Below are 71,684 nucleotides of genomic sequence, written 5' to 3'. Positions count from 1 at the left end.
ATTAACCACCAAACCGCTTGTGCTGTAGCGATTTCCACTGCCCAACACCACCTTCGGTGTGCAGGGATAGTGGAAGCTACATTTTTTTTTTTCCTCAGCGCTGTAGCTCATTGGGCTGCCCTAGAAGGCTCCCTGATAGCTGCATTGCTGTGTGTACGCCGCTGTGCAAACCAACTGCTTTTTTCAAAGCACAAATCCTCTTGTTCCTTCCTTTCTGCACAGCTATCTTGTTTGTTTGTCCACACTTTTTATTTAATTTGTGCATCAGTCCACTCCTTATTGCTGCCTGCCATACCTGGCTGAGATTACTGCAGGGAGATAGTAATTGAAGGACAGTTCCTTTTTTTTTTTTTTTTTTGTGGGAGATTAAGATTGGCATTTCTGCTAGAGTGCCATCCCTGTCTGTGTCATCTCTCACTCAGTGGGCCATAGAAAGCCTATTTATTTTTTTGCTTAATTTGGGTTCTAAAATCTACCTGAAAAAATCACTACATCAATCAGTGGGAGAAAAATATTGGCCTCAGGGCTTGTGTGCCACTCCTTACTCCTGTGTGTGCCATCTTTCACTCAGTGGGCCATAGAAAGCCTATTTATTTTTTTGCTTGATTTGGGTTCCAAAATCTACCTGAAAAAATCACAACATCAATCAGTGGGAGAAAAATATTGGCCTCAGGGCTTGTGTGCCACTCCTGACTCCTGTGTGTGCCATCTCTCACTCAGTGGGCCATAGAAAGCCTATTTATTTTTTTGCTTGATTTGGGTTCTAAATTCTACCTGAAAAAATCAATAAATCAATCAGTGGGAGATTAATATTGGCCTTTGGGCTTGTGTGCCAGTCCTAAGCGTGCCATCTCTCTCTCTCAGATAGTGGGCCATAGAAAGCCTATTCATTATTTTTTTTATTGGGTTTATAAATTTTCCCTGGAGAAAAAAAAAAAAGTGGGAGATTAATATTGGCCTCTGGGCTTGTGTGCCAGTCCTGAGCGTGCCATCTCTCTCACAAATAGTGGGCCATAGAAAGCCTATTTATTTTTTGGGTTGATTTGGGTTCTAAATTCTACCTGAAAAAATCAATAAATCAATCAGTGGGAGATTAATATTGGCCTTTGGGCTTGTGTGCCAGTCCTAAGCGTGCCATCTCTCTCTCTCAGATAGTGGGCCATAGAAAGCCTATTTATTATTTTTTTTATTGGGTTTATAAATTTTCCCTGGAAAAAAAAAAAAAAGTGGGAGATTAATATTGGCCTCTGGGCTTGTGTGCCAGTCCTGAGCGTGCCATCTCTCTCACAAATAGTGGGCCATAGAAAGCCTATTTATTTTTTGGGTTGATTTGGGTTCTAAATTCTACCTGAAAAAATCAATAAATCAATCAGTGGGAGATAAATATTGGCCTCTGGGCTTGTGTGCCACTCCTGACTCCTGTGTGCGTCATCTCTCACTCAGTGGGCCCTAGAAAGCCTATTTTTTGTTTTATTTGTTTTCTAAATTCTCCCTGAAACAATCATTTTATTTTATTTGGTTTCTAAATTATTCCTGAAAAAATCCTTTTTTTTTTTTTTTTTTTTTCTACAGTCTCCCTGAAAAAAAAAAAAAATCAAATCAGTGGGAGATTAATATTGCCCTTTCTGCTTGTGTGCCAGTCTTGACTCCTGGGTGTGCCATCTCTCTCTCTCTCCAATTGTGGGCCATAGAAAGCCTATTTATTTTTTTGCTTGATTTGGGTTCCAAAATCTACCTGAAAAAATCACTAAATCAATCAGTGGGAGATAAATATTGGCCTCTGGGCTTGTGTGCCACTCCTGACTCCTGTGTGCGTCATCTCTCACTCAGTGGGCCCTAGAAAGCCTATTTTTTGTTTTATTTGTTTTCGAAATTCTCCCTGAAAAAATCATTTTATTTTATTTGGTTTCTAAATTATTCCTGAAAAAATCATTTTTTTTGTATTTTTTTTTTCTAAAGTCTCCCTGAAAAAAAAAAAAAATCAAATCAGTGGGAGATTAATATTGCCCTTTCTGCTTGTGTGCCAGTCTTGACTCCTGGGTGTGCCATCTCTCTCTCTCCAATTGTGGGCCATAGAAAGCCTATTAATTTTTTTGCTTGATTTGGGTTCCAAAATCTACCTGAAAAAATCACTAAATCAATCAGTGGGAGATAAATATTGGCCTCTGGGCTTGTGTGCCACTCCTGACTCCTGTGTGCGTCCTCTCTCACTCAGTGGGCCATAGAAAGCCTATTTTTTTTTTATTTGTTTTCTAAATTCTCCCTGAAACAATCATTTCATTTTATTTGGTTTATAAATTCTTCCTTAAAAAATCATTTTTTTTTATTATTTTTTTTTTCTAAAGTCTCCCTGTTAAAAAAAACAAAAACAAATCAGTGGGAGATTAATATTTACATTTGCGCTTCAGTGACAGTCCTGCGTGTGTGGCATCTCTCTCATTTGTTGCCACCAACAACAGAGTGTGTAACATTGTGCCTGATTTTCGTTGTGGTCTCACCCACCTGTAAAGGGGTAGCTAAATCATACTGAAGTTATAGCTCACCATGTAAGTTGTGTGACAGCAACAAATACCATTAGTTTGGTAACATTTTTAAAACAATGAGGAAGTCTGGTGGAAGAGGTCGTGGCCGGGGGCGTTCATTGTCAGCTGGTAATGAGGGTAGTGGTGGAGCATCAGGTGGTCGTGGGAAAAAAAATATTGCACCTAAGTCTGGAGCTGTGGAGCCAGGTTCGTCGTCTGGCTACACAAGGCCTCGAACGCTCCCTTTTCTGGGAGTAGGAAAACCGCTTTTAAAGCCGGAGCAGCAAGAGCAAGTTTTGGCTTATCTTGCTGACTCAGCCTCTAGCTCTTTTGCCTCCTCTCGTGAAACTGGTAAAAGTAAAAGCAGCGCGTCGTTAGTGGATGTTCACGGTCAGGGACAAGTCGCTTCCTTGTCCTCTTCAGCAAAAACAACAACAGAGAAGAATGCAGCAGGCGACACAACGGGTTACTCCATGGAGCTCTTTACACATACCGTCCCTGGCTTAGAAAGTGAAGCAGTTAAAAGTCCATGCCCATTACAAGTTGAATCTGACATGGAGTGCACTGATGCACAGCCACAGCCAGACTACTATGCTGGTCCTTTGACTCAGACCACAACATTGCCCTCGCAGGGTGCTGATCAAGAATCAGACCCTGATGAGACTATGTTGCCCCATCACGAACGCTATACCACCGACCGACACGGTGACACAGACAAAGTTGCACACGAGCTACAAGAAGAGGTAATAGATGACCCAGTTCTTGACCCCGATTGGCAGCCATTGGGGGAACAGGGTGCAGGCGGCAGCAGTTCTGAAGCGGAGGAGGAGGGGCCGCAGCAGGCATCAACATCGCAACAGGTTCCATCTGCCGGGCCCGTATCTTGCCCAAAACGCGTGGCAAAGTCAAAACCTGTTGGAGGACAGCGTGGCCATCCGGTTAAAGCTCAGTCTGCAATGCCTGAAAAGGTATCCGATGCTAGAAAGAGTGCAGTCTGGCATTTTTTTAAACAACATCCAATTGATCAGCGCAAAGTCATCTGTCAAAAATGTTCAACTACCTTAAGCAGAGGGCAGAATCTGAAAAGTCTCAATACAAGTTGCATGCATAGACATTTAACCACCATGCATTTGCAAGCTTGGACTAACTACCAAACGTCCCTTAAGGTTGTAGCACCCTCGGCCAATGAAGCTAGTCATCAACGCAACATCCCTTCCGGCAGTGTAGGGCCACCATTTTCTGCACCACCTGCAGTATCTGTGCAGGTTTCTTTGCCAGGCCAAAGCAGTCAGGGTCAGGGAATCACCAGTTTCGTAGTAGGAAACACTGCATCTAGGGCACCGGCGGCAACCATACCATCTCCCACCGTCTCTCAGTCTGCCATGTCCACCGGCACCCCCGCTAGTTCCACGATCTCCAGCTCTCCAGTCCAGCTCACCCTACATGAGACTATGGTTAGAAAAAGGAAGTACTTAGCCTCGCATCCGCGTACACAGGGTTTGAACGCCCACATAGCTAGACTAATCTCGTTAGAGATGATGCCCTACCGGTTAGTTGAAAGCGAAGCTTTCAAAGCCCTGATGGACTACGCTGTACCACGCTACGAGCTACCCAGTCGACACTTTTTTTCCAGAAAAGCCATCCCAGCCCTCCACCAGCATGTTAAAGAGCGCATCGTCCATGCACTCAGGCAATCTGTGAGCACAAAGGTGCACCTGACAACAGATGCATGGACCAGTAGGCATGGCCAGGGACGTTACGTGTCCATCACGGCACACTGGGTAAATGTGGTGGATGCAGGGTCCACAGGGGACAGCAAGTTTGGGACAGTTCTGCCTAGCCCACGGTCTAGGAAACAGTTGGCTGTAGCCGTTCGCACCCCCTCCTCCTCCTCCTGCAGAAGCGAGACCTCATCCACAGACCGCAGTCGCACAACCACTCCATCCGCAGCTGCCACTGTTGCACACCAGGTCTCCCATTATGGGGCAGCTACTGGCAAACGTCAGCAGGCTGTATTGGCTATGAAGTGTTTGGGCGACAACAGACACACCGCTGAAGTTCTGTCTGAGTTCTTGCAGAAAGAAACGCAGTCGTGGCTGGGCACTGTAGATCTTGAGGCAGGCAAGGTAGTGAGTGATAACGGAAGGAATTTCATGGCTGCCATCTCCCTTTCCCAACTGAAACACATTCCTTGCCTGGCTCACACCTTAAACCTGGTGGTGCAGTGCTTCCTGAAAAGTTATCCGGGGTTATCCGACCTGCTCCTCAAAGTGCGTGGACTTTGCTCACATATCCGCCGTTCGCCCGTACACTCCAGCCGTATGCAGACCTATCAGCGTTCTTTGAACCTTCCCCAGCATCGCCTAATCATAGACGTTGCAACAAGGTGGAACTCAACACTGCACATGCTTCAGAGACTGTGTGAACAGAGGTGGGCTGTTATGTTTTTGTGGGAGGATACACATACACGGACAGGCAGTAGGATGGCAGACATGGAGTTGTCAGGTGTGCAGTGGTCGAAGATTCAAGACATGTGTCAAGTCCTTCAGTGTTTTGAGGAATGCACACTGCTGGTTAGTGCAGACAACGCCATAATAAGCATGAGCATCCCCCTAATGCGTCTGCTGATGCAAAGTTTGACGCACATAAAGGATCAGGCGTCTGCAGCTGAGGAAGAGGAAAGCCTTGATGACAGTCAGCCATTGTCTGGCCAGGGCAGTGTACAGGACGAGGTAGCGGGCGAACAGGAGGAGGAGGACGAGGAGGATGATGTGGATGATTATATTTTTAATGAGGAAGCTTTTCCGGGGCCAGTGGAAATTGTTGGCGCGGCAAGGCCGGGTTCTGGTTTTTGGAGGGACACAAGTGACGTGGATTTGCCTGAAACTGCCCCTCAACCAAGCACAACCACAGATTTGAGAACTGGAACTTTGGGCCACATGGCGGATTATGCCTTACGTATCCTCAAAAGGGACACACGCATAACAAAAATGATGAACGATGACGATTACTGGTTGGCCTGCCTCCTTGATCCTCGCTATAAAGGCAAATTGCAAAATATAATGCCACATGAGAACTTGGAACTAATATTAGCAACCAAACAATCAACTCTTATTGACCGTTTGCTTCTGGCATTCCCTGCACACAGCGCCCGTGATCGTTCTAACACGAGCTGCAGGGGCCAGCAGACCAGAGGTGTTAGAGGGGCAGAAATCAGAAGTGGCGTTGGCCAGAGGGGTTTTCTGACCAGGTTGTGGAGTGATTTTGCTATGACCGCAGACAGGACAGGTACTGCAGCATCAATTCAAAGTGACAGGAGACAACATTTGTCCAGTATGGTTACTAACTATTTTTCATCCCTTATCGACGTTCTCCCTCAACCGTCATTCCCATTTGATTACTGGGCATCAAAATTAGACACCTGGCCAGAATTGGCAGAATATGCATTGCAGGAGCTTGCTTGCCCGGCAGCTAGTGTCCTATCAGAAAGAGTATTCAGTGCTGCAGGTTCAATACTAACAGAAAAAAGGACTCGTCTGGCTACCCAAAATGTAGATGATCTAACCTTCATTAAAATAAACCACAACGGGATTTCGAAATCTTTTGCCCCACCTTGCCCGGCTGACACCTAGCTTTCCTATGTAAAGGTCTTGCCTGTGGACTATTCTGAACGACTTTTCCAATCTTGTAATTTGCAGCACCTGATTGTCCAGCATCCGACATGTTAACACCTCCCTAAATGGTCAAAGTCCCCACACGGGGCCGTGGTATCGCCACTTGGCGCCAGCACCCGTGAGAGTACTGTTTGTCTGAAGAGGTGGGTGTGCCCGCTTTTGGTCGACGGCACTGCCACTAGGTCCCTCATAGTACAATAAAGTGTCTGGCGGTGGTGGTGCGCACCCAACGTCAGACACACCGTTGTAATATGAGGGGCCCTGGGCCTGTACCGCCGGCCACAAGACAGTCCCCCCCCAGGTCAAACAGTGCTCTACCACTTGCAAAATTTTCTCTCACAGCTCCACCAATGTTTAGTCTATGCGCTGACATCCTTCAATGCCTGGCACTGTCAATACCATTGTATTGACATTTTTCTTATGTTAGGCCTTCGAAGCCTGTCTGCGGTCACTCCTTCCACTAGGCCTCCACTGACCTGTCTACTGCTGCCCGTGTTCCCCTGGAACCAATTGTAAATTGCCTACATCCCAATTTTTGTTATGTTAGGCCTTCGAAGCCTGTCTGCGGCCCGTTCTTTCCACTACTACTACACTGACCAGGCCACTGCTGCCCGTGTTCCCCTGGAACCAATTTTAAATTGCCTACAGCCAGCCCAATTTATTATGTTAGGCCTTCAAAGCCTGTCTGCGGTCCCTCCTTCCACTAGGCCTCCACTGACCTGTCTACTGACGCCCGTGTTCCCCTGGAACCAATTTTAAATTGCCTACAGCCAGCCCAATTTATTATGTTAGGGCTTCGAAGCCTGTCTGCGGTCCCTCCTTCCACTAGGCCTCCACTGACCTGTCTACTGCCGCCCGTGTTCCCCTGGAACCAATTTTAAATTGCCTACAGCCAGCCCAATTTATTATGTTAGGGCTTCGAAGCCTGTCTGCGGTCCCTCCTTCCACTAGGCCTCCACTGACCTGTCTACTGCTGCCCGGGTTCCCCTGGAACCAATTTTAAATTGCCTACAGCCAGCCCAATTTATTATGTTAGGGCTTCGAAGCCTGTCTGCGGTCCCTCCTTCCACTAGGCCTCCACTGACCTGTCTACTGCTGTCCGTGTTCCCCTGGAACCAATTGTAAATTGCCTACATCCCAATTTTTGTTATGTTAGGCCTTCGAAGCCTGTCTGCGGCCCGTTCTTTCCACTACTACTACACTGACCAGGCCACTGCTGCCCGTGTTCCCCTGGAACCAATTTTAAATTGCCTACAGCCAGCCCAATTTATTATGTTAGGCCTTCAAAGCCTGTCTGCGGTCCCTCCTTCCACTAGGCCTCCACTGACCTGTCTACCGCCGCCCGTGTTCCCCTGGAACCAATTTTAAATTGCCTACAGCCAGGCCAATTTATTATGTTAGGGCTTCGAAGCCTGTCTGCGGTCCCTCCTTCCACTAGGCCTCCACTGACCTGTCTACTGCCGCCTGTGTTCCCCTGGAACCAATTTTAAATTGCCTACAGCCAGCCCAATTAATTATGTTAGGGCTTTGAAGCCTGTCTGCGGTCCCTCCTTCCACTAGGCCTCCACTGACCTGTCTACTGCTGTCCGTGTTCCCCTGGAACCAATTGTAAATTGCCTACATCCCAATTTTTGTTATGTTAGGCCTTCGAAGCCTGTCTGCGGCCCGTTCTTTCCACTACTACTACACTGACCAGGCCACTGCTGCCCGTGTTCCCCTGGAACCAATTGTAAATTGCCTACAGCCAGCCCAATTTATTATGTTAGGGCTTCGAAGCCTGTCTGCGGTCCCTCCTTCCACTAGGCCTCCACTGACCTGTCTACTGCCGCCCGTGTTCCCCTGAAACCAATTTTAAATTGCCTACAGCCAGCCCAATTTATTATGTTAGGGCTTCGAAGCCTGTCTGCGGTCCCTCCTTCCACTAGGCCTCCACTGACCTGTCTACTGCCGCCCGTGTTCCCCTGGAACCAATTTTAAATTGCCTACAGCCAGCCCAATTTATTATGTTAGGGCTTCGAAGCCTGTCTGCGGTCCCTCCTTCCACTAGGCCTCCACTGACCTGTCTACTGCTGCCCGTGTTCCCCTGGAACCAATTGTAAATTGCCTACATCCCAATTTTTGTTATGTTAGGCCTTCGAAGCCTGTCTGCGGCCCGTTCTTTCCACTACTACTACACTGACCAGGCCACTGCTGCCCGTGTTCCCCTGGAACCAATTTTAAATTGCCTACAGCCAGCCCAATTTATTATGTTAGGCCTTCAAAGCCTGTCTGCGGTCCCTCCTTCCACTAGGCCTCCACTGACCTGTCTACTGCTGCCCGTGTACCCCTTGAACCAACATCAGAAAATATAAAAATAAGTATTTTGCTTATAAAAAAGAAAATACTGGAGAGATATCAAATGCAGACATTTTAACATTAAAAACAAACACATACAACAAAAATCTGGTACAGTACTAAAAATGGCCACCAGCTACAATAACTTTCTCCTGCAAGTAGTTAACTGAAAGTTTTTTCAATTTAAAACACAGATATGGCATCCACCGAGTGTTGTCCTGTCGCGTCTTCTTTATATTATTGCCAAGAAGATGCAAAACAATGAAAATAATAAAATCATTATTTACCAAAAAAATAGAGTAAGTCAAAACCACATTGCAAATAAACATTCATTACAAATAAAGAAGCAGGGTGCGTCCGAGGGTGAGTATATACCTAATAAGAATATAATCACCCTCGGACGCGCCCTGCTTCTTTCCGACAGCCTTCCTTCCTAAGAATCAGCCCTTCCGTGGTGTAGAGAGAGGGTGTGTTACACTCCAAGGTGTTCCCCAGGTTGCCTTTCCTGAGCTTCGATCTTCATGCTCTCGTTTAGTAGTTGTTGGAAAGTAGGCTGCATTAGGCCTACAAATTGGGTATGGGGTGGAGAGAGATGGTGTGTTACACTCCAAGGTGTTCCCCAGGTTTCCTTGCCATTGCTTCGGTCTTCCGACTCTCGTTTAGTAGTTGTAGAAAACTACACTGCATTAGGCCTACAAAATGGGTATGGGGTGGAGAGAGATGGTGTGTTACACTCCAAGGTGTTCCCCAGGTTTCCTTGCCATTGCTTCGGTCTTCCGACTCTCGTTTAGTAGTTGTACAAAACTACACTGCATTAGGCCTACAAAATGGGTATCGGGTGGAGAGAGATGGTGTGTTACACTCCAAGGTGTTCCCCAGGTTTCCTTGCCATTGCTTCGGTCTTCCGACTCTCGTTTAGTAGTTGTAGAAAACTACACTGCATTAGGCCTACAAAATGGGTATCGGGTGGAGAGAGATGGTGTGTTACACTCCAAGGTGTTCCCCAGGTTTCCTTGCCATTGCTTCGGTCTTCAGACTCTCGTTTAGTAGTTGTAGAAAACTACACTGCATTAGGCCTACAAAATGGGTATCGGGTGGAGAGAGATGGTGTGTTACACTCCAAGGTGTTCCCCAGGTTTCCTTGCCATTGCTTCGGTCTTCAGACTCTCGTTTAGTAGTTGTAGAAAACTACACTGCATTAGGCCTACAAAATGGGTATCGGGTGGAGAGAGATGGTGTGTTACACTCCAAGGTGTTCCCCAGGTTTCCTTGCCATTGCTTCGGTCTTCAGACTCTCGTTTAGTAGTTGTAGAAAACTACACTGCATTAGGCCTACAAAATGGGTATCGGGTGGAGAGAGATGGTGTGTTACACTCCAAGGTGTTCCCCAGGTTTCCTTGCCATTGCTTCGGTCTTCAGACTCTCGTTTAGTAGTTGTAGAAAACTACACAGCATTAGGCCTACAAAATGGGTATCGGGTGGAGAGAGATGGTGTGTTACACTCCAAGGTGTTCCCCAGGTTTCCTTGCCATTGCTTCGGTCTTCCGACTCTCGTTTAGTAGTTGTAGAAAACTACACTGCATTAGGCCTACAAAATGGGTATCGGGTGGAGAGAGATGGTGTGTTACACTCCAAGGTGTTCCCCAGGTTTCCTTGCCATTGCTTCGGTCTTCCGACTCTCGTTTAGTAGTTGTAGAAAACTACACTGCATTAGGCCTAGAAAATGGGTATCGGGTGGAGAGAGATGGTGTGTTACACTCCAAGGTGTTCCCCAGGTTTCCTTGCCATTGCTTCGGTCTTCCGACTCTCGTTCAGTAGTTGTAGAACACTACACTGCATTAGGCCTACAAAATGGGTATCGGGTGGAGAGAGATGGTGTGTTACACTCCAAGGTGTTCTCCAGGTTGCCTTTCCAGAGCTTCGATCTTAATGCTCTCGTTTAGTAGTTGTTGGAAACTACACTGCATTAGGCCTCCAAATTGGCTATGGGGTGGAGAGAGATGGTGTGTTACACTCCAAGGTGTTCTCCAGGTTTCCTCGCCATTGCTTCGATCTTCCGACTCTCGTTTAGTAGTTGTAGAAAACTACACTGCATTAGGCCTACAAAATGGGTATCGGGTGGAGAGAGATGGTGTGTTACACTCCAAGGTGTTCTCCAGGTTGCCTTTCCAGAGCTTCGATCTTAATGCTCTTGTTTAGTAGTTGTTGGAAACTACACTGCATTAGGCCTCCAAATTGGCTATGGGGTGGAGAGAGATGGTGTGTTACACTCCAAGGTGTTCTCCAGGTTTCCTTGCCATTGCTTCGATCTTCCGACTCTCGTTTAGTAGTTGTAGAAAACTACACTGCATTAGGCCTACAAAATGGGTATGGGGTGGAGAGAGATGGTGTGTTACACTCCAAGGTGTTCCCCAGGTTTCCTTGCCATTGCTTCGGTCTTCCGACTCTCGTTTAGTAGTTGTAGAAAACTACACTGCATTAGGCCTACAAAATGGGTATGGGGTGGAGAGAGATGGTGTGTTCCACTCCAAGGTGTTCTCCAGGTTGCCTTTCCTGAGCTTCTATCTTCAGGCTCTCGTTAAATTGTGGTTAAATGGAACAACTGCATTTGGCGTACTAGTTGGTTTGGGGCCTACTAACAGTGTCTGCCGCTCCTTGCTGTTCTCCTGGTTTCCTGTCCTGAAATTCCGTTTTCAGGCGCTCGTTAAGTAGTTGTTAATGTTAGACTGCATTTGGCCTACTAGTTGGGTTGGGGCCTACTATCGGTGTCTGTCACTCCTTGCTGTTCTCCTCCACTGAACAAAGCTGTGCCGCCTGTTTACTACGGTTGCCAATTTTGAACTGCATTTCGACTACTTACTGATTTGGGCCTACTCTCTGTGTCAGCCTTTCATTCCAGTTGTCCTCCACTGCAATGCCCCCTGGTTATTCCTGTGTTACCAATTTTGAACTGCATTTAGCCAACTTTATTCTTTGGGCCTATATCTGTGTTTCCTCCTCATCCTGCCCATTGCCCAGCCAGTGATAGATGAGTCTGCTGGTACATTGACCCATAATGCAACATTCCCCGTGCACGCTACACAACAACATTGTGACCCTGCTGAAAGTCAGGTTGCTCTTCCCGCATACTATACCACCTTACACGGGGACAAAGAGGAAGGTGCAGATGAAAGTGCAGGTTCCTTCATCAGGTGGGGGGAGGAATACTAGTTGGCGACGTCACTGGCACAGGGCCTCTCATAGTACGCAAAAGTGTTGCTGCCGGTGGGAGGCGCCCCCGCCGTGCAAACACACCGCTGTACTTTGAGGGGCCCTGTGCCAGTGCCAATGCCAACGAGTGGGCCCCCCCTGCTTGCTCAGGTTCACAGCACTTGCAAAGTTGAAATACTTACCTCTCCCTGCTCCACTGCCGTGACGTGGTCCAGATTTCCTGGGCCCACTAATTACTTGAACCAGCCCTACCCACCACAACTTTAGCCAAATGACCCCCAATTTCAAATGCCTTCCAATTATTATAAGGTAAATTACGCTTGACAAGCTTCATTAAGAAGAATGGATGGTTTTGACATTAAAATGGGCACTCTAGGTGTTTTCCTGGCCCCCACTCACTGCCGACTATGCTGCCCCATTGACTTGCATTGGGTTTCGTGTTTCGGTCGATCCCGACTTTACGTCATAATCGGCCGATTTCACTCGACCCGACTTTTGAGATAGTCGGGTTTCGCGAAACCCGGCTCGACTCTAAAAAGGTCAAGGTCGCTCAACTCTAATGGCCAACCCTCAGGTAACACTACATGAAGGTCAATGGATACAGGTGGCTGAATTGAAGGAATTGCTTCATCACTCATTTACACATCACCCATTTACAGTGACTAAAAGTTACAAGTTGAGGATTTAACTCCTGGCATTTTTTATAAAGGAGTGGAAGAACTTGTTGTTTTGCCTGTCCCAAAGAGGAGGTTTAATCACAGATGGCATTGCTGCTTCAATGAAACAGAGAGACACTGCTATTAGAAAATAACATTCTTCTGGCAGCTGTTTATGTGGACCCGAGTCATCGTATATTGCTGGATGATCAACAGCTTACTAAAGGAAAAGAAGCTTTGATTGAGGTAGCAGTTAGGATGAGTGGGCTACAGGATGGAAGTGGTTAAACCCAATCCTAGGGGAGGTAACATGGACAGGATACTTCTACAGAGAGAATGCGAATGGACATTTAGAATGGACATGTTGACCCCAAGAGGCCTAAATGAACAGCAGTTCTTTCCATGTTTCCTTTAGAGTTAAGGCCTCACTCGGAGGTTGTTCCCTTTTTTTACCTAATTTTGACCTAATTTTTCCTGCATTATATATGTGGGTGGACTTTGTATATTTAAGTAAAAAGAAACTTAGCTATGACTCCACTATAGTTATGCCCCCCCTGCGTGGGGGTGTACACAGATCAGTGTGAATAATGACAAGATAGAAATTCCTTGGTCAAATTGACCCGCCGTCCGGAAATGTTATTTTAAGGAGCGTATTAAGTGCGGGCTTGCTGTGGGTTAGAATGCTGCTTGCCGATGTATCTATCATTATTATTTTTTATCTAAATAATTAAGGCATGGTTATGTTTAGTACACTGGGAGCAAAATTTATTGTTAATCCAGCTGTATATGAAAGATTCCAGTTCAGAGTAAAATCAGAATAACTGTTTGGCTCTCAATATGGGCATGCACAAAGGCAGTCTGCATCTATGTGAGACATAAGGGATGGAATGCAGATCAGTGAAACAGTGCGCAATGTGAGATGGCGTCCTAGCAACTGTCAAGTTGGTGGAGCCCAGAAGAGACATATGCGTACCATGAGGTGTCTGCGCAGAGCACAGCCCATGGAACGCAGGATTAGAAGTTACGCTCCATCTTGAACAGGCACACTATACTTGCATTGTTTTCCCATCTATAATATAACGCTGGGAGCGTCACTCTGTCCGAAGCCTTTATAGACTGCGCAGGCGCAAGCGCCGGCGCAGTCTGGGCCTCACAGAGTGACGCTCCCAGGAGATCGCGGTATGCGTAAACACTGAACGCATACCGCTATCTCCACCGGAGAGTCAGGGACCGCCAGGAGGGTAAGTATATTCACCAGGCAGAGGAGAAGGAGTATGTCTTCAAGAAAATGGCGCCGGAAAGCGCGGACTGCGCAGGCGCTGATTCCTGCTGCCGGAATCGGCGCCTGCGCAGTCCGCGCTTTCTGGCGCCATTTTCTTGAAGACACACTCCGGCTCCACTGCAGGTGTGTCTTCAAGAAAATATATAACATAGAAGTCTAGCACTCAACTTCAGTAACCGTAGAAACGATTTTATTGGTAGCACAAGAAACGTTTCAGTCCCTTGGGACTTTCATCAGTCACTACAACAACATAAAAAAGGAATATAACAAAAAAAGAAGTACATCCTGTACAAAAATAACTAAAGTATATACAAAAGAGATACAAATAAACAGACAAGGTAAACTTGAAGTTTAGGTCATAACTAGAAGCAACGCAAATATCATTTGTGGATGTGTAAAAGAGGAAATGATAGCAAATAACCCAGCTGGGTGTCGATATGATAAAAGAACGTGACTAGGCCCGGGGACGGGACAAGGCAGATAGATAGGAGCAAGGATAAACATATCGTGCCTACAAGAGCCAATCTGGAAAGTGGAACGGAGCTGAGTCAGATAGAAAACAACCAGGCAGGGTGTAAGCACAATGAGTAATAGTGAAAGAGCCAGTAGGCTGAGCAGAGCAAATGGGTACAATGAATAGATCCAGAAGATGGACACACATACCGTGCCTATGAAGGCCAATAGGGTCAGTAAGAATGAGCTGAAAAAAATGTTGCTGACTATGGCGCCTAAAATGAGAGGGGAGCAAGAAGGCATATGAGAGCCAGATGACGGCAGGGTATGGGGAAACCGGGGGAAACCCCCTAATACTTACATAGGTAAAACGCCCTAGTAGCATAGATACAAGGCTGTAGAAAAGACACAGAAGTGAATATAACATACGTGTAAGGATAAGGAAAAGTGGTAAAAAATGGATATGACTAATAATAGTACCTTGAGAGCACAGGGAATGTGGTGGGGAATGACCACCTATCGGGTAGGACACCCGCAATGCTGCAGGAGAACAAGGGGAGAAGGTATCAGAATGGACCAGGGAGAGAGGTATACCGGTGGAGCAGAGAAAGTTTACCTGAGGATGCTGGATGGGGAGGGGAAGACGAACCACCTCTAGACACGGCGTCCACCGCAAGTCTGTGAGGTAGAGGAGGACGCCGATATAAATAGCGCCAAAAGCCGGCGCCGAAAGTAAGGGGGCGGGGACCCGTGACCGGAAGTGACGTTGCGCCGTCAGATGTGGAGCGGAAGAAGATGGTGATGCGGTTCACCAGAGTGTGCGCTCCACATCAGTAACTAGCGCACATAGGATCGGAGGCCAAATGGAGTGGAGAGGGTATCTAAACAGAGGAGGCAGATGATGGGCGGGGATATATAATATATAATATAGGAGGGGTTACATGTACGAGCAAGGACGGAGAAGGAACAGAAGGACCACATAAGATAGGGGGGAGAGACAAAAACAAAAGGATGTGAGAAGAACGATGAATATGTTGAGATGGACAATATTGATAGTAGTGCTGACGAGAGGAGTGGTGCCTGTAAAGAAGAAAACAAAAAGCACAAAAATGCACATAGCAGCAGTGGGTACAAAACTGTAGCCGTAATATAGGTGAACTAATGGTGCCTAGAAGGAGCCGTGATGAGTAATCTTCCAGTAGGTATCGGATGGCAGAAACAAATCAGGTGAAAGGTATAGTGTGCCCATCAAATTAATAGAGACGATTCTAAAGAGAATAAAAACACGTATTAATAATAAGGTACAAAATGCAAAAAACACAGATCCGTATCACATTAGGCCGAGTAAACACATTAAGTAAAGGCCGACAGCTCATATTCTTTAATTAAGGCCCTTAGGTGTTAACGTATCAAGTGTGTGGATCCAATATGCCTCCCGTCTTTTAAGGGTGAGGATCCTATTACCACCCCGACGTTTCTTGTGCTACCAATAAAATCGTTTCTACGGTTACTGAAGTTGAGTGCTAGACTTCTATGTTATATATATATATTGATGGTTTGGGAACCTAAGTCTTAGCACCAGGTTTGTAGCAGTGCACACGGTGTTTTCTCTCTACGTGTCTTCAAGAAAATGGCGCCGGAAAGCGCGGACTGCGCAGGCGCCGATTCCTGCTGCCGGAATCGGCGCCTGCGCAGTCTGCGCTTTCCGGCACCATTTTCTTGAAGACACACCTGCAGTGGAGCCGGACGATAGGTGAGTATGGTATTTTTTTTTTTTTATATGGCAGCAGCATACGGGGGCATACACAGTGGAGCGTCTTATGGGGGGCATATCATACAATGGTGGCGCAGGATGGGAGCAGCACATGACAGAACGGGGGCAGGATGGCAGCAGCACATGACAGAACGGGCGCAGGATGGCAGCAGCACATGAAAGAACGGGCGCAGGATGGCAGCAGCACATGACAGAATGGGCGCAGGATGGCAGCAGCACATGACAGAACGGGCGCAGGATGGCAGCAGCACATGACAGAACGGGCGCAGGATGGCAGCAGCACATGACAGAACGGGCGCAGGATGGCAGCAGCACATGACAGAACGGGCGCAGGATGGGAGCAGCACATGACAGAACGGGCGCAGGATGGCAGCAGCACATGACAGAACGGGCGCAGGATGGGAGCAGCACATGACAGAACGGGCGCAGGATGGCAGCAGCACATGACAGAACGGGCGCAGGATGGCAGCAGCACATGACAGAACGGGGGCGCAGGATGGGAGCAGCACATGACAGAACGGGGGCGCAGGATGGGAGCAGCACATGACAGAACAGGGGCGCAGGATGGGAGCAGCACATGACAGGATGGGAGCAGCACATGACAGAACGGGCGCAGGATGGCAGCAGCACATGACAGAACGGGCGCAGGATGGGAGCAGCACATGACAGAACGGGCGCAGGATGGCAGCAGCACATGACAGAATGGGAGCAGCACATGACAGAACGGGGGCGCAGGATGGGAGCAGCACATGACAGAACGGGGGCGCAGGATGGGAGCAGCACATGACAGAACGGGGGCGCAGGATGGGAGCAGCACATGACAGGATGGGAGCAGCAAATGACAGAATGGAGACGCAGGATGGGAGCAGCACATGACAGAACGGGGGCGCAGGATGGGAGCAGCACATGACAGAACGGGGGTGCAGGATGGGAGCAGCACATGACAGGATGGGGATGCAGGATGGAGCAGCACATGACAGAATGGGGGTGCAGGATGGAGCAGCACATGACAGAATGGGGGCGCAGGATCGAGCAGCACATGACAGGATGGGGATGCAGGATGGAGCAGCACATGACAGAATGGGGGTGCAGGATGGAGCAGCACATGACAGAATGGGGGCGCAGGATGGCAGCAGCACATGACAGAACGGGCGCAGGATGGGAGCAGCACATGACAGAACGGGCGCAGGATGGCAGCAGCACATGACAGAACGGGCGCAGGATGGCAGCAGCACATGACAGAACGGGGGCGCAGGATGGGAGCAGCACATGACAGAACGGGGGCGCAGGATGGGAGCAGCACATGACAGAACAGGGGCGCAGGATGGGAGCAGCACATGACAGGATGGGAGCAGCACATGACAGGATGGGAGCAGCACATGACAGAACGGGCGCAGGATGGCAGCAGCACATGACAGAACGGGCGCAGGATGGGAGCAGCACATGACAGAACGGGCGCAGGATGGCAGCAGCACATGACAAAACGGGGGCGCAGGATGGGAGCAGCACATGACAGAACGGGGGCGCAGGATGGGAGCAGCACATGACAGAACGGGGGCGCAGGATGGGAGCAGCACATGACAGGATGGGAGCAGCAAATGACAGAATGGAGACGCAGGATGGGAGCAGCACATGACAGAACGGGGGCGCAGGATGGGAGCAGCACATGACAGAACGGGGGTGCAGGATGGGAGCAGCACATGACAGGATGGGGATGCAGGATGGAGCAGCACATGACAGAATGGGGGTGCAGGATGGAGCAGCACATGACAGAATGGGGGCGCAGGATCGAGCAGCACATGACAGGATGGGGATGCAGGATGGAGCAGCACATGACAGAATGGGGGTGCAGGATGGAGCAGCACATGACAGAATGGGGGCGCAGGATGGCAGCAGCACATGACAGAACGGGCGCAGGATGGGAGCAGCACATGACAGAACGGGCGCAGGATGGCAGCAGCACATGACAGAACGGGCGCAGGATGGCAGCAGCACATGACAGAACGGGGGCGCAGGATGGGAGCAGCACATGACAGAACGGGGGCGCAGGATGGGAGCAGCACATGACAGAACAGGGGCGCAGGATGGGAGCAGCACATGACAGGATGGGAGCAGCACATGACAGGATGGGAGCAGCACATGACAGAACGGGCGCAGGATGGCAGCAGCACATGACAGAACGGGCGCAGGATGGGAGCAGCACATGACAGAACGGGCGCAGGATGGCAGCAGCACATGACAAAACGGGGGCGCAGGATGGGAGCAGCACATGACAGAACGGGGGCGCAGGATGGGAGCAGCACATGACAGAACGGGGGCGCAGGATGGGAGCAGCACATGACAGGATGGGAGCAGCAAATGACAGAATGGAGACGCAGGATGGGAGCAGCACATGACAGAACGGGGGCGCAGGATGGGAGCAGCACATGACAGAACGGGGGTGCAGGATGGGAGCAGCACATGACAGGATGGGGATGCAGGATGGAGCAGCACATGACAGAATGGGGGTGCAGGATGGAGCAGCACATGACAGAATGGGGGCGCAGGATGGAGCAGCACATGACAGGATGGGGATGCAGGATGGAGCAGCATATGTCAGGATGGGGATGCAGGATGGAGCAGCACATGACAGGATGGGGGTGCAGGATGGGAGCAGCACATGACAGGATGGGGACGCAGGATGGAGCAGCACATGACAGGATGGAGCAGCACATACCAGGAGTGAGACCATATACCAATATAAATGCTCGCCACCCGGGCGTAGAACGGGTTCAATAGCTAGTAATATATAGAGGTGACCGTATATTAGTTCACGCAAGCAAGGTTTCCCTATTTATAGGTGTGATCTATGTCTAGACACTAGGGGTACCTTTAGTTTATTATTGTCTGGGTAGAGGGACCCAATCGGAAACATAGGGTTTGTCTAGGGACTCCAGGGTCAGCCATCGGGGAGCGGGGGTGCCATAATGCTTCCCCTAGGGTGCCAACCCCCGCAGCTAGGAAGGCACCAGTATAGGTATCATTTAGGGAATATCCACCCCACCAGTTTTTTCATGGTGGTTTGTTGTGTGTGGGATGGCCACAGGTTGGTGGCATTTTAACATTATTGAAAAAAGTAACAATTTTTTAAGGGGTATTATATGAGTTTTTCACTAATTGCTACCCGAGATTATTATTTTTTGATTTAGGATTACAGGACGGCCAAGATCAAGAGGACTCAGGCCCTGCCAGTGCTGCTGCTGCCGTTCCTTCATCCTCATCAGATGAGTTTGATTTCGACAAGCATTTGGACGACATGGAGCAGGCAAAGCGTTGCTGCAGGGAAAAAGATTCCACTCCCATAGAAAACAGATTGACCATATTTCAGCAAAATTTTTCACTTCCTCTCAAAGAACTAGAAGAGTTCAATCATTCATCAAAACTGACTGCACAAGGCAATTCCTCTATACCCTGAAATTGTTAGAGATGTTGCCCATGGGTTGGTGGCAAAGCAGTAACCACAAGTTAGTGTAGAGAGAATGTTCTCTAGCCTTAAAATAATTACCGTATTTTTCGCTTTGTAAGATGCTCCGGATTATAAGACGCACCCCAAATTTTGAGAAGAAAAATAGGAAAAAAACTATTTTTAATAAATTGGTGGGGCTCCTTACAATCCATGCGTCTTATTGCTTACCAGAGGTTGTGGCTGCGGTGGATCAGGGTCACAGGGTCGCTGCTGGAGGTAGGAGTGGAACATTGCTGGGATGAGGAGGTATGCAGAGGGGCTCCTGTGCTGCAGGGGGACTCCTGTGCTGCAGGGGGGCTCCTGTGCTGCGGGGGTGTCTCCGATGCTGCCGGGGTGTCTCCGGTGCGGCTCCTGTGCTGCAGGGGAGCTCCTGTGCTGTGGGGGTGTCTCCGATGCTGCGGGGGGGCTCTGCCGACATTTTGTGAAAGGCCATAGCCCCCGGGAGTTCGTCCATGCTTTCCTGTGCGGTGGACTTCGGGAAAATGGCTGCCGGGAGGCTGCGCATACGCAGATGGAGATCTTGGGACCAAGATCTCGAGAGATAAGATCTCAGAGCTGAAATCTCATCTCCTGAGATTCCGGCGGCCATTTTCCCGGAGTCCATCACACAGGAAAGCATGGACGAACTGCCGTGGGGCTCTGGCCTTTCACAATTATGATGCTATCAAGGACTTATAATGAATGAAGAGGGAACACAGGACAGGGACTAAGGCTATGTACACACGTTCAGGATTTGCATGAGAAAATACTGCAGCATATCCTAATGTGTTGGCAGGAAGTAGTGCAAAATACGTTTTGTTTTTTTACATGCTTTTGTTGCGTATTTTCCTCACTCATTTGTATGTGTGAAATATGCTGCAAGACTTGACATTATGAAGAAATTAAGCTGCTGCAAATCTACAAAGAAAAAATAACCAATGCGTGCATGATAATTCAGGGATCTCATTCACTTTGTTGCACTGGAAAACCTTGCGTATTTTTCATGTGCACATAGCCTTACAGTGAATAAGGGATAGCCACAGACTGAATAATTTATATTATTGGGCGGTGATTATAGTTAATGGGGGGCACAGTGCTGCTTATCCCTTTATATTTTGATTGGTGGAGTACATGGCTGTACTCTGTCGCACTATGTGACCTTGTTATTTTCAGGGCTCTGATGATCTTCGTGAAGAGTTGTGGCTGGGAGATGTCAACATGAAGGTCTGACCAGATGGAGAAGAAACAGTAGAAAATGTGACATGTCAGAGTTAACTTCCTAGATATAAATATCCTGTATCTACACTGTGTGATTTGGAGTGATAATGTTATCTGTAAAATCTGAAAAAAACGTATATAAACACCGGCGCTCCACTTGCGAATGAAAAGATCCTAAGCTCGGGATTGTTATAGAGAGCTGCTGGTGGTTAAAGCAGGTTCTGTGTACACCTGCTAAAATTCAAAATTAGTATAGGACACCGCGCTACTCTATATACAAGTAATATTGCGAGTAATAAATCTGAATGTCAGAAGTTATAAGGAAAAAACTTACTGTAGTTGTGCCAGAGATCCGGATTTGATTCCAGGTGGTCGTTCGAGAATGTAGTAGTCCTGAGGTTCAATGAGATGCGTTCTCCACTAATTAGGGAAGAATTTGATTGATAGGGCTTAGTAGTGACACTATTAAGACAAAATGGTGCGTATACAAATGGACTTACTGGGATAAATATTGGATGGGGTGGTTCGTGGATCCTCCGTGTGTGAACTTCACCAATGGGGATCGTGAAAGTAGAAAATGTAATTTACTGTAAATTGTCCTAGTTTGAACAAGATATTAGTCAGTCTAGTTTGTCTGATCAAGATAGATTAAATTCTGTAGTTAATGTACTTACTAGTGGTTCTGTTGAGGACGTGGTATATATATCTGTGTACCCATATACAGTAGATGTATGTTCAGCACTAGGCTACAGCAACAAATTTTGGAAGAAAATAATTAACAGTGAGTATACTGTATATGGATAATATTGTAAGGGAAAGATAGATTGGTGGTACTCACTGATTTATCCTCTGGTGTTAAGGAGCGTGTAGTGTATCTCAAATCCAATGAGATAGCCGCTGTGCTGTGGATAAAGATCGTAGCTGTTAGCGTGTGACCGCTAGGCTGGGAGCCGGCAAGCCCTCGCATGCCCCGGCCGGAAGCAATGCTGAGGACGCCGCGGGAAAGGAGAGGGCGGAGTTTTGGGGTGATGTCACCAATGGAGGAAGGACGGTACGCAGGAGGAACACTAAGCTAACGTGTTTCGAGGGACGCCAGCCCTCTTCATCAGGGTCGTTATTATTGCCTTATCTTGCATTGAAATCTCTTGTCAATTTTTCTTTTCCGTCCACATCTAGGGAGGTTAGCCACAGTGCCATGGGCTTTAAACTTCTTGATGACACTGCGCACGGTAGACACAGGAACATTCAGGTCTTTGGAGATGGACCTGTAGCCTTGAGATTGCTCATGCTTCCTCACAATTTGGTTTCTCAAGTCCTCAGACAGTTCTTTGGTCTTCTTTCTTTTCTCCATGCTCAATGTGGTACACACAAGGACACAGGACAGAGGTTAAGTCAACTTTAATCCATGTCAACTGGCTGCAAGTGTGATTTAGTTATTGCCAACACCTGTTAGGTGCCACAGGTAAGTTACAGGTGCTGTTAATTACACAAATTAGAGAAGAATCACATGATTTTTCGAACAGTGCCAATACTTTTGTCCACCCCCTTTTTTATGTTTGGTGTGGAATTATATCCAATTTGGCTTTAGGAAAATTCTTTTAGTGTTTTTTCATTTAAGACAAATTAAATGAAGATAATAATACCAAATAATTTGTGTTTGCAATCATTTTCAGGAAGAAAATGAGTATTATCTGACAGAATTGCAGGGGTGTCAATACTTTTGACCATGACTGTATAACAGCGTCTCTTATTATGTACCATCCTCTCTAGATATATATGTTGCAATCCCTTAGTATATACCGTAGCTTCCTCTGAATTATGAATAGCACCATCCCTTACATAGTGTATTCTGGTTATTTTTATTATTCACAGTGTTCTTTTATTACATAGTCCCCTCTGGGCCACCATCTAGTTAGATATAAAATGACTGATGATTGAGCAGCTAGTGACCACAAGACCAGTCCATCAGTTTCTCCATTAGAAAAGAAACTTTCCCGTGATTCGTCAGCCATCATTGCATTGTATTATCTAACAAATGACGACAGTAATAGACAGGGGGTGCTATAAAAAAAATGTGATATGTAAGTACCTTACCGGAGCTGTACAGAACAAGAGGGCACTAAGTAATAAGGGATGGCAATACTGTATACGTAATAAAGAATACTAAGATATATGTGTGTTGGGTTATATCTAGATCAGTAGCTTCGTCTCCATAAAAGGAGGGGGGCCCAAGCTGTCAGTGTCCGTCCCTGTCTCTGACTCCCACATTACTGCTGAGAACAATGGTGTCACACTTTTACTCCACTTTAAGGCCGGCTTCACACTCAGCGTATGAAAATACGGTCCGTATATTACGGCCGTAATACGCTGAAATGTCCCGAAAATAGTGGTCCGTAGCTCCTCCGTAGGCAGGGTGTGTCAGCGTTTTTTGCGCATGGCATCCTCCGTATGTAATCCGTATGCCATCCGTACTGCGTGGTTTTCTCGCAGGCTTGCAAAACCGACATACCGCTATAGAAATGATCCATGTGTCCCAAAAAGAAAAAAAAAAAAATATATATATATATATATATATACTGTCTATATATATATATATATATATATATATATATATATATATGTCAGTAGACACATATATGTATATATATTAATATTTATTCCAGCGCTATACAGCTTGAAAGCCGGTAATTCAATTACCGGCTTTTTCTTTCTCCTTCCTAAAACCCGACATGATTTGAGACATGGTTTACATACACTAAACCATGTCTTCTCTCCATTTTTTTTGCAGATTCCACACTACTAATGTCAGTAGTGTGTATCTGCAAAATTTGGCCGTTCTAGCTCTTAAAATAAAGGGTTAAATGGCGGAAAAAATTGGCGTGGGCTCCCGCGCAATTTTCTCCGCCAGAGTAGTAAAGCCAGTGACTGAGGGCAGATATTAATAGCCTGGAGAGGGTCCATGGTTATTGGCCCCCCCCTGGCTAAAAATATCTGCCCCCAGCCACCCCAGAAAAGGCACATCTGGAAGATGCGCCTATTCTGGCACTTGGCCACTCTCTTCCCATTCCCGTGTAGCGGTGGGATATGGGGTAATGAAGGGTTAATGCCACCTTGCTATTGTAAGGTGACATTAAGCCTAATTAATAATGGAGAGGCGTCAATTTTGACACCTATCCATTATTAATCCAATTGTAGTAAAGGGTTAAATAAAAGACAAACACAATATTTAAAATTATTTTAATGAAATAAAAACAATGGTTGTTGGAGTATTTTATTCTACGCCCAATCCAGTCACTGAAGACCCTCGTTCTGTGAAAGAAAAAACATAATAAACCAACAATATACTTACCCTCCGCAGATCTGTAACGTCCAACGATGTAAATCCTTCTGAAGGGGTTAAAACAGTTTGCAGCAAGGAGCTTTGCTAATGCAATGCTACTCCTCGCTGCAAAACCCCGGAGAATGAGACTAAATATAGATCAATGAGCTATATTTAGCTTCATTTGCGGTGAGGCGCCCTCTGCTGGATGTTCATAGATCGTGGGAACTTGCCTAGAAAGCCTGGGAGCTTTCTAGGTAAGTTCCCACGATCTATGAACAGCCAGCAGAGGGCGCCTCACCGCAAATGAAGCTAAATATAGCTCATTGATCTATATTTAGACTCATTCTCCGGGGTTTTGCAGCGAGGAGTAGCATTGCATTAGCAAAGCTCCTTGCTGCAAACTGTTTTAACCCCTTCAGAAGGATTTACATCGTTGGACGTTACAGATCTGCGGAGGGTAAGTATATTGTTGGTTTATTATGTTTTTTCTTTCACAGAACGAGGGTCTTCAGTGACTGGATTGGGCGTAGAATAAAATACTCCAACAACCATTGTTTTTATTTCATTAAAATAATTTTAAATATTGTGTTTGTCTTTTATTTAACCCTTTACTACAATTGGATTAATAATGGATAGGTGTCAAAATTGACGCCTCTCCATTATTAATTAGGCTTAATGTCACCTTACAATAGCAAGGTGGCATTAACCCTTCATTACCCCATATCCCACCGCTACACGGGAATGGGAAGAGAGTGGCCAAGTGCCAGAATAGGCGCATCTTCCAGATGTGCCTTTTCTGGGGTGGCTGGGGGCAGATATTTTTAGCCAGGGGGGGGCCAATAACCATGGACCCTCTCCAGGCTATTAATATCTGCCCTCAGTCACTGGCTTTACTACTCTGGCGGAGAAAATTGCGCGGGAGCCCACGCCAATTTTTTCCGCCATTTAACCCTTTATTTTAAGAGCTAGAACGGCCAAATTTTGCAGATACACACTACTGACATTAGTAGTGTGGAATCTGCAAAAAAAATGGAGAGAAGACATGGTTTACTGTATGTAAACCATGTCTCAAATCATGTCGGGTTTTAGGAAGGAGAAAGAAAAAGCCGGTAATTGAATTACCGGCATTCAAGCTGTATAGCGCTGGAAAAAATATTAATATATATACATATATGTGTCTCACTGACATATATATATATATATACCTATTCTATGTGTACACATTTATTCTACCTATTCTACTGTAAGCTGTCAGTGTGATATTTCTGTACACCGCACTGAATTGCCGGCTTTTCTCTCTAACAGCGCTGCGTATTTCTCGCAAGTCACACTGCTTGTCCGTGTGTAATCCGTATTTTTCACGCTTCCATAGACTTTCATTGGCGAATTTCTTGCGCAGTACGGTGACAAACGCAGCATGCTGCGATTTTGTACGGCCGTAGAAAGCCGTATAATACTGATCAGTAAAATACGGCAGATAGGAGCAGAGGCATAGAGAATAATTGTGCCGTATTTTTTGCGAGTTTTACGGACGTAGTTTCTGCGCTCTTACGTCCGTAAAACTCGCAAGTGTGAAGCCGGCCTAACCCCTTCATGACCCAGCCTATTTTGACCTTAAAGACCTTGCCGTTTTTTGCAATTCTGACCAGTGTCCCTTTATGAGGTAATAACTCAGGAACGCTTCAACGGATCCTAGCGGTTCTGAGATTGTTTTTTCGTGACATATTGGGCTTCATGTTAGTGGTAAATTTAGGTCAATAAATTCTGCGTTTATTTGTGATAAAAACGGAAATTTGGCAAAAATTTTGAAAATTTCGCAATTTTCACATTTTGAATTTTTATTCTGTTAAACCAGAGAGATATGTGACACAAAATAGTTAATAAATAACATTTCCCACATGTTTACTTTACATCAGCACAATTTTGGAAACAAAATTTTTTTTTGTTAGGAAGTTATAAGGGTTAAAATTTGACCAGCGATTTGTCATTTTTACAACGAAATTTACAAAACCATTTTTTTTAGGGACCACCTCACATTTGAAGTCAGTTTGAGGGGTCTATATGGCTGAAAATACCCAAAAGTGACACCATTCTAAAAACTGCACCCCTCAAGGTACTCAAAACCACATTCAAGAAGTTTATTAACCCTTCAGGTGCTTCACAGCAGCAGAAGCAACATGGAAGGAAAAAATGAACATTTAACTTTTTAGTCACAAAAATTATCTTTTAGCAACAATTTTTTTATTTTCCCAATGGTAAAAGGAGAAACTGAACCACGAAAGTTGTTGTCCAATTTGTCCTGAGTACGCTGATACCTCATATGTGGGGGTAAACCACTGTTTGGGCACACGGCAGGGCTTCGAAGGGAAGGAGCGCCATTTGACTTTTTGAATCAAAAATTGGCTCCACTCTTTAGCGGACACCATGTCACGTTTGGAGAGCCCCCGTGTGCCTAAAAATTGGAGCTCCCCCACAAGTGACCCCATTTTGGAAACAAGACGCCCCAAGGAACTTATCTAGATGCATAGTGAGCACTTTGAACCCCCAGGTGCTTCACAAATTGATCCGTAAAAATGAAAAAGTACTTTTTTTTCACAAAAAAATTCTTTTAGCCTCAATTTTTTCATTTTCACATGGGCAACAGGATAAAATGGATCCTAAAATGTGTTGGGCAATTTCTCCTGAGTACACCAATACCTCACATGTGGGGGTAAACTACTGTTTGGGCACATGGTAAGGCTCGGAAGGGAAGGAGCGCCATTTGACTTTTTGAATGAAAAATTATTTCCATCGTTAGCGGACACCATGTCGCGTTTGGATAGCTCCTGTGTGCCTAAACATTGGCGCTCCCCCACAAGTGACCCCATTTTGGAAACTAGACCCCCCAAGGAACTTATTTAGATGCCTAGTGAGCACTTTAAACCCTCAGGTGCTTCACAAATTGATCTGTAAAAATGAAAAAGTACTTTTTTTTCACAAAAAAATTATTTTCGCCTCAATTTTTTCATTTTCACATGGGCAGTAGGATAAAATGGATCATAAAATTTGTTGGTCAATTTCTCCAGAGTACGCCGATACCTCATATGTGGGGGTAAACCACTGTTTGGGCACTCGGCAGGGCTCGGAAGGGAAGGCGCGCCATTTGACTTTTTGAATGGAAAATTAGCTCCAATTGTTAGCGGACACCATGTCGCGTTTGGAGAGCCCCTGTGTGCCTAAACATTGGAGCTCCCCCACAAGTGACCCCATTTTGGAAACTAGACCCCCCAAGGAACTTATCTAAATGCATATTGAGCACTTTAAACCCCCAGGTGCTTCACAGAAGTTTATAACGCAGAGCCATGAAAATAAAAAATAATTTTTCTTTCCTCAAAAATGACTTTTTAGCCTGGAATTTCCTATTTTGCCAAGGATAATAGGAGAAATTGGACCCCAAATATTGTTGTCCAGTTTGTCCTGAGTAGGCTGATACCCCATATATGGGGGTAAACCACTGTTTGGGCGCACGGCAGGGCTCGGAAGGGATGGCACGCCATTTGGCTTTTTAACCCCTTTCTGCCATTAGACGTACTATTGCGTCCATGTGGGGTGGGCTTTACTTCCCAAGGACGCAATAGTACGTCATATGCGATCGGCAGCACTCACGGGGGGAGCGCCGCCGATCGCGGCCGGGTGTCAGCTGTTTATCGCAGCTGACATCCGGCACTATGTGCCAGGAGCGGTCACGGACCGCCCCCGGCACATTAACCCCCGGCACACCGCGATCAAAGATGATCGCGATGTGCCGGCGGTACAGGGAAGCACCGCGCAGGGAGGGGGCTCCCTGCGGGCTTCCCTGAGCCCCCCGCAGCAACGCGATGTGATCGCGTTGCTGCGAGGGTCTTACCTCCCTCCCTCCCTGCTCCAGGCCCGGATCCAAGATGGCCGCGGATCCGGGTCCTGCAGGGAGGGAGGTGGCTTGGGAATAGGGTTGGGATTAGGGTTAGGGGTGTGTCAGGGTTAGAGGTGTGGTTAGGGTTACTGTTGGGATTAGGGTTAGGGATGTGTTTGGATTAGGGTTTCAGTTATAATTGGGGGGTTTCCACTGTTTAGGCACATCAGGGGCTCTCCAAACGCGACATGGCGTCCGATCTCAATTCCAGCCAATTCTGCGTTGAAAAAGTAAAACAGTGCTTCTTCCCTTCCGAGCTCTCCCGTGTGCCCAAACAGGGGTTTACCCCAACATATGGGGTATCAGCGTACTCAGGACAAATAGGACAACAACTTTTGGGGTCCAATTTCTCCTGCTACCCTTGGGAAAATACAAAACTCGGGGCTAAAACATATTTTTTGTGGGAAAAAAAAAGATTTTTTATTTTCACGGCTCTGCGTTATAAACTGTAGTGAAACACTTGGGGGTTCAAAGTTCTCACAACACATCTAGATTAGTTCCCTGGGGGGTCTAGTTTCCAATATGGGGTCACTTGTGGGGGGTTTCTACTGTTTAGGTACATTAGGGGTTCTGCAAACGCAATGTGACGTCTGCAGACCATTCCATCTAAGTCTGCATTCCAAATGGCGCTCCTTCCCTTCCGAGCTCTGCCATGCGCTCAAACGTTGGTTTCCCCCAACATACGGGGTATCAGCGTACTCAGGACAAATTGGACAACAACTTTTGGGGTCGAATTTCTCCTCTTACCCTCGGGAAAATACAAAACTGGGGGCTAAAAAATAATTTTGGGGGGAAAGATTTTTTTTTTTAATTTTCACGGCTCTGCGTTACAAACTGTAGTGAAACACTTGGGGGTTCAAAGCTATCACAACACATCTAGATGAGTTCCTTAGGGGGTCTAGTTTCCAAAATGGTGTCACTTGTGGGAGGTTTCTACTGTTTAGGTACATTAGGGGCTCTGCAAATGCAATGTGACACCTGCAGACCATTCCATCTAAGTCCTCATTCCAAATGGAGCTCCTTCCCTTCCGAGCCCTCCCATGCGCCCAAACAGTGGTTCCCCCCCACATATGGGGTATCAGCGCACTCAGGACAAATTGGACAACAAATTGTGGGGTCGAATTTCTCCTTTTACCCTCGGGAAAATACAAAACTGGGGGCTAAAAAATAATTTTTGTGGGAAAAAATTTTTGTTTTATTTTTACGGCTCTCCATTATAAACTTCTGTGAAGCCCTTGGTGGGTCAAAGCGCTCAGCACACATCTAGATAAGTTCCTAAGGGGGTCTACTTTCCAAAATGGTGTCACTTGTGGGGGGTTTCTACTGTTTAGGTACATTAGGGGCTCTGCAAACGCAATGTGACACCTGCAGACCATTCCATCTAAGTCTGCATTCAAATGGCACTCCTTCCCTTCTGAGCCCTCCCATGTGCCCAAACAGTGGTTCCCCCCACATATGGTGTATCATCGCACTCAGGACAAATTGGGCAACAAATTTTGGGGTCCAATTTCTCCTGTTACCCTCAGGAAAATACAAAACTGGGGGCTAAAAAAATAATTTTTGTGGGAAAAAAATTTTGTTTTATTTTTACGGCTCTGCATTATAAACTTCTGTGAAGCACTTGGTGGGTCAAAGTGCTCACCACACCTCTAGATAAGTTCCTTAGGGGGTCTACTTTCCAAAATGGTGTCATTTGTGGGGGGTTTCAATGTTTAGGCACATCAGTGGCTCTTCAAACGCAACATGGCGTCCCATCTCAATTCCTGTCAATTTTGCTTTGAAAAGTCAAACGGCGCTCCTTCCCTTCCGAGCTCTCCCATCCACCCAAACAGTGGTTTACCCCCACATATGGGGTATCCTCGTACTCAGGACAAATTGTACAACAACTTTTGGGGTCCAATTTCTTCTCTTACCCTTGGGAAAATAAAAAATTGGGGGCAAAAAGATAATTTTTGTGAAAAAATATGATTTTTTATTTTTACGGTTCTACATTATAAACTTCTGTGAAGCACTTGGTGGGTCAAAGTGCTCACCACACCTCTAGATAAGTTCCTTAGGGGGTCTACTTTCCAAAATGGTGTCACTTGTGGGGGGTTTCAATGTTTAGGCACATCAGTGGCTCTTCAAACGCAACATGACGTCCCATCTCAATTCCTGTCAATTTTGCATTGAAAAGTCAAACGGCGCTCCTTCCCTTCCGAGCTCTCCCATCCGCCCAAACAGTGGTTTACCCCCACATATGGGCTATCAGCGTACTCAGGACAAATTGTACAACAACTTTTGGGGTCCAATTTCTTCTCTTACCCTTGGGAAAATAAAAAATTGGGGGCGAAAAGATAATTTTTGTGAAAAAATATGATTTTTTATTTTTACGGTTCTACATTATAAACTTCTGTGAAGCACTTGTTGGGTCAAAGTGCTCACCACACCTCTAGATAAGTTCCTTAGGGGGTCTACTTTCCAAAATGGTGTCACTTGTGGGGGGTTTCAATGTTTAGCCACATCAGGGGCTCTCCAAACGAAACATGGCGTCCCATCTCAATTCCAGTCAATTTTGCATTGAAAAGTCAAATGGCACTCCTTCGCTTCCGAGCTCTGCCATGCGCCCAAACAGTGGTTTACCCCCACATGTGGGGTATTGGCATACTCAGGACAAATTGTACAACAATGTTTAGGGTCCATTTTCTCCTGTTACCCTTGGTAAAATAAAACAAATTGGAGCTGAATTACATTTTTTGTGAAAAAAAGTTAAATGTTCATTTTTATTTAAACATTCAAAAAATTCCTGTGAAGCACCAGAAGGGTTAATAAACTTCTTGAATATGGTTTTGAGCACCTTGAGGGGTGTAGTTTTTAGAATGGTGTCACACTTGGGTATTTTCTATCATATAGACCCCTCAAAATGACTTCAAATGAGATGTGGTCCCTAAAATAAAATGGTGTTGTAGAAATGAGAAATTGCTGGTCAACTTTTAACCCTTATAACTCCCTAACAAAACAAAATTTTGGTTCCAAAATTGTGCTGATGTAAAGTAGACATGTGGGAAATGTTACTTATTAAGTATTTTGTGTGACATATCTCTGTGATTTAATTGCATAAAAATTCAAAGTTGGAAAATTGCGAAATTTTCATAATTTTCGCCAAATTTCCATTTTTTTCACAAATAAACGCAGGTACTATCAAATAATTTTTACCATTGTCATGAAGTACAATATGTCACGAGAAAACAATGTCAGAATCACCAGGATCCATTGAAGCGTTCCAGAGTTATAACCTCATAAAGGGACAGTGGTCAGAATTGTAAAAATTGGCCCGGTCATTAACGTGCAAACCACCCTTGGGGGTAAAGGGGTTAAATGGAAAATTAGCTCCAATCATTAGCGGACACCATGTCACGTTTGGAGAGCCCCTGTGTGCCTAAACATTGGAGATCCCCCAGAAATGACCCCATTTTGGAAACTAGACCCCCAAAGGAACTAATCTAGATGTGTGGTGAGGACTTTGAACCCCCAAGTGCTTCACAGAAGTTTATAACGCAGAGCCATGAAAATAAAAATAAAAAATTATTTTCTCAAAAATGATCTTTTAGCCTGCAATTTTTTATTTTCCCAAGGGTAACAGGAGAAATTGGACCCCAAAAGTTGTTGTCCAGTTTCTCCTGAGTACGCTGATACCCCATGTGTGGGGGTAAACCACTGTTTGGGCACACGTCGGGGCTCAGAAGGGAAGTAGTGACTTTTGAAATGCAGACTTTGATGGAATGGTCTGCGGGCGTCACATTGCGTTTGCAGAGCCCCTGGTGTGCCTAAACAGTAGAAACCCCCCACAAGTGACCCCATTTTAGAAACTAGACCCCCCAAGGAACTTATCTAGATATGTGGTGAGCACTTTGAACCCCCAAGTGCTTCACAGACGTTTACAACGCAGAGCCGTGAAAATAAAAAATCATTTTTCTTTCCTCAAAAATTTTGTTTTAGCATTTTTTTAGATTCACAAGGGTAACAGGAGAAATTGGACCCCAGTAATTGTTGCGCAGTTTATCCTGAGTATGCTGGTACCCCATATGTGGGAGTAAACCACTGTTTGGGCACACGTCAGGGCTCGGAAGTGAGGGAGCACCATTTGACTTTTTGAATACGAGATTGGCTGGAATCAATGGTGGCGCCATGTTGCGTTTGGAGACCCCTGATGTGCCTAAACAGTGGTAACCACTCAATTCTACCTCCAACACTAACCCCCCACACCCCTAACCCTAATCCCGACTGTAGCCATAACCCTAATCACAACCCTAATTCCAACCCTAACCCTAAGGCTATGGGGGTGACAAAGGGGGGGGGTCATTTATTATTTTTTTTATTTTGAGCACTGAGATATAATCTATCTCAGTGATCAAAATGCACTTTGGAACGAATCTGCCGGCCGGCAGATTCGGCGGGCGCACTGCGCATGCGCCCGCCATTTTGGAAGATAGCGGCGCCCAGGGAGAAGACGGACGGGACCCCGGCAGGATCGGTAAGTATGATGGGGTGGGGGGGGGGGACCACGGGGGGGGGGGGATCGGAGCACGGGGGGGGGAATCAGAGCGCGGCAGGCGTGGAACGGAGCACGGGGGGGCTGGAACGGAGCACGGGGGGTGGAACGGAGCACAGGGGGGTGGATCGGAGTGCAGGGGGGGTGATTGGAGCACGGGGGGGTGATTGGAGCACGGGGGGAGCGGACAAGAGCATGGGGGGGAGCGGAGCACTGGACGGAGGGGAGCCGGAGCAGTGTACCGGCCAGATCGGGGGGCTGGGGGGGCGATCGGTGGGGTGGGGTGGGGGCACACTAGTATTTCCAGCCATGGCCGATGATATTGCAGCATCGGCCATGGCTGGATTGTAATATTTCACCCGTTATAATGGGTGAAATATTACAAATCGCTGATTGGCAGTTTCACTTTCAACAGCCAATCAGAGCGATCGTAGCCACGAGGGGGTGAAGCCACCCCCCCTGGGCTAAACTACCACTCCCCCTGTCCCTGCAGATCGGGTGAAATGGGAGTTAACCCTTTCACCCGGCCTGCAGGGACGCGATCTTTCCATGACGCCACATAGGCGTCATGGGTCGGATTGGCACCGACTTTCATGACGCCTACGTGGCGTCAAAGGTCGGGAAGGGGTTAAGGAGTGACAAAATAAAACATTCCAAACTAACGTAACTAACTAAACTAATTGTATTTTACAGGGAAAAAAAGTTTAACTGTTTTTGTGTATAATGACTTGTGTAGAAGGCAAATTTATTTATTTATTTTTAAAAAAGTATAATTTAAGTAAGCCAAAATTGATTTTTTATCAAATAGGAAATTTCAATGTAATTTATAAAAAGTAGAGTTGAATGAATTTTTCAACGTTCGGATTACGATAGGCGGCGAATGTTGAATTTGCAATATTTTCCAAACGCAGCCGAACATCATTGGAGTCAATGGAGTAGAAATTAACTATGTTTGGAACCAATCTTTGAACATAAATTCGGCACAAATATGGTACCAATACGGCATGAGTACGGCGATCATTTCCAAACATTCGCTCAACTCTAGAAGCAAGAACAGCCATAACTTAAGGTACCGTCAAACTAAACGATATCGCTAGCGATCCGTGACGTTGCAGCATCCTGGCTAGCGATATCGTTCAGTTTGACACGCAGCAGCGATCAGAATCCTGCTGTGACATCGTTGGTCGCTGCAGAAAGTCCAGAACTTTATTTCGTCGCTGGACTCCCTGCTGACATCGCTGAATCGGCGTGTGTGACGTCGATTCAGCGATGTCTTCGCTGGTAACCAGGGTAAACATCGGGTTACTAAGCGCAGGGCCGCGCTTAGTAACCCGATGTTTACCCTTGTTACCAGCGTAAAAGTAAAAAAAAAAAAAAACACTACATACTTACATTCCGCTGTCTGTCCCTCGGCGCTCTGCTTCTCTGCCCTGTGTAAGCACAGCGGCCGGAAAGCAGAGCGGTCATGTCACCGCTCTGCTTTCCGGCCGCTGTGCTTACACAGGGCAGAGAAGCAGAGCGCCGAGGGACAGACAGCGGAAGGTAAGAATGTAGTGTTTGGTTTTTTTTACTTTTATGCTGGTAACCAGGGTAAACATCGGGTTACTAAGCGCGACCCTGCGCTTAGTAACCCGATGTTTACCCTGGTTACCGGCATCGTTGGTCGCTGGAGAGCTGTCTGTGTGACAGCTCTCCAGCGACCAAACAGCGACGCTGCAGCGATCCGGATCGTTGTCGGTATCGCTGCAGCGTCGCTTAGTGTGATGGTACCTTTAGGGACTCAGATACCCCCTGTATTAGACAAAGATGGGCCTCATACACATTCTGTTCAAATGGTCATGGATTGGTACGCTGAGACTCAAAGGTGGGTTATATACCAAGGACATGTACTCCAGACCACGGAATAGTGTATGGGAGAGCAATATAACAACATTTTGAACAATTTTTATTTGAGGCTTATGGTATACTAGATGGTGGCCCGATTCTAACGCATCGGTTATTCTAAAATATGTATGTAGTTTATTGATGAAGTTTTCAGAATAATGCAATTTATACACAGAATTCGGACGGACAACAGCAACCAATTAGCAAAGCGTTGTTCAAATTCCACGCCAATTTGCGGCCGGACTGCGCCTGTCACTGATTGGTCACGGCCGGCAGCGAACAATCAGTGAAGCCAGGGCCGGCTCCAGGTTTTTGAGGGCCCCGGGCGAAAGAGTCTCAGTGGGCCCCCCTCTTTAACACATAACACGATTCATGATGCACAGATACAGCAGAGAAATATACCACAGCCAAGTAGCATATAGCACAGCCACGTAGCATATAGCACAGGCCACGTAGCATATAACAGGCCACGTAGCATATAACAGCCCACGTAGCATATAACACAGCCCACGTAGCATATAACACAGCCCACATAGCATATATCACAGCCCACGTAGCATATATCACAGCCCACATAGCATATAGCACAGCCACGTAGTATATAACAGCCCACGCAGTGTATAACAGCCCACGTAGTATATAGCACAGCCCACGCAGTGTATAACAGTCCACTCAGTATATAGCACAGCCCACGCAGTGTATAACAGTCCACGCAGTATATAGCACAGCCCACGTAGTATATAACACAGCCCACGTAGTATATAACACAGCCCACGTAGAATATAACACAGCCACATAGTATATAGCACAGCCACGTAGTAACTTGCCCAGCCATATATATTGCACAGCTATGTAGTATATAGCACAGCCCACGTAGTATATAACACAGCCACGTAGTGTATAGCATAGCTCACGCAGTATATAACACAGCCACGTAGTATATAGCACAGCCCACGCAGTGTATAACACAGCCCATGCAGTATATAGCACAGCCCACGCAGTGTATAACACAGCCCATGCAGTGTATAGCAGCCCACGCAGTGTATAACACAGCCCACGCAGTGTATAATAGCCCACGTAGTATATAACACAGCCCACGTAGTATATAGCACAGCCCACGTAGTATATAGCACAGCCACGTAGTATATTGCCCAGCCATGTATATTGAACAGCTACGTAGTATATAGCACAGCCCACGTAGTATATAACACAGCCACATAGTATATAACAGCCAATGTAGTATATAGCACAGCTCACGCAGTATATAACAGCCACATAACATTGCACAGCTACGTAGTATATAGCACAGCCCATGTAGTATATAGCAGAGCAGTATATAACACAGCCATGTAGTATGTAGCACAGCCATGTAGTATATAGCACAGCCCACGTAGTATATAGCAAAGCTCACGCCGTATATAACACAGCCACATAGTATATTGCCCAGCCACGTAATATATTGCACAGCCCATGTAGTATATAGCACAGAGACGCAGTATGTAACACAGCTCATGCAGTATGTAACACAGCTCATGCAGTATATAACAGCCCATGTAGTATATAGCACAGCCCACATAGTATATAGCACAGAGACGTAGTGTATAACACAGCCCATGCAGTATATAACACAGCCCACATAGTATATAACACAGCCCACGTAGTATATAGCAATGTGGGCACCATATCCCTGTTAAAAAAAAGAATTAAAATAAAAAATAGTTATATACTCACCTTCCGGCGGCCCCCGGATCCAGGCGAGGCGTTTAGCGATGCTCCTCGCGACGCTAGAGTCCCAAGAATGCATTGCAGTCTCGCAAGACGACGCAGCGGTCTCGCGAGACTGCTACGTCATCATCTCGCGAGACCGCAATGCATGGCCCGAAGCGTTGCGAGGAGCGAGAAAGGCGCCGGAAAGTGAGAATATAATGACTTTTGCATAGGCAGCATCAATAGTAAAAAGTTGGTCACAGTGTTAATAGCAACGTTAACGGACTGAGTTACACCGCAGCATAACGCGGCCATTAACCCTGTGTGAGCGCTGACTGAAGGGGACACCGACAGAGAATTCACTGATGGACTGTGCCCGTCGCTGATTGGTCGCGGCCGGCAATCAGCGACGCAGGATTTCCGTGACAGACAAAAAGACGGAAGTGCCCCTTAGATGATTATATAGATAGATAGCATTGACATGTACCCAAGAAGATGTAATTTCCTATGGGTGATAAATATGATTAGAGGTCAAAGAAATGTACACAGACCACGTAACACTGTCTGAGAAATGGAACACGAAAACATTTTTAAAGCGTTGTTCACTTTTAAACAGTTTGTAGCATTCCATTTCTCAGCTATGCAGTGTAAGGGTATGTGCACACGTTGCGGATTCTCTGCGGATCCACAGCGTTTTTTGCGGTGCAGAAACGCTGCAGATCCGCAATTGATTTACAGTATAATGTAAATCAATGAGAAAAAAAAATGCTGTGCACACTTTGCGGAAAATCCGCTGCCAAAACCCTGCGGTTTAAAAGAAGTAGCATGTCACTTCTTTTTCGCGAATCTGCACCGTTTTTGTACCCATTCCATTATAGAAAACTGCAGGGGTAAAAACCGCAGCAAATCCGCAAGAAAACCGCAGCAAAAACTGTGACAAATACGCAGGTGCGTTTTCTGCCGAGAGGCAGAATCCGCACCAGAAATTCCTAAGCCGCAGAATCCGCACCAGAAATTCCTAAGCCTAATGTTAGGGGTCGAGTTCCTGCCTCTGCACAGGGGGAATCTGCTGGGGCGGTCTCCCATTCTTCTCCTGCCACAGTCTCAGCGGAGACGTCGGTCCCGCTCAGTCTGACTGTGCAAAGGGTTACTGCGGCTCTTCCAGCTTCTGCCATTGAATCCAGTGCTGCCATTGAAGCCATGGGAAAAAAAAAAACAGTCATACCCACAGTCCAAAGCCATAGAGAAAGATCTTGTGAAGTGGGGAAGCAGAATGTGGGATAGGCTCCCACGCGTATCGCCGCCTGAGTAGCGGCTTCCTCAGGGAAAAGATATCTTTTCCCTTAGGAAGCCGCTACTCAGGCGGCGATACGCGTGGGAGCCTATCCCACATTCTGCTGGTTTTTTTTCCCATGGGATTGAGGTTTTGGGCTCTTGCATTGTCTAGTTCCCCCTCTCCCTCCCGCAGGTCCTATGCGTACTATTACTGAGACATTTCACATATTAACATCTCTTATGCTTTTCTATTTTTTCTACTGTCTCATTCATCACCATTTTTGTTGTACGCCTTTTTCTCATCAGTTACATTTTTTTTTGCCATATGACTAAAGTTTCTATATTATTGAAGTATCCTGCACGCATATTATGTGCCTTATTATAGGGATGTATGGTATTGCAATATTAACATCTTCACACCCATTTCATGGAGTGGTCATTTATCCTTGCATTATTTTCGCTTGTGCAGTCAGATTCTTGTGATAACATTATTGTGGGAAGCACATGTTTTGTGGGCTGTCATTTTCCTCATTCTAGGATATGACACATATATATATAGGCATGTTTTCTTGCATGTTTGCATTTTTAAGTGTTTTTAATGGATTTTGTGTTGTTGTTTTGTGTGTGTACTTATGTGCAGTCTTGAGTTTTTTGCCAATTTAATAAAAACTATTTTTGATACTGGTATATATATATGGAGGTGTTCCTGTCTATGTGGGCATGATCTTTTTCTTGCTCTTGCACCATTTATAATAAACATCTATATTTGCTTGGTGCGTTCCGCTAGCCGTAACACCTAATCCGCAACGTGTGCACATAGCCTAACTTTGTGACCATTTCTGTGAAATCTAAAAACTTTTCTTCATCGAGATTGCAGAAATGTACTTGGGTGTATTATATAACACAAAAAGGACCTCAAGGCACATATTATTTCCAGCGGGGCCTGTCCTTTTAGAACCCCTGACGATGTCACACGGCCAGCCAATCACAGTAATGTCACTACCAAGATGGTAATCCCCGCATGCTCATTGGCTGAGTAACAAAAGCCAAAGATGAGGGGCAGGCGTTAGTTTAAAATAGGAACCTATCCAAGCACCGTGATACTCGAGTGATAACGGAGTGTCACCAAGCAGGGTCGCTCATCCCTGCTCGTTGCTAATGGCTGTAACCATGGATACCTACGGTTCTACGCTGCCTACACATAAGCGAGATTTCGTCGTTTTTTTGACTGGATGTGTCTAATTGCAGGTGTTTGCTAATATTATGCCACCTACTACATATTGGTAGGGTCTTGGAGCCTGGACTGTAGCGGCAGAGCACATGACTCAGCGCCACGCATTCTCTATGGAGCATCTCCACTACGTGCTGGCACCGAGATGCCCCATTCTAGCTGCTGCCCGGGTGGCCACATTGTTTGCACTGCCACCGACCAGGCTTTCTTTTCCCTGGCCAGCCCCCGCACTATGGCTGACTGGAAGCTAGAGACGACACCACACACGTGTACAGCTGGGGGGCAGGGATGGCACACGGGGTCCCCGTCATCCGGTGCTCACACCACACCCCGGTGCATGCAGCAGCTTCGGCGTATTACTTCATGGCTCTGTCACCGGCGCGCTCGCCCCTCCCCCAGTTTTCGTCTCTCTTGTGAAGCCGCGCTCTCTGTACTACTCCGCGACCTTTCTATGGTACCGGCCGCCGGGCGGATGTGACGTGTCGGGATGCGCACGACACCGCGGGTGAGGCTCGGTATGTGCTGGGATTTCGCTTCCCTGTGATATGCAGCAGAGCTCTAGAGAAGCGTGAACTGGGATTTATTTTTTGGGGCCGGGACTACATTGATATTCCTACTCTGAGTAAAAGAAGTCAGGTTTCCGTTCATAATATCTGGAGCTCCCTCTAGTGGTGATCTGTAAGTAAGGACGCTGTGACGTCATCCTGCCAGTGTGTGACTATGGCCTGCGCAGTGTGGAGGAGAGCTCTCTGCTTCCTCACCTCTCCTGACTACCCAGAGCATGCGCAGTGTGGAGGAGAGCTCTCTGCTTCCTCACCTCTCCTGACTACCCAGAGCCTGCGCAGTGTGGAGGAGCACTCTGCTTCCTCACCTCTCCTGACTACCCAGAGCCTGCGCAGTGTGGAGGAGCGCTCTCTGCTTCCTCACCTCTCCTGACTACCCAGAGCATGCGCAGTGTGGAGGAGAGCTCTCTGCTTCCTCACCTCTCCTGACTGCCCAGAGCCTGTGCAGTGTGGAGGAGAGCTCTCTGCTTCCTCACCTCTCCTGACTGCCCAGAGCCTGCGCAGTGTGGAGGAGAGCTCTCTGCTTCCTCACCTCTCCTGACTTCCCAGAGCCTGTGCAGTGTGGAGGAGAGCTCTCTGCTTCCTCACCTCTCCTGACTGCCCAGAGCCTGCGCAGTGTGGAGGAGAGCTCTCTGCTTCCTCACCTCTCCTGACTTCCCAGAGCCTGTGCAGTGTGGAGGAGAGCTCTCTGCTTCCTCATCTCTCCTGACTGCCCAGAGCCTGTACAGTGTGGAGGAGAGCTCTCTGCTTCCTCATCTCTCCTGACTACCCAGAGCCTGTACAGTGTGGAGGAGAGCTCTCTGCTTCCTCATCTCTCCTGACTACCCAGAGCCTGTGCAGTGTGGAGGAGCACTCTGCTTCCTCACCTCTCCTGACTTCCCAGAGCCTGTGCAGTGTGGAGGAGCGCTCTCTGCTTCCTCACCTCTCCTGACTGCCCAGAGCCTGTGCAGTGTGGAGGAGCACTCTGCTTCCTCACCTCTCCTGACTTCCCAGAGCCTGTGCAGTGTAGAGGAGCGCTCTCTGCTTCCTCATCTCTCCTGACTACCCAGAGCCTGTGCAGTGTGGAGGAGCGCTCTCTGCTTCCTCACCTCTCCTGACTACCCAGAGCCTGTGCAGTGTGGAGGAGAGCTCTCTGCTTCCTCACCTCTCCTGACTTCCCAGAGCCTGTGCAGTGTGGAGGAGCGCTCTCTGCTTCCTCACCTCTCCTGACTACCCAGAGCCTGTGCAGTGTGGAGGAGAGCGCTCTGCTTCCTCACCTCTCCTGACTACCCAGAGCCTGCGCAGTGTGGAGGAGCGCTCTCTGCTTCCTCACCTCTCCTGACTACCCAGAGCATGCGCAGTGTGGAGGAGAACTCAATGCTTCCTCACCTCTCCTGACTACCCAGAGCCTGTGCAGTGTGGAGGAGCGCTCTCTGCTTCCTCATCTCTCCTGACTGTCCAGAGCCTGCGCAGTGTGGAGGAGCGCTCTCTGCTTCCTCACCTCTCCTGACTACCCAGAGCATGCGCAGTGTGGAGGAGAACTCAATGCTTCCTCACCTCTCCTGACTACCCTGAGCCTGCGCAGTGTGGAGGAGCGCTCTCTGCTTCCTCATCTCTCCTGACTGCCCAGAGCCTGCGCAGTGGGGAGGAGCGCTCTCTGCTTCCTCACCTCTCCTGACTTCCCAGAGCCTGTGCAGTGTGGAGGAGAGCTCTCTGCTTCCTCACCTCTCCTGACTGCCCAGAGCCTGTGCAGTGTGGAGGAGAGCTCTCTGCTTCCTCACCTCTCCTGACTACCCTGAGCCTGCGCAGTGTGGAGGAGAGCTCTCTGCTTCCTCACCTCTCCTGACTGCCCAGAGCCTGCGCAGTGTGGAGGAGCGCTCTCTGCTTCCTCACCTCTCCTGACTTCCCAGAGCCTGCGCAGTGTGGAGGAGCGCTCTCTGCTTCCTCACCTCTCCTGACTTCCCAGAGCCTGCGCAGTGTGGAGGAGCGCTCTCTGCTTCCTCACCTCTCCTGACTTCCCAGAGCCTGTGCAGTGTGGAGGAGCGCTCTCTGCTTCCTCACCTCTCCTGACTTCCCAGAGCCTGTGCAGTGTGGAGGAGAGCTCTCTGCTTCCTCACCTCTCCTGACTGCCCAGAGCCTGTGCAGTGTGGAGGAGAGCTCTCTGCTTCCTCACCTCTCCTGACTACCCTGAGCCTGTGCAGTGTGGAGGAGAGCTCTCTGCTTCCTCACCTCTCCTGACTGCCCAGAGCCTGTGCAGTGTGGAGGAGAGCTCTCTGCTTCCTCATCTCTCCTGAATGCCCAGAGCCTGTGCAGTGTGGAGGAGCGCTCTCTGCTTCCTCACCTCTCCTGACTACCCTGAGCCTGTGCAGTGTGGAGGAGCGCTCTCTGCTTCCTCATCTCTCCTGACTACCCTGAGCCTGTGCAGTGTGGAGGAGAGCTCTCTGCTTCCTCATCTCTCCTGACTGCCCAGAGCCTGTGCAGTGTGGAGGAGAGCTCTCTGCTTCCTCACCTCTCCTGACTGCCCAGAGCCTGTGCAGTGTGGAGGAGAGCTCTCTGCTTCCTCACCTCTCCTGACTACCCTGAGCCTGCGCAGTGTGGAGGAGCGCTCTCTGCTTCCTCATCTCTCCTGACTGCCCAGAGCCTGCGCAGTGGGGAGGAGCGCTCTCTGCTTCCTCACCTCTCCTGACTTCCCAGAGCCTGCGCAGTGTGGAGGAGCGCTCTCTGCTTACTCACCTCTCCTGACTGCCCAGAGCCTGTGCAGTGTGGAGGAGCGCTCTCTGCTTCCTCATCTCTCCTGACTGCCCAGAGCCTGTGCAGTGTGGAGGAGCGCTCTCTGCTTCCTCATCTCTCCTGACTGCCCAGAGCCTGTGCAGTGTGGAGGAGAGCTCTCTGCTTCCTCACCTCTCCTGACTGCCCAGAGCCTGTGCAGTGTGGAGGAGCGCTCTCTGCTTCCTCACCTCTCCTGACTGCCCAGAGCCTGTGCAGTGTGGAGGAGAGCTCTCTGCTTCCTCACCTCTCCTGACTGCCCAGAGCCTGTGCAGTGTGGAGGAGAGCTCTCTGCTTCCTCACCTCTCCTGACTACCCTGAGCCTGTGCAGTGTGGAGTAGCGCTCTCTGCTTCCTCACCTCTCCTGACTACCCTGAGCCTGTGCAGTGTGGAGGAGAGCTCTCTGCTTCCTCACCTCTCCTGACTTCCCAGAACCTGCGCAGTGTGGAGGAGAGCTCTCTGCTTCCTCACCTCTCCTGACTGCCCAGAGCCTGTGCAGTGTGGAGGAGAGCTCTCTGCTTCCTCACCTCTCCTGACTACCCTGAGCCTGTGCAGTGTGGAGGAGAGCTCTCTGCTTCCTCACCTCTCCTGACTTCCCAGAGCCTGCGCAGTGTGGAGGAGAGCTCTCTGCTTCCTCACCTCTCCTGACTGCCCAGAGCCTGTGCAGTGTGGAGGAGCGCTCTCTGCTTCCTCACCTCTCCTGACTTCCCAGAGCCTGCGCAGTGTGGAGGAGCGCTCTCTGCTTCCTCACCTCTCCTGACTTCCCAGAGCCTGTGCAGTGTGGAGGAGCGCTCTCTGCTTCCTCACCTCTCCTGACTTCCCAGAGCCTGTGCAGTGTGGAGGAGCGCTCTCTGCTTCCTCACCTCTCCTGACTGCCCAGAGCCTGTGCAGTGTGGAGGAGAGCTCTCTGCTTCCTCACCTCTCCTGACTGCCCAGAGCCTGTGCAGTGTGGAGGAGCGCTCTCTGCTTCCTCACCTCTCCTGACTTCCCAGAGCCTGCGCAGTGTGGAGGAGCGCTCTCTGCTTCCTCACCTCTCCTGACTGCCCAGAGCCTGCGCAGTGTGGAGGAGAGCTCTCTGCTTCCTCACCTCTCCTGTCCTGACTTCCCAGAGCCTGCGCAGTGTGGAGGAGCGCTCTCTGCTTCCTCACCTCTCCTGACTGCCCAGAGCATGTGCAGTGTGGAGGAGAGCTCTCTGCTTCCTCACCTCTCCTGACTGCCCAGAGCCTGTGCAGTGTGGAGGAGCGCTCTCTGCTTCCTCACCTCTCCTGACTTCCCAGAGCCTGCGCAGTGTGGAGGAGCGCTCTCTGCTTCCTCACCTCTCCTGACTTCCCAGAGCCTGTGCAGTGTGGAGGAGCGCTCTCTGCTTCCTCACCTCTCCTGACTTCCCAGAGCCTGTGCAGTGTGGAGGAGAGCTCTCTGCTTCCTCATCTCTCCTGACTGCCCAGAGCCTGTGCAGTGTGGAGGAGAGCTCTCTGCTTCCTCACCTCTCCTGACTGCCCAGAGCCTGTGCAGTGTGGAGGAGAGCTCTCTGCTTCCTCATCTCTCCTGACTACCCAGAGCCTGTGCAGTGTGGAGGAGCGCTCTCTGCTTCCTCACCTCCTGACTACCCAGAGCCTGCGCAGTGTGGAGGAGCGCTCTCTGCTTCCTCATCTCTCCTGACTACCCAGAGCCTGTGCAGTGTGGAGGAGAGCTCTCTGCTTCCTCACCTCTCCTGACTACCCAGAGCCTGTGCAGTGTGGAGGAGAGCTCTCTGCTTCCTCATCTCTCCTGACTGCCCAGAGCCTGTGCAGTGTGGAGGAGCGCTCTCTGCTTCCTCACCTCTCCTGACTACCCTGAGCCTGTGCAGTGTGGAGGAGCGCTCTCTGCTTCCTCATCTCTCCTGACTACCCTGAGCCTGTGCAGTGTGGAGGAGCGCTCTCTGCTTCCTCACCTCTCCTGACTACCCTGAGCCTGTGCAGTGTGGAGGAGCGCTCTCTGCTTCCTCACCTCTCCTGACTACCCTGAGCCTGTGCAGTGTGGAGGAGCGCTCTCTGCTTTCTCACCTCTCCTGACTGCCCAGAGCCTGTGCAGTGTGGAGGAGAGCTCTCTGCTTCCTCATCTCTCCTGACTGCCCAGAGCCTGTACAGTGTGGAGGAGCGCTCTCTGCTTCCTCATCTCTCCTGACTGCCCAGAGCCTGTGCAGTGTGGAGGAGCGCTCTCTGCTTCCTCACTTCTCCGGACTACCCAGAGCCTGTGCAGTGTGGAGGAGCGCTCTCTGCTTCCTCATGTCTCCTGACTACCCTAAGCCTGTGCAGTGTGGAGGAGAGCTCTCTGCTTCCTCATCTCTCCTGATTACCCAGAGCCTGTGCAGTGTGGAGGAGCGGTCTCTTCTTCCTCATGTCTCCTGACTACCCTGAGCCTGTGCAGTGTGAAGGAGAGCTCTCTGCTTCCTCATCTCTCCTGACTACCCAGAGCCTGTGCAGTGTGGAGGAGCGCTCTCTGCTTCCTCATCTCTACAGACTACCCAGAGCCTGTGCAGTGTGGAGGAGCGCTCTCTGCTTCCTCATCTCTCCTGACTGCCCAGAGCCTGTGCAGTGTGGAGGAGAGCTCTCTGCTTCCTCATGTCTCCTGACTACCCTGAGCCTGTGCAGTGTGGAGGAGAGCTCTCTGCTTCCTCATCTCTCCTGACTGCCCAGAGCCTGTGCAGTGTGGAGGAGCGCTCTTTGCTTCCTCATCTCTCCTGACTGCCCAGAGCCTGTGCAGTGTGGAGGAGCGCTCTCTGCTTCCTCATGTCTCCTGACTACCCTGAGCCTGTGCAGTGTGGAGGAGAGCTCTCTGCTTCCTCATCTCTCCTGACTACCCAGAGCCTGTGCAGTGTGGAGGAGCGCTCTCTGCTTCCTCATCTCTCCTGACTACCCTGAGCCTGTGCAGTGTGGAGGAGCGCTCTCTGCTTCCTCATCTCTCCTGACTGCCCAGAGCCTGTGCAGTGTGGAGGAGAGCTCTCTGCTTCCTCATCTCTCCTGACTGCCCAGAGCCTGTGCAGTGTGGAGGAGCGTGCTCTTCTTCCTCATCTCTACAGACTACCTAGAGCCTGTGCAGTGTGGAGGAGCGTGCTCTTCTTCCTCATCTCTACAGACTACCTAGAGCCTGTGCAGTGTGGAGGAGCGCTCTCTGCTTCCTCATCTCTCCTGACTGCCCAGAGCCTGTGCAGTGTGGAGGAGAGCTCTCTGCTTCCTCATCTCTCCTGACTGCCCAGAGCCTGTGCAGTGTGGAGGAGCGTGCTCTTCTTCCTCATGTCTCCTGACTACCCTGAGCCTGTGCAGTGTGAAGGAGAGCTGTCTGCTTCCTCATCTCTCCTGACTACCCAGAGCCTGTGCAGTGTGGAGGAGCGCTCTCTGCTTCCTCATCTCTACAGACTACCCAGAGCCTGTGCAGTGTGGAGGAGCGCTCTCTGCTTCCTCATCTCTCCTGACTGCCCAGAGCCTGTGCAGTGTGGAGGAGAGCTCTCTGCTTCCTCATGTCTCCTGGCTACCCTGAGCCTGTGCAGTGTGGAGGAGAGCTCTCTGCTTCCTCATCTCTCCTGACTGCCCAGAGCCTGTGCAGTGTGGAGGAGCGCTCTTTGTTTCCTCATCTCTCCTGACTGCCCAGAGCCTGTGCAGTGTGGAGGAGCGCTCTCTGCTTCCTCATCTCTCCTGACTACCCTGAGCCTGTGCAGTGTGGAGGAGCGCTCTCTGCTTCCTCATGTCTCCTGACTACCCTGAGCCTGTGCAGTGTGGAGGAGAGCTCTCTGCTTCCTCATCTCTCCTGACTACCCAGAGCCTGTGCAGTGTGGAGGAGCGCTCTCTTCTTCCTCATGTCTCCTGACTACCCTGAGCCTGTGCAGTGTGAAGGAGAGCTCTCTGCTTCCTCATCTCTCCTGACTACCCAGAGCCTGTGCAGTGTGGAGGAGCGCTCTCTGCTTCCTCATCTCTACAGACTACCCAGAGCCTATGCAGTGTGGAGGAGCGCTCTCTGCTTCCTCATCTCTCCTGACTGCCCAGAGCCTGTGCAGTGTGGAGGAGAGCTCTCTGCTTCCTCATCTCTCCTGACTGCCCAGAGCCTGTGCAGTGTGGAGGAGCGTGCTCTTCTTCCCCATCTCTACAGACTACCTAGAGCCTGTGCAGTGTGGAGGAGCGTGCTCTTCTTCCTCATCTCTACAGACTACCTAGAGCCTGTGCAGTGTGGAGGCGCGCTATCTGCTTCCTCATCTCTCCCATGTTGCGCTTAGTACCACCTGCATTCTGTATTGTGTTTGCAAACACGTGAATGAGTTGCAATAACAGTAGTCCTCTGAAAGGGGTATTGCTAGGTTATACCTCAATAATAAATACAGCCTAAAATGGAAAACATAGCAGTGACCCTCCCCAACCTGCTCACCATGTGTGGTAGCTAATGGTAGAGAGACCACACCTAGAAAATGGTAGGACACTCCAAGTTGTGAATCATCATAACCAAGAAAAAAGCTGGAGTACATATATGATGTAGTATGAAAGGTATACGTTTATTACATACTATATACAAGACAATACATTTTAAATACAGTTTCACAAAATTACATGTTCAGCAGGAAATGCAGGATAGAACCAAAGAATAGTGTGACCTCCTAATACTGCTACAAGTATATTCCATAGTTAAGTGCTTAGTGCTTTAAAGATAGATAGGGAAAGAAAACAGTATGAAATAAATCAAGTATACTGGCATATGTAAAAGTTCAACATCACAAGGAGCTCATCATTGTAAATATTTCCCCAGCCCTGAATTTCTTACCCAATTTGTCCACATCGTGCTGCCCCAATGCGCCTTTAGTATCTGCTTCATTGGGGGCAGTACATGAGAAGGGGTAATATACAAATTACAGATATCACTTACAGTAAACAAACTAGCAATGACAGACTGATACAGACGGGCGAGCACCCTGCCCTTGCGGGTTCACATTCTACAGGATTATGGCGAAGGAGACAATAGGTTGAGGGTTACAGGAGCTCCGGTGTTGGTGAGGCAGTATCTCCTGTAGTGATGAGGAGGCAGCGGGGACAGTGCAGGCTGTAAGGTTTCCTGTAGAGGTGGGTTTTCAGATTCCATCTGAAGGATCCGAATGTGGTTGATAGTCGGACGTGTTGGGGCAAAGAATTCCAGAGGATGGGGGATATTCGGGAGAAGTCTTGGAGGTGGTTGGATGAGGAGCAAATAAGTGTGGAGGAGAGAAGGAGGTCTTGGGAGGACTGGAGATTACGTGAGGGAAGATATCGGGAGATTAGTTCAGAGATATATGGAGGAGACAGGTTATGGAAATGCATTTATTGTCTTGTATATAGTATGTAATAAACGTATACCTTTTATACTACCTCGGGTATGTACTCTGGCTTTTTTTTTTTGGTTATGTAGGTTACACCTCAGTCTGATCTGTAGGGCTCAACCTTTGGGACTCCCCTTGATCCTAAAAAATGATGGGTGCACCTCACATCACCGAGTGATAGTAGGATTACCGTAGATAAGGTCATGCCATTTGGTCCCCAGCACCATCCCAGAATACACTGTTTCCTTCCATAGGTCCTGTCATGGGATGGCCCTGGAGCAAGGGTAGACACTGGTGGAGCCATGACCCTTTCTTCCAGGAGGTTCTCCGCTTCTCTCTTTGGTGCCGGGGCCTCACCTTCCTAATGCAGGTGAGTAGAGTTATGGAGCGGTGCTGGTGGCATCTAACTGCCAGAACAGAATGCAAAATAAATGCCTGTTTCTCTTCACAAGGTTGGGTTCAATCTCCTGCTGCCCGATCACAACGCTGATGCCTTTTCTCCACCAAGACTCGGAGCGAGTTCCCTGGGTGACCATGTAGTGGAACTGTTTTGTGCTGGCTTAGGACGATGGGATGCAGAACACTTCCTGTTTATAGCGGAGCATGGCTATGTGTATGAACACAATATGGCTTTCTTCCCGCTCCTTCCAGTAATTATCGGAGGCCTAGCACGAGGACCACTTCTGCCACTAGCGGGGCTGTTGAGACTGCGTAGCCGGTTGCTGATTTCTTCTGCCTTTCTAAACTGTGTATGTTCTACGCTGGCAGCAGCATCATTGTACCTACTTGGATGTGTGACATTGCAGTCCCGCCATTCAGCGTTCCTTGCTGCACTTCTGTTTTGTATGAGCCCAGTTTCCATCTTTATGACTACTACCTACTCTGAAAGTCTCTATGCACTGGCGACATTTACTGGGCTGTGGCAACTGCACAAGGCAAGGACTTTCTGTGCCGCTGCCTTTTTCTCTCTTGCCTCTGCTGCTCGCTCCAACGGACTAGTTAATGCAGGCTTCTTGATACACTCCGCAGTAAAGGCTGTGGTACAGAGGAAAGGGAATTGCAGGCAGTTGATGAAGACTGGATATGGCATTATTTTAGTTATTTTACCTTTTGCGCTCTTCCAAGGTTTTTGTTATGTCAAATCTTGCCTTGAATCTGATGGAAATGACCAAATACCTCAAGCACTAGTAATGCTAGCTATGGAAAAGGGATACCGTGTGCACAAGAAATCCATTCCTGCCTGGTGCTCATTTAGTTTTCCGCTAGCGTATTCACATATACAAAGTGAATATTGGGATGTTGGACTGTTTCGATACTTCAAGCTCCAGCAGCTGCCCAACTTCCTGCTGGCTCTACCTGTACTAATTCTGAGTGTATCTACCATATTGGAATATACCTCGTCCAATCCAGAGCTATGCCGAACACTGGGCCTGTGCAAAGTGCAGGGTAAACCTGCAAATGGATTCTATGGACCTCAAGTGTTCGTCTATGTGGCACATCTTGCAGCATTAACGGGGTTTGGCTTCCTGTGTATGCATGTGCAGGTAAATATGCCCACAGTAATCTATGAAATGTTAATCATATATGGTTATGTTAATAGAGAAATTAGTGCTAAAGCTGTCCAACATGAAATCCGGATGAGATTGAGAAAAATGGTTACAATATGGTGAAACTAGAAGATCTGACTCTTCGCAAGCTGTTCCTGATCCAAACGTAATTTTAATGGGTATCCACAGACCTAAGCAACATGGAGTTGTTGGTAGATTAGTATATGGGTACTGTTTATATCCTGTACTCATTAAGGCTTGTTTCACACTTGCGTTTTAAAACGCAGCGTTTTTAACGCAAACGCATTTGATGCAAAAACGCATGCGTATTTGCATTTAAACGCGTTTAGATGCGTTTAAACGTGTTTTTCCCTGCGTTTGCATTTTTGAAACGCATAATGAGAAGTGTGTGACAGCTGCCAATCATCAAAATCAACTAGAAAACCCACTATAAACATAAATACTTAGGGTTAGGGTTAGGATCCCTAGTAACCCTAGGGATCCTAACCCTAACCCAAACTCTAACCCAAACTCTAACCCAAACTCTAACCCAAACTCTAACCCAAACTCTAACCCAAACTCTAACCCAAACTCTAACCCAAACTCTAACCCAAACTCTAACCCAAACTCTAACCCAAACTCTAACCCAAACTCTAACCCAAACTCTAACCCAAACTCTAACCCAAACTCTAACCCAAACTCTAACCCAAACTGTAAAACAAACTCTAACCTAAACTCTAACCCAAACTGTAAAACAAACTCTAACCCAAACTCTAACCCAAACTCTAACCCAAACTCTAACCCAAACTCTAACCCAAACTCTAACCCAAACTCTAACCCAAACTCTAACCCAAACTCTAACCCAAACTCTAGCACAAACCCTAACACAAACTCTAACCCTAACACAAACCCTAACCCTAGGGATCCTAACCCTAACACAAACTCTAACCCTAACACAAACCCTAACACAAACCCTAACCCTAGGGATCTTAACCCTAACATAAACCATAACCCTAGGGATCCTAACCCTAACACAAACTCTAACCCTAACACAAACCCTAACACAAACCCTAACCCTAGGGATCCTAACCCTAACACAAACCCTAACCCTAGGGATCCTAACCCTAACACAAACCCTAACCCTAGGGATCCTAACACAAACCCTAACACAAACCCTAACCCTAACGATCCTAACCCTAACACAAACTCTAACACTAACCCTAACGCTAGGGATCCTAACCCTAACACAAACTCTAACCCTAACACAAACCCTAACCCTAGGGATCCTAACACAAACTCTAACCCTAACACAAACCCTAACCCTAGGGATCCTAACCCTAACACAAACCCTAACTCTAACCGTAACCCTAAGGGATCCTAACCCTAAGGGTTAGGGTTAGGATCCCTAGGGTTAGGGTTTGTGTGAGAGTTTGTGTGAGAGTTTGTGTGAGAGTTTGTGTTACAGTTTGTGTTTTAGGGTTAGGGTTTGTGTTAGGGTTAGGATCCCTAGGGTTAGGGCTAGGGTTAGGATCCTTAGGGTTAGAGTTTGTGTTAGAGTTTGTGTTTTAGGGTTAGGGTTTGTGTTAGGGTTAGAATCACTAGGGTTAGGGCTAGGGTTAGGGCTAGGGTTTGTTAGGGTTAGGATCCCTAGGGTTAGGGCTAGGGTTTGTGTTAGGGTTAGGATCCCTAGGGTTAGGGTTAGGATCCCTAGGGTTAGGATCCCTAGGGTGAGGGTTAGGATCCCTAGGGTTAGGGTTAGAGTTTGTGTTAGAGTTTGTGTTTTAGGGTTAGGGTTTGTGTTAGGGTTAGGATCCCTAGGGTTAGGGTTTGTGTTAGGGTTAGGATCCCTAGGGTTAGGGTTTGTGTGAGAGTTTGTGTGAGAGTTTGTGTTACAGTTTGTGTTACAGTTTGTGTTTTAGGGTTAGGGTTTGTGTTAGGGTTAGGATCCCTAGGGTTAGGGCTAGGGTTAGGATCCCTAGGGTTAGAGTTTGTGTTAGAGTTTGTGTTTTAGGGTTAGGGTTTGTGTTAGAGTTTGTGTTTTAGGGTTAGGGTTTGTGTTAGGGTTAGGATCCCTAGGGTTAGGGTTTGTGTTAGGGTTAGGATCCCTAGGGTTAGGGTTTGTGTGAGAGTTTGTGTGAGAGTTTGTGTGAGAGTTTGTGTTACAGTTTGTGTTACAGTTTGTGTTTTAGGGTTAGGGTTTGTGTTAGGGTTAGGATCCTTAGGGTTAGGGCTAGGGTTAGGATCCCTAGGGTTAGAGTTTGTGTTAGAGTTTGTGTTTTAGGGTTAGGGTTTGTGTTAGGGTTAGAATCACTAGGGTTAGGGCTAGGGTTTGTGTTAGGGTTAGGATCCCTAGGGTTAGGGTTTGTGTTAGGGTTAGGATCCCTAGGGTTAGGGTTAGAGTTTGGGTTAGAGTTTGGGTTAGAGTTTGGGTTTTAGGGTTAGGGTTGGGGGATGGCTTATAAGTGTGTATTCTTGTGTTTTTCTATAAAAACGCATGCGTTTTTAAACGCATGCAAACGCATGTGCTTAAAAACGCATGCGTTTACATAGACATCAATGGGTTTTTTTACCGCGAAAAACGCATGTGTTTTTTTCGCGGCAAAAAAACGCCGCTAAAATTACTACATGTTGCATTTCTGCAACAAAACGCATGCAGTGAAAAAACGCATGCAGTGAAAAAACGCGTCAAAACGCATGCAAAAAAAGCATGCGTTTTTAATGTTCAGTATAGGAGAAAAAAAACGCATGGGTTTTTTACCGCAAAAACACAAAAAAATGTGTAATGTAATAGTACAACAAGGTGGTAAATGTTGTTTGTGTATTTGCAGGTGCTAACGAGGCTCCTCTTTTCATCTTGCCCTGTGCTCTATTGGTCCTGTTCACATGTGCTGCACAAGAATGAACCATGGATTTGGGGTATCAAGAAAAGTAAAACTGCCTCCAATCCAGTCCTTCAATTATTTTTGGGATGGACTTCACTTCAAGGAAGGACACAAATTATTCTTGGTTATTTCTTAGGGTACTGGGTGATTGGAACTGCCTTACATGTGAACTTCCTTCCTTGGACATAATGGGCACAGTTTGGTAATGGGTGTTCGGAATATTTTATTATAAGGACAATGAACTGTAAATAAAAATGTATAATCTTTGTAATTATCACGGTGTGGCTTTTGATGTGCTACAACTGTCATGAATGAAATCCACTTTATTATGGTAAATCCCCACATCTGTGGTTATAGGCTCAATAAAACCGGTTTTAAATGTTAGCGCTTGTTGTTTTAGTCCAGTGAGTAAAAACAAATGATGTGAACAGTTCCATGATACAGTATGTTTAGAGAGAGGTACAGTACTACAGCTATATTTTAGGTAGGTGTAGGGAAAAGGTAGGAAAGTAAGCATGCGTTCAAAACTAGAAGTGTTAATAGTTTGCATTTTAACCCGTTCATGACCTTGGGATTTTCCGTTTTTCCGTGTTCGTTTTTTGCTCCCCTTCTTCCCAGAGCCATAACTTTTTTATTTTTCCGTCAATATGGCCATGAGGGCTTATTTTTTGCGAAACAAGTTGTACTTTTGAACGACATCATTGGTTTTAGCATGTCGTGTACTTGAAAACGGGAAAAAAAATTCAAAGTGCGGTGAAATTGCAAAAAAAAGTGCAATCCCACACTTGTTTTTCGATTGGCTTTTTTACTAGGTTCACTAAATGCTAAAACTGACCTGCCATTATGATTCTCCAGGTCATTCCGAGTTCATAGACACCAAACATGTATAGGTTCTCTTTTATCTAAGTGGTGGAAAAAAAATCCAAACTTTGCCAAAAAAAAAAAAAAAAAAATCGCCATTTTCCAATACCCGTAGCGTCTCCATTTTTCGTGATCTGGGGTCGGTTGAGGGCTTATTTTTGCGTGCCAAGCTGACGTTTTTATTAATACCACTTTTGTGCAGATACGTTCTTTTGATCTGGCATTTTCTGGCATTTCAATTTTTTTTCTCGCTACGACGTTTAGCGATCAGGTTAATCCTTTTTTTTATTGATAGATCGGGCGATTTTGAACGCGGCGATAACAAATATGTGTAGGTTTGATTTTTTTTATTGTTTTATTTTGAAAGGGGGGTTATTTAAACTTTTTTTTTTTCACATTTTTTTTTTTAACTTTCGCCATGCTTCAATAGCTAGAGGCTAGAAGCTGGCACAACTGGATCGGCTCTGCTACATAGCAGCGATCATCAGATCGCTGCTATGCAGCAGAAATGCAGGTGTGCTATGAGCCCCGACTACAGGGTGGTGCTCACAACTACCGGGGATCAGTAACCATAGAGGTCTCAAGGACCTCTATGGTTACAATGCAGAAGCATCATGTGACGGGGGTCGTCGATATGCGCATTTCCGGCCGCACGGCCGGAAGCGGTAGTTAATTGCCACAGTCTGCGTTTGACAGCGGCATTTAACTAGTTAATAGCGGCGGGTGAATCGCGATTTCACCCGCCGCTATTGCGGGCACATGTCAGCTGTTCAAAACAGCTGACATGTCCCGGCTTTGATGTGGGCTCACCGCCAGAGCCCTGCATCAAAGCGCGGTACGTGACCTCAGATGTACTATCCTGTCCGAGGTCAGAAAGAGGTTAAGTAATAAAAAATAGTGAACCAAATTAAAGTAAATCAATATTTGGTGTGACCTTCAAAACTGCAGTTGGATCTAGAAAAATTGATTACAGTACTCGCAGTAACTCACTGGGAGGTTGTTGCAAACATCTTGAAAAACTAGGCGGAGATCTGTGTATGGAAGCTTGAACAAATCCTTTATTCATCTTTGTCATCTCAGACAGACTCAGGCCATGTGCACACGTACAGTATTTTTCACGTTTTTTCGTTATAAAAACGTTAAAAAAAGCTTACATATGCCTCCTATTTACAATGTATTCCGCATTTCTTGTGCAAATGTTGCCTTTTTTTCCGCAAAAAAATTGCATCGCGGAAAAAAAAGCAACATGTTCATTAAATTTGCGGAATTGCGGTGACTCCGCACACCTAGGAGTGCATTGATCTGCTTACTTTCCGCATGGGGCTGTGCACACCATGCGGGAAGTAAGCAGATTATGTGCGGTTGGTACCCAGGATGGAGGAGAGGAGACTCTCCTCCACGGACTGGGCACCATATAATTGGTTAAAAAAAAGAATTAAAATAAAAAACAGTGATATACTCACCTTCGATGTCTTCCTGCCTATCATCGGTGCATGCTGCCGCTTCCGTTCCTATAGATGCTCTGTGTGAAGGACCTGCAATGACGTCGCGGTCTTGTGATTCGTCGCGTGACCGCGACGTCATGGAAGGTCCTGCACACACACACCATCTATAGGAACGGACGCCGCTGAGGAGATCGGCTGTCTGCGGGTGAGTATAACCATTTATTTTATTTTATTATTTTTAAACATTCTATCTTTTACTATTGATGCGGCATAGGCTGCATCTATAGTAAAAAGTTGGTCACACTTGTCAATCTGTCAGTCAGTTTTCCAAGCGATGCTGCAGATCGCTTGGAAAACTTTAGCATTCTGCAAGCTAATTACGCTTGCAAAATGCTAAGAAAACCGGGAAAAAAACGCAAAAAAAAAAAATGCGGATTTCTTGCAGAAAATTTCCAGTTTTCTTCAGGAAATTTCTGCAATCCTGACGTGTGCACATACCCTCAATGTTGAGATCAGGACTCTGTAGGGGTCATATCACTTCTAGGAGTCCTTGTTCGTCTTTACACTGAAGAACATTAGCTCTAAATTTATCCAGCAGGACAATGACCTGAATTATACAATCTTTGGGTAAGTTCACACAGGGCATTTTTTTTCTGCAGCAAAACCTGATCATCTTGGCAGGAAAAAAGCTGCGCCCAAAACGCAGGTTTTGGTGCGTTTTTTTCATGCGATTTGTTTTTTCTCTTTGTGCATGCCAATTATTACTAATATTTATATAGCACCATTAATTCCATGGTGCTGTACATGAGAAAACAGTTAAGTGCAGAGTTATAGGTATCGATGACTGTAAACAAATTTACAATGACAGACTGGTACAGAGGGGAGAGGACCCTGTCCTTGCGGACTTACCTTGTACGGGCCAATAAAGTTGAGCGCACACAGAGAAAAAACAAATAACTTCCTGTAGATAGATAGAACAGATAGCTAGAATAGATAGAATTAATAGATACATTACCTGCGGTAACGTCTTCCCGGGCATTTTCCCATGGTCCGGAGGTTACCTCAGGTCAGGCTGTGAGGAAGCGCAGGCTCGGTGACTTCACCGCTAGTTACTGAGCCTGCGCCCGCTCCGTCTCCTTCATTCCCCAGTACTTACAGCCGGGAGCGGTCACATTATCAGCGCTCCCGGTTGTAAGCTTCATCTCCCCCAGATACTGCGTGGGACACTCGTTATATCGGACTACGACAGATCAGGGAGTATACTTTTGGTTAATTATTTTATTTTAGATCGATGGCTTCATTTGGAATGGCAGAATAATAAAATGGTAGAACTGTATGGAGTTTTATTTCATTAAAAGACTTTTCTGCATGTGTGTATTTAACCCTTTAATTACTATAGGATTAGTAATGGATAGATGTCTTATGGACGCCTCTCCATTACTAAGCCGGCTTAATGTTACCTTTCAATAGTAAGGTGACATTAACCCCTCATTACCCCACTTGCCTCTGCTACAGGGCAAGTGGGAAGAGCCGGGCAAAGCGCCAGATCTGGCGCATCTAATAGATGCGCCTTTTCTGGGCAGCTGTGGGCTGCTATTTTTAGGCTGGGGGAGGCCTATATCAATGGCCCCTACCAGCCTGAGAATACCAGCCCCCAGCTGTGAGCTTTAGCAAGGCTGGTTGTCAAAAAAGGAGGGGACCCCAAGCAGTTTTTTTAAATTTAAATAATTCTTTTAAAAAAGCGTGAGGACCCCTCTATTCTTGATAACTAGCCTTGCTGACAGCTGGGGGTTGTAGCCCCCAGCTATGAGTTTTATCTGACTGGTTATCAAAAATAGAGGGAAACCCATGCCGTTTTTAAAAAAAATGATTAATAGCACAGGAGCGGCAGGTGAAAACTCCCATCCGCTGCTCCTGCTCTCACTGTAATTAGCGGCTGTAGATGTCAGATGATGGGATCAGTAGTCCCATCAGCTGACACCAGTGATCGGAGGTGAAGTTTACACCTCCAATCACAGCTGAGCGCTCCCACTGTCTTCTGACCAATCAGAAGTGTTGTTTACCGCGCTGTCATGCATATGACAGTGTGTCAAACACTGTATGTCGGACCCCCCATTCAAGTGAATGGGGTTCAGGTCTGCTCTGCTGGATGACAGGCTGCATGGACGCATCGTGCCGCCTGCCATCTAGATGTAGCAGAGCTGAGTGTGACGTCACATCCGGCTGTACTTTACTTTTCTGCAGCAAATACGCTGCAAGAAAAGTCATGTTGCATATTTGCAGCATTTTTTTTACCATCAATGAGTGGAAAACACAGGAAAAACGCTGAAAGAAGTGACATGCCCTATGTACAAAAAACGCAACAAAGCACAAAATACTGATCACACAAAAAAAATGTGTGTGCATGAGATTTCTGAAATCTCAGGCTTTGCTGGTACTGTAAAAAGCAGCTGAAAATTAGCATAAAATAACGCCCTGTGTGAACTTACCCTATGTTCACATGTCCAATAATCATCCATTAGAACAAATCGAGCAGTAAGCCATTGGCAAAGTTGTGCAGACATAACTTTTGTCTGGCAAAAGAACAAAAAAAAACAGATCCAGTTGAGTTTGTTTTTTAACATTGAAATACCGTATTTTCCGGCGTATAAGATGACTTTTTAACCCAAAAGTCGGGGGTCATCTTATATGCCGGGTACGGCGTGTGCAGGGAGCGGTCCTGGATGGTTCCCAGGGTCTGGAGGGGGGGACTCTCCTTCAGGCCCTAGGATCCATATTGATGTAAAAAAAAAAAAAAAGAATAAAAATAAAAAAAATGGATATACTCACCCCTCCGACGGCCCCCGGCTCTCAGCGGTGCAGGCGGCGGCCTCTGTTCCCAAGGATGCATTGCGAGGACCGGAGATGAGGTCGCCGCAATGTCATCTCCGGTCCTTCGCACAATGCATCCTTGGGAACGGAGGCCGCCGCTTGCACCGCAGAGAGCCATCGGACGGTAAGTATATCCATATTTTTTATTCTCCACTCCTCTCTGCTTCACAGCTGAATGCACTTAGTTGTACATATATTGCATAGCAAAAGTCTTCAATGACTTTAGTCTGCTGTGTGATTCCTATAAGTGTGTCCTATAAGTGTGAAGATTAATTTTAGAATTAAATCCAGAATTGAACCAGAAGGGAACTGAAGGTAACTGGACAGTCACTGTAAACAATGTTTCGGTTTGTTTTCACTTTCATCCCTATAATTCTTCACTTTCTGCAAACTCCCTTAATCCCTACTCCTAGTAAAGAACTGTTCATCTCTTCTTCAATCCTCCCCATCCACCTCACCTCCTCCTCAAAACTGTTCCTTAACATACAATCCTCTGTCTCCAAGCACAGGCAGCCCCCTCATGCCCTCTCCTGCTAACACTTTCTCTGCTCCTTCTCCCTGCTGGTGATATCTCTCCAAATCCTGGTCCTCCTCACCACATTCCCAGTCATTTCTACCTCCCATTCACGCTCTATCACAACCTTCCGTAACCTCTCTAACGTTATACCCATTCACCCAGCCCCCGCTTCCCCAGTCCCACTAACAGGAGCTCTGTGGAACGCTCGCTCTGTCTGCAACAAGCTTTCCTACATCCATGATCTTTTTGTTACTACCAAACTTTCCTTCCTCGCCATCACAGAAACCTGGCTCACCCCTTCTGACACAGCCTCTCCTGCTGCACTTTCGTATGGTGGCTTCCAACTTTCTCACACCCCCCACCCCAGCAGCAAACATGGCGGAGGAGTTGGTTTTCTCCTGTCAGATACCTGCTCCTTCACCCCAATCTCACTGCCAACCTCTATTACCCTCCCTTCCTTTGAGGTGCACTCTGTGCGCATCTACTCCCCCTCCAACCGGCTGTCATCTACCGCCCCCCAGGGCCAGCTACCACCTTCTTTGACCACTTCACCACCTGGCTACTTCATTTCCGCGGACATCCCTACTATCATCCTGGGCGACTTCAACATCCCTATTGACACTTCCCTCTCAGCTGCCACTAAACTTCTATCTCTCACTTCCTCCTTCGGCCTCACTCAGTGGTCTTCTACAGCCACCCACAAAGATGGCCACACACTGGACCTCTTCTTCACCCGCCTCTGCTCCCTATCTTATCTCTCTAACTCACCTCTTCCTATCTCTGACCACAAGCTTCTCACATTCTCTTCCCTCTCCACTCCATGTCTACAATCCCCACCCCACAAACTTTCACACCCTCGCAGAAATCTTAAACACCTTGACCTACACTCATTCTCTGAATCCCTCCTCCCTCTCACAGATATAAGTTCCTTACACAATGCGGATGACGCTGCCGCTCTATATAACACAATAGCTGCAGCGTTGGAATCTGCTTCCCCACTTGTACATACCAAAGATCGCAAAATCAACAGACAGCCCTGGCACACCAGCCTGACCAAAGAACTGAGGCAAGCTTCCAGGGCTGCTGAGCGCAGATGGAAAAGATCCCACTCCAACGAGCACTTCACCGCATTCAAACAGTCCCTCACTACTTTCAAGACCACACTTGCCACAGCTAAACAAACCTACTTCTCATCTCGTCCCTGTCTCACAACCCTGTATTACATGATTAATATCTGCCTGTATTTCTCAGCATAGAGGACAGAAAAACAGGAAAAGTTGAGGACAGCAGATGTAGTGGTCAGCCATGGAAAGTTAGTTCAGCTGATGAAAGGCACCTTCCAAATTTCAAGGGAAGTTAGACGTCCAGCAATGGACTTAGAACTGGCAGCAATCAGTGGGACCCACTTACACCCATTTAGTGTTAGAAGTTTGGCCAGAAGTGCTTTTCTTGGAAGAATTGCATCCAAAAACCATACCTTTAACAAGGCCAAGAGCCTCAACTACATGCAAAAATATAGAAACTGATGTAAAAAAAAAAAAATGGCAACAGTTTCATGGACTCCAAATCTATTCTACACCAGGGCAACCACAACACAGTGTAAAGAGGAACAAGTAGTCATGGAAGTGATTTGACCCACAGAGCCCTGATCTCAAGATCATAGAGACTGCGTGGGATTACAGGAAGAGAAGGATTTTCATAAGCCTACATCCGGTTAGTTCTCCGAGATATTTGGAACAACCTCCTTGCCAAGTTACTTCAAAAACTGTACAAATGTATGGAGAATTGATGCTGGTGATCATGCCAAATACTTGATTGAAATCTCTCCTGTCCATTCACTTTCTATTTTGTTCATTGATAAAAAATATACTATTAACATTTCTAATTTTGAAGATGCTCTTAACTTACAGCATTTTTTTTTACCACACCTGCCTAAAATATATTGTGTGTAAATTAAAATTCCCCATTTCCTGCTCAATACACTTATTTCTATTTGTAAGAAAGCACAAATAAAGTAGCATGTCAATGATCCTCCCCAGTTGTTAATAGTAAGGTGTGTATGCACAGTATATTGCAATATTCACCAGTTTCCAGCATCACATGACTGCATTTATGACGTGTTATGTGAATCGCAGGGGTCACTTTCTTACCAAGGCTAGATTCATTTTAAACTCGTACTTTAAAATGCTTTCGATTTTACATACCAGCAAATAGCTGACGTGTGAACCTGCTCTAAATGTTTGTTTTGCCACCAATCATTCAAAATCTGTAGCACAGCAACAAACTGCAGCTTTAGTTTATAATAATGCAATGTGCCAAACCTGATGTTTCAGCATGAGAAACCAGACTTCATAGGTGATAAATGGTACATTTGACGATATTCAGTATTTGGCCTTGTTAAGATGACCATATTTACCAAGTTGGTTTACCAGTCAGGATGCTGGTCCAGTGATATGTGAGTGGAAAAGAGCGGAAAAGAGTTTCTCAAGCAGACAGGACAATTTGATAAGGGGTTGGATGCCCAATATTTCAGGATCAGTCAATCCAGTGCCAGGCCTTCAAAAAGTCGGCCAGTATGTGTTTGTACTACATTAATCTTTACAATTAATAAAAAATATTCCACACAGATGAAAATCATACAATTACTTATACATTTAGCCTGTCACATTGTACAAGAGGTCCAATCTTTGGATAGTATGTTGGAGAAGCAGAGAATGATATAGATTTGTTGAAAAAGATTCAGTATAACTTGTGTTTACTTCATTGAAAAACGTGGCGTTTGTATCGATATGCGTTAAGTGGGCAGTCCTACTCAGTGAAAGTTTTGACAACTATTTTTTACATGCAGTCATATGATCAATCACTTAATAGGACTACACATTAGAGTTATTACACACATCAGAAATTTCAAGAAATAAAATGAAAGATTTACTGAAACTTTTCCCACAATAATGTACACTGCTAAAAAAAATTAAAGAAGAAAAAAATACCACATCCTAGATATCGCTAAATGAAATATTCTAGTTGCAAATCTTTATTCATTACATAGCGGAATTCAGAAAGTACAATAAAACCTAAAAATTAGCAATGTAAGTCAAAGTTAATATCCGATGATGGTCTGCATTTGGAATGATACTCAAAATCAAAGTGGAAAATCAAATTACAGGCTGATCCAACTTCAGTGGAAATGCCTCAAGACAAGGAAATGATGCTCAGTAGTGTGTGTGTCCTCCATGTGCCAGTATGACCTCCCTACAATGCCGTGGCATGGTCCTGATGAGACAGCGGCTGTTCTCCTGAGGGATCTCCTCCCAGACCTGGATTAAAGCTTCAATCAACTCCTGGACAGTCTGTGGTGCAACGTCACAGTGGATAAAACAAGACAATTTCCCAGATGTGCTCGATTAGATTCAGGTAGAACGAGCAGACTGGACTCTTAGTATCAAGGCCTTCATCACTCAGGAACTGCTGGCACACTTCAGCCACATTGTCATGATCTCATCCCAGTACCTAATGGCAGTCATGGTACCTCAGATTAGCGTATGGAGGGCTGTGCAGCCCTCGAGAGCCAAGCCACCCCACACCATTACTGACTCACTGCCAAACCGGTCGTGCTGGAGGATATCGCAGTTAGCAAAATGTTCTCCATGGTGTCTCCAGACTCTGTCACATGCTCTCAGTGTGAACCTGCTCTCATCCGTGAAGAGCACAGGGCACCAATATCAAATCTGCCAATCTTAGCATTTTCTGCAATTGCCAATTGTCCTGCACGGTGTAGGGCTGTGAGCGCAACACACACTTGTGGACGTCGGGCCGTCATACCACCCTCATTGAGACTGTTTCTTACAGTTTGAAAATACACATGGATGTTTCTGGCCTGCTGGATGTCATTTGGCAAGGCTCTGGCACTGCTCCTCCTTGCACAAAGTGGAGATAGTGGTCCTACTGCTGGGTTGTTGCCCTCCTACATTCCCCTCAATGGCTCCTGATATCTGCCCCATGCTCTGGCCACTGTGCTGAGAGACCTAGCTACCTTTCTTGCCACAGTTTGCATTGATGTGCCATCCTGGATGAGCTGCAGTACCTGAGCAATTTATGGGGGCTGTACACACTGCCTCTTGCTGGCTACCATATCTACTTCTAGGGGTGAGAGCAATGACAAAATGCAAAATTGACCAAAACAACAGTCAAAAACGACGAGTACAGGGAAAGGTCTGTGGTCACTGCCTGCAGAACCACTCCTTTATAGAGGCTGTCTTGCTAATTGCCTAGAATTTCTACCTGTTGTGTCTTCCATTTGCACAGCAGCAGGCGAAATTGATTCACAATCAGTGTTGCTTCATAACTGGACAGGTTGATTTCACAGAAGTGTGATTGACATGAAGTTACATTGTGTTGTTTAAGTGTTCCCTTTATTTTTTTGAGCAGTGTATATTAATCTGATCAGCTCCTTTATCATTCCAGAAGAACGTGCAGCAGAATGTGTCTTTCACTAGCTCCTCCCAATAATCTTATAAGCAACAATTGCCAATCTCAATAGTGGGAACATCTGTCTTCATTGAATACAGATTTTTACATAGAATTTTAGAGTAACAGATGAATCCAGGAGGATAAAGAAGCCATTTTCATTGTGATTGATCTTATCAGTGTTTCTTATTTTCATGTGTACTATTCATCTAATTATTTCATAAATGAACAGTTAAACGTTTTCACTAAATGTTTTCTTAAAGAGTGTCCTGGTTTGGGATGAAAGGCTGCAGTCACAATGTTACTACTGGAACTTCTCAATCCTCACAGCACACACACCATGGCAAGATTGGGCAAGCTTGATCAATACCAGTAAATTAAGCCAGGAGGAGCATGTCTAGGCAGCACGTGACCACATGTATGCAAATTGCATATCTGCAGTCACAAAACCGCCTGCTCTCGACTTCAGAAAATCCTAACTGTTTGTAGTCTTCTGTATCCTCTCAGCACGTATCACAGTCACTTTGTCACTGCAGACTTTCATCCCAAACCTGAACAACCCCTTTAGGTCTAGTGGAGACTGTAGATATACCATTAAGAATTTTCATGAATGTTTCAGAAAGAGTCACACAACTTATCTGGTTATAAATGTTTCTTTTCATAAAAAAAAATAATTTACAATAAACAATCTTAGGCGTGTTTTGAACAATTCAGCCATTTTAACATCAAGCATTGAAAATAGAATGTAGAACATTCTAGAAAACAGCCATAAAAAACTCTAGGCATGTTCACCGATATTGCACTGGAGCTGTAGTTACATGAAGGTTGTATTGCCATTTTTAATGACACTGCTGGACTACAACTCTGCACAAGAGGTGTAATGTTAATGTAAAAAAACAAATTGAATCCAGTAAGGTTTTGCTTCCATTCTAATATTTGTGGTGGCCAAGTTATTCACAAATATAAAAACTTTAGGACTGGCAATCATAAGTCTAAAGTTTCATCTTCTACGGTTTGTTTTTTTTCTTCAACATATTTCTCCTGAAATGCCAGTGTTCTGTAGTGTTGGTTAAGGTTTTATTTAAAGAAATAAATATAGTAGGATCTTTGATCAATATAGAAAAACAAGAAATCAAAAAGACCTAAAAAAATATTTGATACATTTTTAAAAAATTCAAAAAAACCCAAAAAGCATCCGAAAAAAAAAAAAAAAAAATCACAGGGAAAAATTGGAGGGTCCAATCTCATGCTAAGTATCCAAAACTCCACACATGTTTATACAGATGTTTGTTTAAGGCCAAAAAAATGGTCAGACATAATACAATATATACGGAAAATGGGCTAGGGAGGATAGACAGTGCCTTCCCCTATCAACGCCCCTTCCTTGCAGCAGAGGTTGGCACCCTGGGAAGCGATATGGCACCCCCACTCAGCGTAGACTGACCCCAAGAGATCCTCAAAAGGAATTCCTGTAAAAGCCACCACCAAACACACACACATTAAAATAAAGTGCTGTTATTCTAAGAGCACATACCGATCAACATTATTAGCACTAACTATTGAGCCACTATGATAGGGACTCCATCATATTTGGAAATAACCGGGACATAGTCATTATCCAACAAGATCTCTAAGGGTATGTTGTCCAACAAGATCTCTAAGGGTATGTTTCCACGTTCAGGAAACGCTGCGTTGAGCCGCAGCATCAAAAACGCAGCGTCCATATGTTACAGCATAGTGGAGGGGATTTCATAAAATCCCATCTCCACTATGCATTAAAAGACGCATGCAGCAGACCCGCGGAAACGGACATGCAGCGCGTCTTAAGAACACAGCATGTCCTTACATTGCAGAAACAACGCAAGGACAGCGGAGGTGACCTGCCAGTGACCTCAGGTGCAGATTTGGTCAGGATTTTACCTGCATAAAATCCTGACCAAATCCTGATGCAATCCTGAACGTGGACACATACCCTTATAGTATAGAGTGAAAGAGAGTATGATACAGATCAACTGCCGAACAGTATTACATAAAGTATACAATGATTATGGATGAACAATCAGCCCAACCGCAGAAGTGTGTGGCCGTAAAGATAATCAGAGCCATAATGTAAATAGCGTCCTGCTATTTACAGCTGCCAGTGGCCTACTATTGGCGTTCCCCTGATGAACCCCTCTGGATTGCCTATTGGGGGGAAACAGCGTCGGGGTGGGACTAACTCCCTAAGAGAAGTTATTTCCAATATGGCTCTGATTAGCTCTATGGCCATATCTTTATACGGTTGGGCTGATGATCTGTATTACTTCATACTCTCTTTCACTCTATATTATAAGAGATCTTGTTGGATAATGACTATGTCCCGGTTATTTCCAAATATGATGGAGTCCCTATCATAGTGGCTCAATAGTTATTCTAACAGCACATACAGAACAACATTATTAGCACTTTATTTTAATGTGTGTGTTTGGTGGTGGCTTTGACAGGGATTCCTTTGGAAGATCTCTTAGGGTCAGTCTACGCTGAGCGGGGGCACCATATCGCTTCCCAGGGTGCCAACCTCCACTGCAAGGAAGGGACAATGATAGGGGAAGGCACAGTCTATCCTCCCTAGCCCATTTTCCGTATATTGCATTATGTCTGACCATTTTTTGGCCTTAGGGCTCCTTCTCACTTGCATGAAATACGGCCGAGTCTCGCAGGTTTAAACCTGGCTCTGCCGCCGGCACTCCAGAGCGGAGCGTGCAGCTCCATGTATTGCTGTGTGGCCGCACACTCCGCTCTGAAGTGCCGGCGGCAGAGCGGGGTTTTAACCTGTGAGACTCGGCCGTATTTCACACAAGTGAGAAGGAACCCTTTAACAGACATCTGTATAAACATATGTGGAGTTTTGGATACTTAGCATGAGATTGGACCCTCCAATTTTTCCCTGTAATTTTTTGGAAGCTTTTTGGTTTGGTTTTTTGAAAAATATCTCAAATAATATTTTTTAGGTCTTTTTGATTTTTTGTTTTTCTAAATAAGGTCTTATTTAGCAGAGACAGAATCCCTTTAATAGTTTTTCAGTCAGTAGGATCAACCCTCCTAAGCTATCTATATAGCCATGCAGGCCATAGGAAGCTGAATAAAATGATACCTTCTTATCTGTGATCTAATGTCTATTCCAGAGACATCCATGTTTCAATTATATGTGAATGAGCTGTTTCAGGGCTATGGGCTGGACACTGATCTGCATGAGTATCTGCAAACAGAGCTTATTATAGATGAAAGGGGGAGTTACCAGTGTGAGACATGTAGCCAACACCGAGAAGAACTGATATTTGTCTCAAACACGTTAGCAGCTGCAGCTCTCAGAGCTCCGCTATACCACCCTGGCTGCCTCCGAGATAGAAGCCCCGAGAGGAACCTGCAGATGTGTCAGGTATAATCACACCCAGTTCTGCAGCGAGATCAGGAGAGTAGCCAATACACATCATGCTGGTAACCCCCCTTTAATTTATAATATGCTCTGGAGGCTGTCTCATACAGATCTGAGTCCAGACCATAACCCATTTATATAAAAAAAACGTGGATTTCTCTGAAATAAGTCATTGGATCGCAGACATTAATGTATCATTTTATTCAGCTTCGTATGACCTAAAAGTCCATATAGATGGCTTAGAAGGGTTGATCCTTACAGATTCCCTTTAAGCTTAGTCCACATGTACACAGTCATTACAGTACAATCCCGCAGGCTCTGTAGTATGGCTCAGGACAAATTAGAGGTTATTGAAACACTACCATAGAATATCTGGTGCTTATGGACAAACAAACCCACCACAAGATAGGCAATACTTTGGGATATCCAGAAATTATGTGTGATCTCTCCAAGACTATTGTTTCTAAAACCAAAAGGAAAAAAAATTGAGAAATACACTAACATAAAAGCAAGTATACTCTCCTTTATTTGTGGTAGATTTTATAACAAACAATATGATAAAAGGAAAAGTCTAAATCTGCAAAGTAATAGGCAGGTTGCAAGAGTATTTAACCCCTTAATCCCATGACGTACTATCCCGTCGAGGTGACCTGGGACTTAATTCCCAGGGACGGGATAGTACGTCATAGTTGATCGGCCGCGTTCACACGGGGAGAGCGCGGCCAATCGCCGCCGGGTGTCAGCTGACTATCACAGCTGACATCCGGCACTATGCCCTGGAACACTGCGATCAAACATGATTGCAGTGTTCCAGCAGCATAGGAAAGCATCGCGCAGGGAGGGGGCTCCCTGCGTGCTTGCCTGAGACCCTCAGAACAACACGATGTGATCACCTTGTACCGAGCGTCTCCTCCCTGCAAGCCCCGGATCCAAAATTGCCGTGGGGCTCCTTCCTGGTCCTGCAGGGAGGTGGCTTACAAGCGCCTGCTCAGAGCAGGCGCCAGCAAGCCTCCCTGCAGTACCTGTCAAATCGCTGATCTAACACAGTGCACTGCAAAATGTCAGATCAGTGATCTGATAATATATAGTGATGTCCCCCCTGGGGCAATGTTATAAAGTAAAAAAAAATATATATTTACATGTGTAAAAATAAATAAATTAAAAAAATAATTCCTAAATAAAGAAAAAAAAAAATATTGTTCCAATAAATACATTTCTTTATCTAAATAAAAAAAACAATAAAAGCACACATATTTAGTATTGCCGCGCCCGTAGCGACCCGACCTATAAAACTGTCCCAGTTAACCCCTTCAGTGAACACCGTAAAAAAAGAGCCAAAAACCGCTTTATCATACCGCCAAACAAAAAGTGGAATAACACGTGATCAAAAAAGACAAGATATAAATAAACATGGCACCGCTGAAAACGTCATCTTGACCCGCAAAAAAAGAGCCGCCATACAGCATCAGCGAAAAAATAAAGTTATAGTCCTCAGAATAAAGCGATGCAAAAATTATTTTTTATATAAAATAGTTTTTATTGTATAAAAGCTCAAACATAAAAAAATGATATAAATGAGGTATCACTGTAATCGTACTGACCCGAAGAATAAAACTGCTTTATCAATTTTACCAAATGTGGAACGGTATAAACGCCTCCCCCAAAAGAAATTCATGAATAGCTGGTTTTTGGTCATTCTGCCTCACAAAAATCGGAATAAAAAGCGATCAAAAAATGTCACGTGCCCGAAAATGTTACCAATAAAAACGTCAACTCTTCCCGCAAAAAACAAGACCTCACATGACTCTGTGGACCAAAATATGGAAAAATTATAGCTCTCAAAATGTGGTAACACAAAAAATATTTTTTTGCAATAAAAAGCGTCTTTTAGTGTGTGACAGCTGCCAATCATAAAAATCCGCTAAAAAACCCGCTATAAAAGTAAATCAAACCCCCCTTCATCACCCCCTTAGTTAGGGAAAAATAATAAAATTAAATAAATGTATTTATTTCCATGTTAGGGTTAGGGCTACAGTTAAGGTTTGGATTACATTTACGCTTGGTATTAGGGTTAGGGGTGTGGTTAGGGTTGGGATTAAGGGTGTGGGTAGTGTTATGGCTGTGTTTGGATTAGGGTTTCAGTTGGAATTGGGAGGTTTCCACTGTTGAGGCACATCAGGGGCTCTCCAAATGCGACATGGCGTCCGATCTCAATTCCAGCTAATTCTGCGTTAAAAAAGTAAAATCGTGCTCCTCCCCTTCCGAGCTCTCCCATGCGCCCAAACAGTGGTTTACCCCCACATATGGGGTATAAGCGTACTCAGGACAAATTGTACAACAACTTACGGGGGTCCTTTTTCTCCTGTTACCCTTGGTAAAAAAACAAATTGGAGCTGAAGTACATTTTTTGTGAAAAAAAGTTAAATGTTCATTTTTTTTTAAACATTCCAAAAATTCCTGTGAAGCACCTGAAGGGTTAATAAACTTCTTGAATGTGGTTTTGAGCACCTTGAGGGGTGCAGTTTTAGAATGGTGTCACACTTGGGTATTTTCTATCATATAGACCCCTCAAAATGACTTCAAATGTGATGTGGTCCCTAAAAGAAAATGGTGTTGTAAAAATGAGAAATTGCTGGTCAACTTTTAACCCTTATAACTCCCTAACAAAAAAAAAAATTGGTTCCAAAATTGTGCTGATGTAAAAGTAGACATGTGGGAAATGTTGCTTACTAAATATTTTGTGTGACATATCTGTGATTTAAGGGCATGAAAATTCAAAGTTGGAAAATTGCAAAATGTTCAAATTTTTTGCAAAATTTCCATTTTTTTCGCAAATAAACGCAGGTAATATCAAAGACATTTTATCACTATCATGAAGTACAATATGTCATGAGAAAACAATGTCAGAATCATCAGGATCCGTTGAAGCGTTCTAGAGTTGTAACCTCATAAAGGGACAGTGGTCAGAATTGTAAAAATTGGCCCGGTCATTAACGTGCAAACCACCCTTGGGGGGTGAAGGGGTTAACAGAGATCACTTCACGCAACCATGGTCCAGGTTAGTGCTCTCTGGCTGTAGACAGGAGCTGCTTGAATTTCCTGATTTTCCACTTTCCCTGATGCGGTGTTTGATTTGCCTGCCTGGAAAGAGGTCATCTATGCGGTGCACAGGTGGCATCTCGCCAGTCTGGCTAACCGTAAGCCGCACCTGGGATCCCAGAGGGTAAGTAAATTTGCGCAGCTCCAGTCCACAGCCAGAGAGCACTTACCTGGACCATGGTTGTGTGAAGTGATCCGCTCATCTCTAGCATTTCATTCTTCCCTTTTCTAAAATACTAGGCGGAATATTATGCTCCTGGCCAGATTTACTTGTAAGAAAAGGATACGATGTGAAATGGAAATCTGCTCCCATCGCTACAGACATAAGATTTCCAAGTGATCGATTATCCTCCCCAAAGCAGAAGCCACTGGCTTTGTCCACAGCAGCCAGGACGCACTTCAGACTTTCTTCATCCTAAGCAAAGACAAGATTTTTTTGCTAGCAATAAAACGATAGCCAAGCTTCCAGGTACTATGTTCAGTGTTCAAATGTAATTTCTCCAGCAAAAATTTGTACAAAATTGTTAAGTTGATGCTAATATCCATGTAAATAACAGCCCTTTGCTGGTCTCTATAGAATCTGGCCTCTGCGATTATTACGCCACCTTTTCACAGGAGGCAGGCTTGTAGAGACAGTACAGTTTATTACATTACAGAATAGTAAGTAGATGGCATATATCCAGGGTGTGACTCCTGCCCAATTCTGAAGCCAGGCACCATTTGGAACATGTTAGAAACAATTCATAGAGCATCAGCTACAGAGGTATTAGAATGGGATTGAAATATCTGATTTGTGGGAACTCTACTTGCTGCAATACATAATTAGAGAGTCTGTAAAGTTGTGCAGACCATATGAATAAGCTTTTGATCCACTCATTCAGACCTTGCAGATTTTGCTGTAGATCCATAGATATTCCACAGCAAAATCACAAACAATTTTGACTTCCCGATTGTACTTCATGAGTAAAACCCACAAAACTCTTGGTGACCAATCTAAAGATGTGACAGCTTATTGTAAATTAGCAGTGTCAATTAACATACATTTTTCTTCATATTGTGAATGACACTTGTTAGACGTATTGACTTTAATGCTACTGTAATATGCTACCACTTTTCTGTCAGAAAATCAGGCCTGAAAATTTGCAACACTTCCACTATGAACCTCTCAGATGACCAGTGTATGTCTTATTGAGGGGTCTGCAACAAAACTAATCTGTGAAGAAATATCAGTATTCGAACCTTTCTGTAAACGTGCAGCCCTGTAGGGATAGCATATTACCACGACATGTCAATTCTCCTAGTAGACAAATCTATATTGTTCCATATTGTTATTAATTATGCTTCTTATATAGTGCCATCAAATGCCACAGCACTTTACAGATATTGTCACCGCTGTTCCAATTGGGATCACAATCTAAATTGGGAGGAAACCGGAGAAAACCCAGGCAACACGCAGAGAACATACAAACTCATTTGATGGATTTGAACCCATCACAGCAATGCTAACCACTGAGCCTGCCCCATGTGAATTATAGGAATGACCAAAGAATATAGAGAAGTGCAATATGCACCTTTCCCAAAAAATGCCAAAATGTCACAGTGGCTTAATAATTATGGCTTTCAGGATTATATAGGAGCATTGATAAATATCCTCCATTGTATACTTTGAAAATCTGTCAGGTGTGCAATGCGGCTTGGATCACTAGTTCAACAGGCCGTTCCCCGGTAGCTTCTCCTTTCCCACTATGACTGGCAGGTCTATGCACACACACAGGGGTGGACATACTGCCGATGCAGGGGCCGGAGGTGGAGGGGGCCCTTGCAGGCAGACAAGGTCAGCGTCACCACCCAACGCGTGCTGGGGCACCAAGCTGTCAGCATCCACCCCTGCACACACACACACACACGGAGAGACCTGTTGGTCATAAGGAGTAGAGGGAGCCAAAGCAATGAGAGACCAGTCTCTTGGACTAGTCATCATAGTCTCCAGATGTCAGAAGCATGTAGTCTCCGAAACACCAAAGCAAACATGCAAGTGCCGTTTAACCCCTTCCCAACATTAGACATACAGATGAGTCCTACTTTTATGTGTTCTAGCAAATGGATGTACTGCTACGTCATGGCGATCATGCAGGAACGAAAGCTGTGCCTGCATGATCATCGCCAGTAGATTGATTTTAGTGATAACCGAGACCACTATGACCTGGATGTTTTACCCGCTAAATGCCAGTAACTCCTACTCAGGGTGATCTCTTCTGGAGACTGTGGGCTGGTCCATCCTGATGATCCAGAAACCGCAAGGTCTGTCTGTTTTCGCAACCACAGTTGGCACCGTCAAAATTATATCACTAATTGAATGTTCGTTCATATACTTCAGAGTTAACTCACTGGGTGCCAAGTGCATTGATTGCAAATATCTCTGCAACGGAGAGGTGAACTTAAAAATTAACCGTGTTTTATTCTGCTCTTGAGCCACAATTACCTTGTGTGTTGAATTTAAAGGGAATCTGTTACCCCATTTTTCGCATATGAGGCCACCGCCATTAGGGGCTTATCTACAGCATTCTGTAATGCTGTAAATAAGCCCCTGATGTAACCTGAAAGATAAAAAAACAAGTTAGATTATACTCACCTGGGGAGATGGCAGTCCAGGTCCTATGGGTGTCGCAGGTCCGGGGCCTCCCATCTTCATATGATGTCGTCATCCTCCTTACTTCTTGTCGTGGCTTCTGCACAGGCGTACTGATTTGCCCTGTCGAGGGAGGAGTAAAGTACTGCAGTGCGCAGGCACCGGGCTTCTCGGACCTTTCCTGGCACCTGCGCACTGCAGTACTTCGATCTGCCCTCAACAGGGCAGAGAATTACACCTGCGCATGAGCCGTGACAGAAGGAAGAGGACGTCATTGAATGAAGATGGGAGGCGCCAGACCCAGACCGCCCATCGGACCCGGACCACCCCTGGGCAAGTATTATCTAACTTATTTTTCTTATCTTTAGGTTACATTGGGGGCTTATCTACAGCATTACAGAATGCTTTAGATAAGCCCCTAATTGCGGTGGCCGAAGCTTATAAGAGAAAAATGAGGAGACAGATTCCCTTTAACACAACACAATTGGTGAACGATCCTCTTAAAAGTGGTATTTTGCTTATATTTTATTCCAACTGCTCCCATTAGTATCCAAGTTTGTTTGTTTTTTAAATCCACCATATGGTTCCAGAGACATGAACCTTTCTAATGAATGCAGATTGTTATGGGTATTATCAAGGGCGTGGGAAGATAACAACAGACTATTGGAGAATGCCTTTAGGCAGCTCTGCACTATAAGGCTATGTGCACACGTCAGGATTTTATGCAGAAATTTCCTGAACAAAACTGGAGATTTTCTGCATGAAATCCGCATGCGTTTTTCTCGCAGTTTTGTGGCGTTTTTTGTGTGGATTTTTCACATTTTTTTCCAGAGCTTCCCAA

General features: G+C 46.3%; 2 protein-coding genes and 1 long non-coding RNA gene across 6 annotated transcripts in view; 1 reads left to right on the top strand and 2 right to left on the bottom strand.

Moving 5' to 3' along the window:
- Nucleotides 1-13,877: 13,877 nt before the first annotated feature.
- Nucleotides 13,878-22,446, bottom strand: LOC138669902 (uncharacterized). Of its 2 annotated transcripts, XR_011319262.1 has the most exons (5): nucleotides 21,446-22,446; nucleotides 21,282-21,353; nucleotides 21,108-21,206; nucleotides 20,942-21,027; nucleotides 13,878-15,399 (listed from the first exon to the last, which is right to left on the bottom strand). It is a non-coding gene; the product is annotated as an uncharacterized lncRNA (long non-coding RNA). The 2 variants fall into 2 exon arrangements; XR_011319261.1 differs by having other exon boundaries at nucleotides 21,282-22,446.
- Nucleotides 22,447-38,550: 16,104 nt separating this feature from the next.
- Nucleotides 38,551-51,923, top strand: PIGV (phosphatidylinositol glycan anchor biosynthesis class V). 3 transcript variants are annotated; one of them, XM_069756748.1, is made up of 4 exons: nucleotides 38,551-38,993; nucleotides 47,365-47,480; nucleotides 47,563-48,654; nucleotides 51,486-51,923. In XM_069756748.1, the coding sequence occupies exons 2-4, from the start codon at nucleotides 47,373-47,375 to the stop codon at nucleotides 51,726-51,728; spliced, it is 1,443 nt and encodes a 480-aa protein (XP_069612849.1). In that variant the 5' UTR covers nucleotides 38,551-38,993; nucleotides 47,365-47,372; the 3' UTR covers nucleotides 51,729-51,923. The 3 variants fall into 3 exon arrangements, with proteins under 3 accessions (XP_069612849.1, XP_069612847.1, XP_069612848.1); XM_069756746.1 differs by having other exon boundaries at nucleotides 38,809-39,003; XM_069756747.1 differs by having other exon boundaries at nucleotides 38,978-39,166.
- A 10,411-nt stretch (nucleotides 51,924-62,334) lies between these two features.
- Nucleotides 62,335-71,684, bottom strand: part of GPN2 (GPN-loop GTPase 2) — an 18,983-nt gene continuing 9,633 nt past the window's right edge. The window contains exons 4-5 of the mRNA XM_069756745.1: nucleotides 68,502-68,629; nucleotides 62,335-62,757 (exon numbers count right to left, since the gene is read on the bottom strand). Of these exons, the coding sequence (XP_069612846.1) occupies nucleotides 62,685-62,757; nucleotides 68,502-68,629 (201 nt within the window). The 3' untranslated portion in view covers nucleotides 62,335-62,684. The remainder of the gene's footprint in view (nucleotides 62,758-68,501; nucleotides 68,630-71,684) is intronic.

The sequence above is a fragment of the Ranitomeya imitator genome, chromosome 3, assembly GCF_032444005.1.
Source record: "Ranitomeya imitator isolate aRanImi1 chromosome 3, aRanImi1.pri, whole genome shotgun sequence".
NCBI lineage: Eukaryota > Metazoa > Chordata > Amphibia > Anura > Dendrobatidae > Ranitomeya > Ranitomeya imitator.
This window is presented reverse-complemented; position numbering and strand designations above follow the sequence as displayed.

What these genes read in the sequence shown, in the direction of transcription:
- PIGV (XM_069756746.1), top strand. Translation starts at nt 38,976, where the DNA reads ATGCGCACGACACCGCGGGTGAGGCTCG. An exon ending in GCCTCACCTTCCTAATGCAG is followed by an intron (nt 47,481 to 47,562) that starts GTGAGTAGAGTT and finishes TCTCTTCACAAG; the next exon opens with GTTGGGTTCAATCTCCTGCT. An exon ending in TCCTGTGTATGCATGTGCAG is followed by an intron (nt 48,655 to 51,485) that starts GTAAATATGCCC and finishes GTGTATTTGCAG; the next exon opens with GTGCTAACGAGGCTCCTCTT.